General features: G+C 44.3%; 1 protein-coding gene across 1 annotated transcript; it reads left to right on the top strand.

The window, feature by feature from the left end:
• The first annotated feature begins 13281 nt into the window (after positions 1-13281).
• On the top strand, positions 13282-43048 carry LOC144691207 (cysteine dioxygenase type 1-like). The gene is made up of 4 exons (XM_078559268.1): positions 13282-13328; positions 39301-39378; positions 40110-40264; positions 43041-43048. The coding sequence occupies exons 1-4, from the start codon at positions 13282-13284 to the stop codon at positions 43046-43048; spliced, it is 288 nt and encodes a 95-aa protein (XP_078415394.1).
• The last annotated feature ends 10812 nt before the right edge of the window (positions 43049-53860 follow it).

The following is a 53860-nucleotide window of genomic DNA, read 5'->3' as shown; positions in this document are numbered from 1 at the left end:
AGGGTTTACAGAGACTGTAGGGATAGCTCCTTGGGGACAAGGGTTTTCCACAGAGGACGTGGCTGATGACGCCAATGCAGCGGCCCCAGGGTGCAGCAGAGAGAAGGTACAATGAGGCTTATGCTGCAACGAGCACTTTGGTGGAGCAAACCATTGGAATGTTGAAAATGAGGTCCTGGTGCCTGGACCCCTGTAATACAGTGCCTGGTGGAGTCCTGCAATACAGTCCACAGAGGGTGTCATGGATCATCGTAACCTGTTGCGCCCTTCACAGCCTGGTGCTGCAATGGGGGGAAGATCTGGCTGAAGAGGAGATGGAGGAGCTGCACGTCTCCCCGATGCGGAGGACATCGATGGGGAAGAGGGTGATGAGGTCCTTGAAGGTGAGGATGACGACGATGAGGCCATCGCATTGTCCAGACGAGGCAGGTGCACTTAGGAGGCCCTCATAGCTGCTAGATTCATTTAGGATGATGACGACATGCAATCAGGAGACTCCATAGATCCTCACATTGCACCTGTAAAGGTTTGACTCCTGGCTGGCTGATGGCAGCACACATACCCTCTGTGATAAGGCTCCTGCCATGGAGACGCAGCAGATGCCCATAGTCCCTATGTTCCAGGAGGATGATGATGATGACATACAGTGGGGACACTCGATAAGATCATTACATAGCTTATGTGAATGTGTGACTCCTGTCTGGCTGATGGCAGCTCACAGGGTCATATCATGAAGATGCAGCAGAGAAAATTAAACTTCTCCTGATCCTATGGCATTCTTCATGAGCTGAAACCTTTAGGATCACACTTTTACAGGACACAGATGCTGATGAGATGGGGGGCCAGCTGCACCTCAAAGGTGCTAAGAGCACACAGAGAGAATCATGGATTGATGGCCTGAAGTGCGCACCTGCTGATCCTCCTCCCTATGGGTGCCCAAGGGCCCCCAGGCTGACTCCTTGAGGAGAAGGGGAAGCTGGAGTGAGATCGAGCTGTGACATTGCTGGAGGCCAACTATGGTGACAGTGATGAAGTTCACGCAGCAGTGCAGGAGCTATGTTCTGGACCAAGGTCTCCATGGCGGCCGCCATCCCACCAGTGTTGACCTTGGTGTGTTGGCATGTTGGCACTATCATCTCAGACTGAAGGTTGGTGGATTCCTCCATTGTGCCTTGCAATCTGAGGAGTGCAGTGGACATCCCCCCCTGATGTTCCTGAGCTTGCCTTTGCAGCTGCAGCAACTAAGGCATGGCTGAGTCCAAAGGCTCCTCATCTGACTTGGACTCAGCAGATTTCTGTCTTCCAGCAGCCCCCTGAGTGCCGGACACCTGGAAAGTCCCTGCCACTGCCTGTTGTGGATCAGACAGTGTGATGTGCTCACCAGATTGTGTCCCCGAGGCTACTCTAGAGCTAGGTCTCACTGGGGTGTCTGTCTCTGCACTGGTGGAGAGTGTGGGTGAGCGCAGTGATGGGTCTTCAATTAGGGTGTCATCAGATCCTTCTTCCGAGGTTTCTACGGGGCTTGAGTTGAGGACTTGGCTTGTGGACTCCTTGGCTGCTTCCCAGATATGCTTGTGAAAGCAAGGAGAGATAATTAGTGCATGGCAGGGGACTACAGAACAGGAGAACTCACTCACTGCATGGTTATCTGATGGATGTTGCACTGCTCGATCCTCACTTCGTTGAGCACCGCCGACCTCACCGTCAGCACAGGAATGGTCCAGATCCTCACCTGCCAGCTCAATTACTCTATTTTCAAAGTCCATGAGGACTTTGAATTCAGGCGTTCCTCCACTGGTTTGCAATGTTTCCCTTTTGTTTTGTGCCAGCTTGTCCTGCGTGAATACAGATGGAGAGAATGTAAGCAGGACGCCTGTCAATCCAGATAACAAGGATGCCTGGCATGTTTGTGGGTGGTGAGTGGTGCCATGGATGGGATGAGAACATGATCTGCAGGGCAAATGAGAGGGTGAATGGTGATGTCCCATGAACTGGCAGTGAATGAGATCCCTGTGGATGTGTGATGGGTTTGTGAGTGTGAGGGTTGAGAGTGATGAGAAGAGTGACTTACCCTGGCAGAACGGAGATCGTTCATCCTCTTGCAGCACTGGGTGCCTGTCCTCTTTTGCAGAGGTTTGCTACTGACCGCCTCCCATGCTGGATTGGTGACCTGGCTTGCTGGCCTTTGCCCAGAGCGGTGGTAGAGGACATCGCGGTGGGCTTCCACTGCATCCAATAGGTGCTCGAGCACCAATGCAGCCCTTCCTTTAACTCAGAGCCTATTGTTCTTCTCCTTTCTTTCAACTTAACTCAGTGGGACCTCTTTCTGATCCTTGTCTTTGTACCTGCCTGGGTCTTTCTTCTGGGACCTCTTCCAGTCCCCCTCCCCATGTCCTGCTCCCTGAGACACCTTCCTCGGAATTGAGTTTCACTTCTTTTCCTTGTGTGCAGGCACGCAGAGATGGTTCCTGGCTTGAAGACATGAAAATAAACGAACTGTGCATGTGTGGCCATTTCCCTGCCGGCGCATGCACAGCAGGCCCATGACCTCAGCTTCCAACTTTGGATTAAGATAAGTATTTGCTTTTTATCACATAGACAATCACATTAGTAAAATGCTTGTTTGCTACAGAGGTCTATATTGAGTAGCTTCAATTGCATACATTTAATATTTATAACAAGAATTTAATCATATATGGCCTTTGAATGTAATAATGCCTTAAAGCATTTCTCAAAGTAAAAATGGTTGCTGTGCAGTAGTAGCATGATATATGCCAATCTACAAAACTAGCAAAGTGACCAGTTGCATCAAAAAAACCGCCACAGCCCCAAACAGCTTTGACTCAAAAGACTGCCCTAAAGGAAGTGTACAATAGTGTAGTGATTATGGTAGCAAACCAGAGGTTTTGAATTCAAATTCAACTACAGCAATTTGTACCAATTGAATTCTGTAGGTTGTGGGCTAGCACCACAGAGGAAATAAGTTGACCTTTATATAAATATGTATTATATATATAAATAATGCAAACTGATTACTAATGCCCTTCAGAGAAAGGAACATATGCAGTCTTGCTTAGTATTGAAGGACATAGCTTTCAGACTGGGTCTGCACCAGATAATGAGTGAAACATTATAAAGGAATATACTAAATGGCCTCATCCCATTTACTTCCCTATTCAGACATGTGTCCAGATAGAATTGACAGGAACAAACATCACACAGTGAACAGAAAATGTAATTCTCCACAGTGAAGACACCTTGCATGCGTATTATAACATAACCATTGTGCTAACTACCGTCACCGAAATTATTCAATCTGTACATAGAACAAATATTTGGAGAATTATATGCATTATATGCACCACAGAGAGGTGATGGCGTAGTGGTATTGTCGCTGGATTAGTAATCCAGAGACCCAGGGTAATGCTCAAGGGATAAAAGCAAAATACTGCAGCTGCTGGAAATCTAAAACAGAAAATGCTGGAAAAGCTCAGCAGGTCTAACAGCATCTGTGGAGAGAAAAACAGAGTTAACGTTTAAGGTCTGTATGTTTTTGTAATGCTCTAGGGACCTGGGTTTGAATCTTACTGCAGCAGATGGACATAGCTGCTAGACTGGGTCTGCAGCACGTGGTGAGGAAACCATCAAGAGGGAAAGACATGACCTCAACCTCACCAATCTGCCTGCCGCAGATGCATCTGTCCATGACAGTATCGGGAGGAGTGATCACTGCACAGTCGTTGTGGAGATGAAGTCCTGCCTTCACATTGAGGATACCTCCATCGTATTGTTTGGCACTACTACACTGCTAAATGGGATAGATTTCGAACAGATCTAGCAACTCAAGACTGGGCATCCATGAGGTGCTGTGAGCCATCAGCAGCAGCAGAATTGTGCTCGAACACAACCCGTAACCTCATGACCCAGCATATCCCCCACTCTACCATTACCATCAAGCCAGGGAATCAACCCTGGTTCAATGAAGAGTGCAGGAGGGCATGCCAGGAGCAGCACCAGGCTTACCTAAAAATAAGCTGTCAAACTGGTGAAGCTATAACACAGGACTATTTGCGTGCCAAACAGCATAAGCAGCAAGTGATAGACAGAGCTAAGCGATCCCACAACCAACGGATCAGATCTAAGCAGCCAGGGTATGGCAACCATCTCATCACTCTAAACTCACACACTCAAGCCCATCACACATTCACTGGCATCTCACTCACTGCCAGCTCAAGGGACATCACCACCCATTCTCACACACATACCTTCACATGTCCATCTGGCCTCATCTCCTCTGGAGACTGCCTCCTCAGCCCTCACCATCTTGAGGCCACTTGCACAGATCAACATGTGCCCCCACACGCACCCTGGGTTACCCTCCTTCCCCAGAACAGCCCACTTCTCCCCCTTCACTAAGCAAGCCCTTGCCCTGCAGCCATTGAAAAACCACACACATATGACTGATCTGGTAGGTAGGGATCTGCCATGAGCCCCTCTAAAAGAGATCTGGTGTCTGTGAAGCATGGTGCTGATGACTGCGAGTGCTGACTGAAGCAAGGTAGGTCCTGAGCGAAGTGTAGCCTGCCAGGTGCATGTCTTTTATGTGCTGTTGTGAAACTTATCGGCATGTTATCCAGCCGACGTGGGTGGACGATCCAGCGGAGGGGGGGTGGTGGCGATTCCGGTGGGCAGGCCTAATAATGATATGCTGATGTATTACAATGAGGTTCCTGACATCTGATGGCAGGAAACGCAGCCCACCATTGGCGGGCTGAGCAAACGATTGTGAACTGGTTTTAGGCTGTCGGGAAACCAACTGCGCTATATTGTCCGCTCATGCCACTTAACACACCCAGCACTGGCGGGCACAGAAAATCCTGGTCAGTGAGAGCAGCTGCCCTCAAAATGAATGTATTCAACCAATGATGGTAGCAACGAACATCAGTCCACAGTGGTGTCTTTGAAGGTCAAAGGAGATGGTTGAGGATTTTCTTCTTTGAACTGACAATTGAATGTTATGAATGTTATTTGCTAATTATCAGCCCAAACCTAGATATTGTAGGCTGGTATAAGCTGATTCATTATCAGAACAATAATGAATGGAACTGAACATTATGGAATAGTTAGTAAGCAGTCACACTCCTCACCTTATGAATGAGGGAAAGACTTTGATGAAGCAACTGAAGATGTTTGGACCAAGGATATTGCCTTGACAAACTCTTACAGTAATATCCTGGTGCTGTGATGAGTGCCCTCAGAAAACTAGAACAATTTTCCTGCATGCCAGGGGGAATCTATTCAGTGGCTGGAGTCATAACTGACACTCAGGCCAGGATTTTCTGGTCCCACCGTGATGGGACCTGCCTTGGGGGATGCAGTGAGCGGCCAAAAGTCCATTGACTTTCAGCGGAACAAGCAGATCCCGGCGACAGGCAGGGCCAGAAAATCCTGGCCTTAGGCTTGGATTTTTGCAGTCATGGAGACTCCGTGCCTTATCCAAAATTAGGCTGGGTCCCCGGATTCAGAAGTCCCACCACCATTTCCAACAGATTCTGTTTTCACTGGGGAAAGGGGATGTAGTGTGATTCACACATGGGGGAAGCCCAAAACCAGCAGGGCCAATTAAACTCAATACTGAGATCAAACAGACCCCATTTTCATTGGAGTGAGGTCCTTTTCCCACAGTGTATAATTTACAGTTTTTGAAGGGGGATGTGAATGCTTATAAAAGAGGGATAAGGTTTGTGGAACTGTCAAGCTGTCAAGTTATTTAAATCCCCTGTCCTTTAAATTTTGAAGAAAGAGAAAATGTCCTGCTGCGTTACTGAGTTGAAAAAAAATGGTGTTTTCAGTTTCAATAAATGTTTGTTGATATAACCGGAAGGGCTATGATTATAGTATTATTACAGCTTGACTGCTTCCATAACCTTGCATTATCATAGTGGGGAGCTATTCACAGTTTGATTGACAGCTGCAACAGATTATTAAGGGATTAGATGCTTTTGATGTGGGGCTATGAATACAAATGTTTGTTTTTTATGAGGGATTAAGTACTTGATGGGATTTAAAAGCATTGAATTGGCTTTTATCAATTAGTGTGTTTTTTATATAGTCTGTAATAGTTACTTAGAACTTTATTTCATTTTGTCTCAGCATGTCTCTTGAGGTCTGTCCATGATGGATACTAGGTGAATTGGCATGGAGGGTGTAAGGGTAAAGAGTAATGGATGTGCAACTCATGGGTTGGCATGAGTTGGCATGTAGTGGCATAGGAGCTGTAAGGGGCCATGGGGATGAATGCAGGGTGTCGTGTGTTGGCATAAGTTGGCATGTAGTGGCATAGGAGCTGTAAGGGGCCATGGGGGTGAATGCAGGGTGTCATGTGTTGGCATGAGTTGACACCAAGTTGGCACAGTGGCTATAAGGAGCCATGGGGATGAGTAGGGGGCCTGTGTTGGCACAAATTAGCACTAAGTTAGCGTAGGGTCCATAAGGGACAATGGGGATGAGTGGAGGGCATAGGTTGGCATGGAGGATATGAAGGGGCATTACGGGTAGGTGGGGCATGGTTTGGCAAAGGTTGGCATGGATGGGGCATGGGGAGTAGGTGGAGGGGGGGGGTTGGTGAGGGGGTATGATGTGTGAGGTTTAGAGGGACTAATATTCAACCACACAACTGGGTTGAAGTCCCAGAGCACCAAGACGGACCTTTTAACCAGCCCACCTCGACTCTTGGCAGCCCCTGTGATGGCTTCTGAACTGTTCCAGGGGGCAGCGGGCACCCATCCCCCAAAACAAAGATCTCATTATTCGGAGCACTTTTTCCCGAGGAGGATGTGGCAAGCGGGAAGTGAAAACCGAGGCTTCAGGAAAATGGTTACAATGTCTAAGAAATATCATTCCTCATGATAGCTCTCTACCAAATTTACTTCAGAAATTTAAGGAACTACTTGGATGCGTTGACATAATTAGGTTCAACAGCCTCCTTTGTCATTCCATTCCATACAATCACTATTCCCTGCATAATGTAGTTAGTCAGATTTCCTTCAATTCTTTTGTTGATTTTCATTATAATTCATGTGAGGAAAGAAATTAATCAGGGACTGGCTCTGTCACATTCCGGCTACAGTTTTATTATGATACCAATGCCAAAATCTCAATATTTGTGTGCACAGCTCTGCTTTCAGCTGTTTGTTTATCAATGTTTTAAGAACATGAGTAGGAACATGCATATTACTTTATTTGGCATCACTCTGACTTGTTACTCTGGATTATCTTGTTCTTGTATCAAATCATGCTCAAGTCCTAATTCTCCAAATCTTCAAAAATACCCATCCTTGGCTTGAGATCCAGGCAAAGATCTAAGCTTTCAGTGATGTGTCCACATAAACAAACAGAGGGCTCTGTTTGGTAATTGATTGTAGATACTGGGTCATCTTGCACCTCTATATGAACCCATGTACTTGCAAAAGTAGTAGAACATGACCTAAATCACACAATTTAAAAAAAACAAAATCCATTAAACAAATAATAATGAAATGTACCATGTAGCACTGATATAAAAGTTATATTTAGTTACACAATCCTTCTCCTGATTCATTACTGAAATGCTGTCAAACGTCAAAACTTAACCAAAAAAGATTTCAAAGGAAATGATCAATTCCTTTTCAGAAACAATGGTCTGAATTTCAAGCTCCCCCACTGGCTGGTTTTTAGGCCCGGGGGAGAGTGAAATTGAAGGGAAGGTGCCCTCCTGGCCTGTCGGCATAACGATTTTATGCTGGGGCGGGCAAGGCCTCAGGAAGCCCGTCCTTGCCCCAAATGAGGCCCCTAAGTGGCCAATTAATGACCACTTAAAGGCCGTTTCCCTCCCAGCCTCAATGTTTAGGCTGGCGGGAAGATTGAACCTCCATGGGGGAAGGCCGAAATACATCAAAGATACATCCAGGGTGGTGGGGGTCGCCTCCATCAGAAGCCCCCTTCTGAAGCCAGTTCCCCCCTTTTAAGGTCCAATGGCCTCCGAATCTCCCTCATCTATGGCCTCTCTCCTGAGGACCCGATCACCCCCCTCATGCCCCCCCAGGCCTTCTTTACCCTCCACACCCTGGGACTCCCTAAACTTACCTGAGCCTCTGGTTCCTGGACTTAGTCTCCGACATCTTCTTGAACTTCCTTTGCTGTCCTCTGCAGTGCTGTGGCTGAAGGGACTGGAGAGTTGCCAGCCAGTCAGATTGGCCAACAGCTCTCTAAGGTGGGACTTCCTCCCAAGTGAGGGGCGAAAGTCCCGCCTGCAGCCAATAAATGCTCGTTGGAGCTTAAATTGGCTGAGGGGCAGTCGGAGTCAGCAGGGATGTGTTCCCTGCCGACTTTTCGAATGACGGGAAACAAAACCTGGCCATCCTAAAAATTCAGGCAATGTTCATGTTTTAATATTCTTTTTTCAGACATGGCATGTATCATGAACAAAATGTAGGATTATTGACATTATTTACCTGATTTTCCTGGCACTAAAGTATGGAATAAATGTGTGATGTTAATTGATTGCAGATGGAAAACCATGTCATACCAGCCATTTGTTACCTACTATGATATTAACATTTAGAAATCAAGTCTAAATAATTACTTGTTAGCACAAATAACCCCAAAACCAGAGCAGATGTGCACATTCAAAATTAGGGAACATATTAGAAATAAAATAATAAGGAAGTTTGGAAGAACAGCTTCATACAAAACTTAGTAGTTGTATGGAACAAGTCACTGAAGACACTGATTGAAACAAACAATATAAGTGGCTTTCCTTCTCCCTTGAACTGAGTTCAATTTGTAGTTTATTTTGTGTATAATGATATCCTTTAGTTCACCAAGTCTAGTTTTGCACAAATGTTCCAAACATAGCTTATGTTTTTTTATCTGGCTCTTTAAAAAAAATTGAGATCAGAATTGAGTATGTTGGGAAAAGTACACATAATAACAAAATGGTTCCACTAACTTGTAGCTTTCACAGAGAAACAGGTAGAATTTATGTAATCTACAAAACACTATGGGCTGCATTTTACGTGCCCCTCGGACATGTTTCCCGTGCGGGAGGCGGGCAGGCACGTAAATAGGGTGGCCTCCCATCCCACCACCTTCCCACCCACCCTGAGCTCACCCCCATAATACAGGGAGGGGACTGTGGGGTGGGAGGGCACCGAAATCAGCAGCCTGCCCACCATATCTAAATTAATAATTAAGGATCAATTAGGCTTGTTCTCAAGCTAATTGATCCTGATAATACAGCACCCATGCCATAAAATATTTGGCGTGAGCAGCAGAGCAGGAGCAGGAAACCCGATTTTTTAACTTCAATGTTTAAAGGGCGGGAAGGAAGTCTGGGGGGGTTCGTTCTTCTTTGCCGATCGTGGGGCGACCCCAGTTAGGTCGAACCTTCCCCTTCCTTCCTATCCGTTCCCTCCCTTAGACCCATCCTCTCTCCCCCTGTCCCTCTCTCAAACCTACCAAACCCTCCCGGCCCAAGAACGGACTTACCCGCTACGGGGATCCATGGGCCTTGATCTTCTATTCCTTCTGTAGTCCCAGCAGTGGCCACTGACACCTTTCTGGTGCTGCCGGGACTGATGGAGCTGACAGCCAATCGGATTGGCCGGCAGATCCAGAGGGCAGGACTTTTGCCCAAAATACTACATTAAAAAAATGTAATTTTACTTATTTAGCCACCTATAAATCAATAGTTTTGATAATATATTGTGTACTGTGTAAGTAGCAGCTGGGCTAATTGAACAGCATTCTTGCGAGCATTTAGTCACTGAGTCGTGCATTCTTTTGGCACTTCTTAAAGGACTCAAGCTTTTAGAAAGTGCAGAGTAAGGTTCTATATTCCTGTTAGTGCATTAAAGAATTAGCAAAGAACTTTATATTCATCTATTGCAATTTGCTAGGTAGCGATCCATGCATTTTTGGATGCTGCACATGTTAAAACAGCTCTATTTTACATGACAAGCATGTAGAAACAGGAGATGGCACACAAATCTCGATGCACCTGGCTAATTTAAGAATATGACTAATGATTCGTAACCAGTGAACATCAAATGGCATTGAATGTTTTATCCATATTAATTTGGCCATTGACATTGATTTTAATTTACTTTATTAGTCATCACCTTCACAATTAAGGATTTTTTTATTATTCTGGTGGGATTGAATTTTCCCCAAGTCCACTAATTACTACAAGACAAATGTAAAATATTGCAAATTCTGAGAATCTGAAACAAAAACAGAAAACAGAAATATTCAGCAAATCAGGCAGCATCTGTGAGTTAAACAGAGTTAACGTTTCAGGTCAATGATGTTTTGTCAGTTCTGACAAAAGGTCATCAATCTGAAATATAACTCTGTCTCTCTTTCCCACAGATGCTGCCTGACCTGCTCAGTATTTCCAGCATTTTCTGTTTTTATTTCACTAATTGCCAGTCCATACACAACACAGACTGTTGTGGAGTTTTTTTTCCCCTCCAGCATGGAGTCTATCTTGTCCCACCTCCAATTTCACTATTCTCATTTTGTTATATTTTTTGGAGCTTTTTTGCTCTAACCAAGGTGAAGGATGTCAGTGCAATGGATTATATGTAATGGATCATTTTCTAAAATCCCCAACTAGAAACAAGTTGAAGTCATTATCTTCTGTACCAGTAGGTGCCAGGTGTGCGCTGTACAGTATAATGGTAATTATTATTATTTTCACTTTCCTTCATATTTTGTACGAGACTGTTTCCACTTGAAAGTTTAGGCAGCAATCTATGCCTGGACAACTTCCAATGGTCCAACACTAGGCACCAATGAGATTAGAGCACATACAGTTGGGACCATGCCTGGAGATCTAAAGTAGTGATCTTACTTACCTGAGATTTGGGTTCTCATTAAAGTCAAAATTTTCAGGCAACCCACTTAAAAACCAAACCACCTGGCTCAAAATGAAGTGGACGGAATTCCTAGGTGATGTTATAAACAATGTATAATTTTAAGTTAAATTTATATTTGGGTGTTAAGAAAGGTAAATATGGTTTCAGTTTCGTTTAGGTTTTGTTTATGAGCCTTGGTGCCTGGGAGTCTGGATAGGCATGTGACTAAAATGTTTCAGGTCTTTTAGGCTTGTTTGTATATGCACATTTTTAATTAGGTCTTACAACCCCTGAAGTTAAAGAGATGGGTTAAAAGGGGTTGAATGTTTAGTGATTCTGAAAAAAACAGAAAAGCTTTATTGTTGGCTATCGACAATGATCCAGTGAGATAGACACAGAAAGTCAGGAGTTGAGAGAGGGAGTGTTCAGTGTGTGTCAGAGAGAGAAGACAGTGATTTTAAGCTCTCTGAGAAGAAAAAACTACAAGGCTTGTGGGACAGCTGTTAACTGAATGATCAGTTATAGGACTCAGTAAAATGATCAGTTTAGCCGAGGTGCTGCTAGAAGGCTGAGTTTAGGGAACTCATTTGTTTGCTCTGCAGTTGAAGAAGCAGTGAGGTTAGAGCGCAGTTTTTGGGTGTCTCCAGGAGAGATAAGAGCTGGGTGAGAAGCATCAAATGAATGCTCAGGAATTCATTGGAAGAAAACCATTTGCGACTGTGCTAGTCCCAAGCGAGGAGCCTTTGTGTCAAGCTAGTGGTAACTCCTCACTGGTTTATGTGTCTGTAAAGATATTTCTGGGGTAAAGGAATAGTGGGAATTTGAATCATGATATCGTGTTTGTATTGAGATCTTTCCAACCTTTTTGTCTGCTTTTCTTGTTTTAATAAATATTTTATTATTTGCATTAAAAGTTCATCAGTAGACTCCTGTGAATTTGTTCAGGCACTTCCCGCCATGATTTCTAAAAACGATTAGGCTCTACCAAGCCAGGTTTCACTCTGGGATCTGACTTGTCCACTATTAACAGCAGCTGGGATTGTACAGTAAGATAGTGCATATTGCTTGAATTCTGTGTAATAGTGGGTAGTATGACTACAGGAGAGTTTATAAGTACTGTGCAGTGCTGAAGCTGTGCCATCCACTCAAAGGGAGCTGATCTGCTCTCATTGGTTGATGGACTGCCTACTTGTAGTTTCCAGCCACCTGTAATTTGCCACCACCCATCATTCTGCCACACCTCCAGCCAATGCTGGAATTTCCTATCTATTTTGTTGTGACCTGGCACCAACCAGCTCTCCCCTATCTAGAGAGGAACATAGTCCCAGGCCTTTTGGTGTTAATTGCTTTCACTCCATTCTCCAATAATGTCAGCAGTCTTATTTTCAATAGTCTATCAAGGCTTGTCTCTCATCCTTTGTCTCTATAGTATATTACAAGTTCTGAGCATTTTGTTATATTGCCCTCTCTGCTGCCCTCTCTGTTGGGGTCATGTAAATAAAGTTAGTTCAATGATGGCTGCTTGCTGTGAATCCACATGGCGAGTTTTTCTCAGTGAAATACACAACAGAAAGATGGCGACAAGGCTGGGATAGAATTCTTGCCAACATTTCATTTAAGAAATTAAAGTCTGAAGAATATTGTGGAACATTTGGAACTTCTAAAGTTGATTTTGAGGAAGTTTGAGCAGTTCGAAAGATTGCTGCACATGCACATCGTGTTCAGATGCAGCTCAGTAAGTCATCATGGTAGGTAATTGAAAAAATGGGAATGAAGACATATTTGGGATGGATAGAATTCAAACTGAACAAAGAGGACAGGTGTTATTACGAACAAAGGTTACACATTTGGCTGAAAGCTAATGGAGATGAAGATAAAGCAAATATTTTCCTCGACCTTAATGGGGTCAAATTCTTATGATGTGGCGTTTAACCACAGCTTCTTCTTCAGAACTACAGAGAAGTAAAAATGTGGTGAAATATATACTGTTTAACGGGGGGGGGGAACAAGTGAAGCTGGATGGAAGGCCAATGATAGGTGGAGGCAAAGGAGAGATTGCAAAAGATGCCATAAACAAAAGGTCAAAGGGGTATTGATGGTGCTGAGACTGGCTGAAGGAGGTGCTAATAGTGACATTAAAAGTAGAAAGCAGAATGAGCAAGTGACAGATGGCCCTATGGGGGTGGGGGGAAGGGACGGTGTGGGAAAAAAGATCGAAATAAGCTAAAAGGTGGGGATAAAACAATGAATGGAAATAAATTTTAAAAATAATAATAATAGAAATAGGTGGGAAACAAAATATATATATAAAAATTTTAAAAATAAATATTTGAAAAAGTGGATCAAAAAGGGGTTATTATTTAGGGCAGGGATCAGTGAGACTATGTCTGATACTGAGAAAGTGCAAGGAGAGCACAAAGTGGTCTTTGGGTAAGGGGGAGCAAATGATAAAAATAGGCATTTTGCAAGACTATGCCAGTGCCTTATGTGCAGTTAGAAGCAATAAGTAAATAACTAAATGGATTAGAAGAAACAGGAGCAATTAAGAATGTGAAGAGCAGTGAATGGGCCACATCCATTGTGGTGGTTCAAAACGCAGATGGATCCATTCGGATTTGTGGAAATTATAAGCAAATAGTGATTGAGAATGATACTTACCCACTGAAGACTGGTTTTCTAATTTAGCCAATGGAGGTTTAGGGGGGATGTGAGGAAAAACATTTTTACCCAGAGGGTGGTGATGGTCTGGAATGCGCTATCTGGGAGGGTGGTGGAGGCGGGTTGCCTCACATCCTTTAAAAAGTACCTGGATGAGCACTTAGCATGTCATAACATTCAAGGTTATGGGCCAAGTGCTGGTAAATGGGATTAGGTTGGTAGGTCAGGTGTTTCTCACATGTCGGTGCAGACTCGATGGGCCGAAGGGCCTCTTCTACACTCTGTGATTCTGTGAAATGTCTTCAGTAAGGTAGGTTTGTCAAATGCATATTTGCAATTATAATTAACTGACAAGAACAAGGAATTGCTCACCATTAGTACACACAGGGTTGTGCCAGTATGAAAGATTACCATTTGGGATGCTTACTGCTCCCACAGTGTTCCAGAGCATCATGGATCAGGTACTAAACGGAATGAAAGGAATGTGCTACTTCTTAGATGACATTCTAATTGGCAGTAAAACAGAGATAGATCACATTGTAACATTGAACAAAGTCCTGGATTGACTTCAAGTGTATGGCATCAAAGCTGAAAAGCACAATGGTTCTACATGGTATCAAGTGTAACATACCTGGGTTACCAAATAGGTGATGAAGGTGTCCACTCAATGCAGAGGAAGGTTGAGAAGATTTTGAAAGCAAAGAGACCAGAAAACAAAGAAGAACTTAGAACATTCATTGGGGTTGTTGTGTATTATTCTAAATTCATCCCTGACTTAGTAACACATTTGCTTCACTGTATCAATTGCTCAAAGGTGAAATAGATTGGGAGTGGTATATGAAGTGGCAGAAAACATTTGAAAAAGTGAACAAAGTACTGACTAGTGATGTTATTTTCACCCACTATGTTCCCAAGTAAAGATAGTTTGATGCATGTGATGCCTCATCACAGGGGTTAGGTGTAGTGTTACCTCATATGATAATCTCACATGGAAGATAGTGTGGAGAAGCCTGTAGCATATGCTTCACATACTTTAATAAAGTCAGAGCAAGAGGCATTAGCGATCATATATCATGTTACTAAGTTCCACAAATATTTGCATGGTGGGAAGTTAACTTTGTTAACTGACCACTAAGTCCTTATGATCATACTTGGTTCAAAGAAGAGAGTACCAACCCTAGTGGTTGCACAACTTCAGAAAGGGTTTTAATTTTGATGGCCCAACAATACAATATTAAATATTGTAAGTCAGCAGATCATGCAAATGCGGACATTATTTTGAGATTTCCTGTTAAGTTTGATTCATTTCTAGCTACGCTAGTTACCTGTGAATTACTTTACAAAAGACCGGCCAGTGTCTGCCAGAGAAATTAGTGAAGAAACCCACTCAGTAAAGTACTCAAGAATGGTTGGCCTGATGAGAGTGATGATGAGAAATTGCAGGAGTATATCACATGTAGAAATGACCTGAGTGTAGATCAAGGTTGTCTCTTGCGATGTTTAAGAGTCATTATTCCGCCAGTTCCGAAGAAGAGCCATATTCAACTTGAAACGTTAACTCTGTTTTGCTCTCCACAGATGCTGCCAGACATGCTGAGAATTTCTAGCACTTTTTATTTTTATTTCAGATTTCCAGCATCCACAGTATATCGCTTTTATTATTCCACCAAGGTTTAGAAAGAGATTCTTAGAGGAACTTCATAAAGACCACACAGGGATAGTCATATGAAAACAGTAGCAAGAAACTATTTTTGCTATTCAAAGGTCAATAGAAATATTGAAGAGTTGGTGAAAAGTTGTGAATTGTGACCAGAATAAAAAATAATCCAACCAAGGTTCCTTTCATTCCTTTGTCAAACACAAGAAAACTGTGAAAATGAGTCAATATTGATTTCTTTGAAGTAGAAGGGAAATAGTTTGTTTTGGTCGAAAGCTATAGCAAGTGGATAAATATTGAATCTATGCCCAATACCACAAGTGCCAAAACCATTGAGGTTTTGCGAAGTTGGTTTGCAACACATGGGTTGCCAGAGTTGTTGGCATCAGCTAATGGTCCACAGTTTACTTCAGAAGAGTTTGAAATATTTCTCAGTAAGAATAGAATCAAACAATCTCTAATACCAATTTATCACCCAGCATTGAATGGTGCTGTAGAAAGAAGTGTACAGATTGTGAAATTTGCTTAAGCCTGAGACATCAATAGCAAAGTAAGAGAAAAACAAGACAAATTGAAGATGAGTCATGATATACCAGGTATAAAACTCAGGGAGTTCAGTGCTAGTCAGAAGGTCATAGTGTAAAACTACTGAGGTGAAAAGGAGAAATGTGTGAATGGAGTTGTTGTAAAGACATTAGGTACATTCACATATCTAACGAAGTTTGGAGAGGGAGTCATTCAGTGTCATGTAGATCATTTGCTTGAAAGAGGAAAACCGACAAAGGGGAAGCATGAGAATCCTCCTATAGTCCAAATTCTCCCTACATTCCAAACTGAAAGTCATAAAGGAAGTGAAAGTCACAAAGAACTTAAGAGTTTGTCAGTAACACAGAATCCACCAGTAGAGAAAAGTGAGCCAGGATCTATTATTAAGACAAATCAATCAATATCACAGTCCCGAACCATTAAGTGGAGTTGGTAGCCAAAGTCAAAGTTCAGGTTTGACACAGTTAGAAATATTGAGGGAGCAGAGTCAAAATAATGGAAATGGGAGGAGATACCCAAACAGTGAGAGAAATAAGCTGGATAGGTTAATTGAAAGTATGTTGGAAGGAAGAAGAAAAATGTTTTTCTGTTCATTAATTCTTGTCAAATGATGATATTTTTTATTAAACTCATCCTCAAGCTAAGGAAAAAAATTTTTTTACATTTAATTATTCTGGCAGTTTCGGTCATATGTGATTTAGGTGTGATTACAGAAAATAAGTAGGCAACCCAACCTGTTAAATTTTCAGGTATTTTTGATGTTGGTTTAGTCATATTCTGAGAACTTATGTACCATCTTACATTTTAACGTACAAGTTGTTTTTTTTAAGTGGAGAGGGAATGTACTATATTGCAAGGTCTGAGCATTTTGATACATTGTCCTCTCTGCTGGGGAGGTGTAAATAAAATTGTTCAGTACTGGCTGCCTGCTATGAATCCACATGGTGAAATTTTTTGCTGTGCAAGACACAACACTCTCTATTCCTTAACAAAAACAGAAACAGGAATACCTGGAAAAACTCAGCAGGTCTGGCAGCATCGGCGGAGAAGAGTACAGTTGACGTTTTTCCAGGTATTTCTGTTTCTGTTTTTGTTTTGGATTTCCAGCATCCGCAGTTTTTTGTTTTTAACTCTCTATTCCTTTTCTCCTTTCCTCCCTCCTCTCTGCTCTCTCCTTTCTCTTAACCCTCTCCTCTCTCCCAACCCTGTTCTCTCTTTCCTGCCATCTTCTATAACCTCTCTTTTACCATCTTCTTTTCCCCGTCCCCTCTCTCCCATCTTGCTTCCCTGTTTTTTACCTTTGCCCCCCAGCTATGTTCCCTCTCTCTCCTGTCTCTGTCTGCATGGTTCTGTCCTCTTCTTCACTGTACCATGATCCCTCCACAATGTCCCCTGTTTTCTTCTTTCCTGCCCTTCTCCCTTGATTTGTGTTTACAATGCTAATATCAGTGGTTTGAGCAATGTGGCTGCTTCCTTCAGGTGCCAACTCTGCATTGTTGTCCCAGTTGCCCTCAATTACCTCCACGCTCTCTTCATCACTCTCCTAGCCTCTTATTATGCTGTATCTACTTCCTCTCCTCAAAGCCTAGAACAAAAACGAGCAGCCTTCATTGACTGGTAGAACAACCCAAGGTCGCAAGTCAAGAATGCAGCATTCTAACAACTCAAGGCTGACGCCTGAAGACAGAAGATAAAGCATATGTGGTTGGGAGAGAAAGCCTGGGAGATCCAATAATATACTGACCATCATGACATGCAAAGCTTTTTTGAAGCCACCATGGCCCTTTAAAGACCAAAGTCAAATGGACAAAACCCCCTTCGCTCACAGAGTGGTGTTTGTCTTTTTAAGGATGACAAAGCCATCTTTCAATGCTGGAAAGAACGTTTTCAAAAACTCCCCAACCATGAATCTTCAGCGGCAGCTTATACTCTCCAGGCTGTCCTTCAGGACCCTGTCATAGAATCCAGGAGTAAACCACCATCAATGGGAGAACTGCAACAGACATCAAACAGATGCAAAACAATCAGGCCTGCGGCTTTGATGGTATTCCAGCTGAGGTCTTCAAAGCTGCTGAGCTTTTGCTCACATCAAGACTCCCTGCACTCATCATATGGATTTTGGGAGGAAAAATAACTTCCTCCTGGCTTCAGGAATGTGACAATTGTAACTATTTTCGAGAAGGGAGACGAATCAAGCTGTGGAAGCTATCAAGGTCCATAGCTGGGAAAATCCTGATGCACATTGTCCTGAATCACCTACTTCCTGTGATTGAGGAAATCCTTCCAGAAACATAGTGTGGTCTTTTTTGCTATACAAATGCAGGGAAAATCCTGACACAAAGGACTGAATTTTCGCTCCGAGACGGGTGCGTAGAGTTGTGAAAATCCCCGATTTCCCAAACCCAACCCGGGAGGAACTTCCCCAAAGGTTCAGATTTTTGTTCCGGGAGGTGTGTGTTAACTGGATTTGGGCCGCTGTCCCCAGAAACACTGCGGAGGCTTACAAAGTGGCTGTCGGTTGTGAAGCGGGCTGGTTAAAAGGCCCACATTGGTGCTGTGGGACTTTGTCCCAGTTGTAATGAAAACAGTAAAACAAAAGCCAGCCCTCTAGTCCTCACCACCCATGCATTCCCCATGCCTCATCTATGCCAACTCAGGCCACCTCATGTCTCCCACGCCCCACCACCTATGCCCCTCTACCACTAGCCCCACCTCCCAAACCCATGGTCCCTCATATCCTCCATTCCAATACATGGCACTCTACCCATACCCCATGCCCCGTCAATACTTCCATACCTCCTCCTACCCCTCTACCACCACTCCCCCATGCCCTTTATAGTCCATATGCCAACTTAATGCAAACTTCTACCAACACATGACTCCCATCCACAAGCCTTTGCCCTTACACCCTCCAAGCCAACTTACCCAGTATCCAGTATCCAGTTTCCACCAGGGGCAAACATTAGGATCTCTGCAGTTCTGCCACATCAATCGTGAATGGTGGTGGACAATTAAAGAACTCACTGGAGGAGGAGGCTCCACAAATATGCCCATTCTCAATGACAGAGGAGCCCAGCACATTAGTGCAAAAGATAAGGCTGAAGCATTTGCAACAATCTTCAGACAGAAGTGCTGAGTGGATGATCCAACTTGGCTTCCTCCAGGGGTCCCCAGCATCACAGGTGCCAGTCTTCAGCCAATTTGATTCACTCCACATAATATCAAGAAATGGCTGAAAGCACTGGATACTGCAAAGGCAATGGGCCCTGACAATATTCCAGCAATAGTACTGAAGACTTGTGCTCCAGAACTTGCCGTGCCCCTAGCCAAGCTGTTCCAGTACAGCAACAACACTGACATCTACCCGGCTATGTGGAAAATTGCTCAGGTATGTCCCTTACACAAAAAGCAGGACAAATCCAACCTGGCCAATTACCACCCCATTAGGCTACTCTTGATCATCAGTAAAGTAATGGAAGGGGTCATCAACAGTGCTATCAAGCAGCACTTGCTTAGCAATAACCTGCTCACTGACGCCAGGGCCACTCAGCTTCTGACATCATTACAGCCTTGGGTTCAAACATGGGCAAAAGAGCTGAACTCCAGAGGTGAGGTGAGAGTGACTGCCTTTGACATCAAGGCAGCATTTGACAGAGTGTGGCATCAAGAAGCCCTAACAAAATTGGGGTAATTGGGAATCAGGGGGAAAACTCTCCGCTGGTTGGAGTCATACCTAGCACAAAGGAAGATGGTTGTGGTTGTTGGAGGTCAGTCATCTCAGCTCCAGGACATCACGACAGGATTCCCTCAGGGTAGTGTCCTAGGCCCAACCATCTTCAGCTGCTTCATCAATGACCTTCCTTCCACCATAAGGTCAGAAGTGGGGATGTTTGCTGATGATTGCACAATGTTCAGCACCATTTGCCACTCCTCAGATACTGAAGCAGCCCATGTCCAAATGCAACAAGACCTGGACAATATCCATATCTTGGGCTGAAAAGTGGCAAGTAACATCCATGCCACACAAGTGCCAGACAATGATCATCTCCAACAAGAGAGAATCTAACCATCACCCCTTGACATTCAATGGTATTACCATCACTGAATCCCCCGCTATTAACACCCTGGGGCTTACCATTGACCAGAAACTGAACTGGACTAGCCATATTAGAACTGTGGCCATATGAGCAGGTCAGAGGCTAGGAATCCTGCAGCGAGTAACTCACCCCCTGACTCCCCAGAACCCGTCCACCATGTACAAGGCACGAGTCAGGAGTGTGATGAATTACTCTCCACTTGCCTGGATGAGTGCAGCTCCAACAACACTCAAGAAGCTTGACATCATCCAGAACAAAGCAGCCCGCTTGATTGGCATCACATCCACAAGCATTCACTCCCTCCAACACGTGGTGGTAGCATTGTGTACCATTTAGAAGATGCACTGCAGAAACTCACCAAGGCTCCTTAGGCAGCACCTTCAAACCTACGACCACTACCATCTAGAAGGACAAGGGCAGCAGAAAGATGGGAACACCACCACCTGGAAGTTCCCCTCCAAACCACTCACCATCCTGACTTGGAAATATATTGCTGTTCCTTCACTGTCGATGGGTCAAAATCCTGGAGCTCCCTTCCTAACAGCACTGTGGGTATACCTGTGCCACAGGGACTTTAGCGGTTCAAGAAGGCAGCTCACCATAACCTTCTCAAGGACAATTAGGGATGGGCAATAAATGTTGGCCGAGTCAGCGAAGCCCACATCCCGTAAATGAATAAAAAAAAAGAAATAAAATAAAATTCTAAATATCTATCACTATGTTAAAAAACTCTCTCATTAATTAAAAAACCCATTCAATACACTTAAACCCTTTCAAGTACTTAACTTTTTATAAAAACAAACATTTTTATTCATAGATCTGCATCAAAGACAGCTAATCCATTTATAACCACTTTGAGTTATCAATCAACCTGTGAGTTTACCAGCCTCCTACTTTGATAACGATAGACTATGGAAGCAGTCAAGCAACACTAATACTATAATGATATTTTGCAGGCTCATGTCAACAAACATCTATTAGAATTGCAAGCACTGATTTTTTCAACTGCAGGCTTTTATTTAAAAAATTAAAGAGCAGGGGATTCAAATTATTTGACAACTTGACAGTTCTATAGACCCTATCCTCTTTTTATGCACATTCATGTCTTCTCTTAAAAATCCCAAAGGGGTACTTGAATATCTCCAACAGAGCACCTGAATACTCCAGAGAACTCCAGCATGTTTAAAGCTTTTCCTCAAATTTCTAAATCCCATGAATCATGCTTCAGAAACTTTGACAATGAAAATTGTTTTTAACTGAATGCAGCTGTGCTCTTAAATGATGTGGATTTGCAAATTGCACCCTACCCCAGTTCCCCACCCCCGATGAAAATGGTGGGTGTTGGGTTCAGGGGCAGGACTCCTGGGATTGGGGCTCTGGCACTATTTTAACAAAGATACAGGGCCTTTCCAACTTCTCAAAAATTCATGCCCTATTCTTCTGAATCGCCTACATCCTGTGACAGAAGGAATCCTCTATTCACCTCATCAAAGATAAACATCTCCCTGGTGTCAGCATTAAATACTGTCGAGATGGAGAATTCTTTAACCTCAGTGATCTCTGTGCAAAAACTAAACTCACCTCAAAAACATACCTGATCTAGTTTCCAGATGACTGTAGTGTTGTTGCCCAATTTGCAGAGGATTTACAAGCTGCTGTCAATCTCTTCAATTCTATAAGCAAGAAATTTGCCCTGTCCTTGAATGTTGCCAAAGCAAGACTCATATCAACCCACACCTGGGGCAGAATATTACGATTGGTGTGTGGGCACGAGCCCGACATGCCCGAGTGTAAAATGATGTGTGATTACATCGGGCAAGTGTCCTGATGTCATCACGCAGTCTCGCGATATTTTGTTTGGCGGGCACGCGCCGGAGTTGGCTGCATGCCCGCCCAAAATGAAAAGGCCTATTAAAGTCATTAAAAAGCTAATTAAATTCAAATTTAAGCTGCCCGTCCAACCTAATGGTTGACAGGCAGGCGCAAAGGCCAAGCGGCCTTTACATTTTTTGGGAAACCTTATCCATGGGAGGGAAGAGGTTTCCTAATGCAAATAAAAATCAAATAAAAACTTCATTTTTGAATTAAGAACATGTCCCAGCTCATGTGACAGAGTCACATGAGGCGACATGTTTTATGATATTTTCATTTCCTTTATTTTTTTTAAACAGCGCTTCATCCTGAGGCAGCTCCATGCCTCAGGGAGATTGAAGCACTCTTTCACGTGCGTCGGCTGGTTCACCCTCCTTCCCTGCCTGCATAAGCAGCACTGAGCGTTGCCACTCGCGTTCCACGCTGGGCAGGCCTTAATTGGTCCGCCCGCATGAAATCGTGCTGCGGAGCCGATCGTGGGCGGCAATCGGCTTTCCGACCGCTCCCACCTGCCCCACCAAGCACCCCCGCCAAGGGCAACATCCTGCCCCTAGTCAGCCAAATATTCAGCTTCCCGTATACATTGAAGGAGAGAATTTGGAAGATGTTCAGCACTTCCCATACCTTGTCTCTCAAAAGGCCACCATTGATGAGGAGATCCAATACCGGATCAGCTGCACCAGCTCAGCCTTCTATAAACTGTGCTAGTGAGCGTCTGCAAGTCAACAAAAGTCCCAGTGTACAGAATATTTTCCACCACCTGTACTGCTCTGAGACATGAACTATGTATCAGCGACACGTAAGAATGCCAGATAAATTCCATTAGCAACGCCTCTAATATACCCTCTGGATTCAATGGAAGAACATTGAACAAATTCTAGTGTCCTTCTTGAAGCCAGCTCCACAAGCATTCAAGCATAACTACTGCCAATTCAACTTTGATGGAGTGGACACTGTCCGTTCGACCAAAAAGCATCTCTCCTGCCAGGTACTGTTTTTTTCAACTCTCAAATGGCCAATGTCCCAGGAGAAGACAAAGAAAATGCTTCAAAGACACTTTGAAGCTCTCCCTGAAGCACGGCAGCATTGACATTCATGATGGGAAGGAGCTTGCTACTCGTTGTTCAAAATGGCAACTTGTACATCAAGCTGCATCATGTTTTGAGTCACAACGTCTTAATGATGAGGCAGAGCGGTGGCAGAGAAGGAAAGAAAAGAAAGCAAATCCTGCACTCTGGATCCCACTGCTTCATGAGACATCCTGCCCCAGGTGCCCAAAGACCTGTGGGCCGAAAATCAAGAAGACGCATGGCAGAAACTCACGACTGGCGAATGGGAAGACAGCTGACGATGACTCCCTTTCCCACCTTAAATTTAGTTCTACCTTCCTGCAGCCTCATTGTCTCCCTCAACTGTCAGTCTCTAATCCTGCTCTACCATCCTTTCCCCAGCCTTACTCTACCTTATCACCAACCCCTGGTCACTGAGCATACTCCACCTTCTCTTCCAGGCTTTAACATTGACCCACCTTACACATATTCCTGCCTGCTTCAACTTTGCAACTATTCACCCATCTTGCGCTTCCTTCTCACCACCCTGCTCTACGTTTCCCTTACTCCAGTCTATCTCCACTGTTTCTCTAATGGGGCTCAGTACTGAGATGGGCAGGCACAAAAATTCATGCTTCTGCCGGTTTGTCGGTACCATCCCATCCTGACCATTTTTCCAGAGGCAGGATGGGTTTAGAGGCAGGTAGTCAATTAGGGAGTTTAAATGACCACTTAAGGACAATTGCCAGACGGACCCTGGGCCCCCTGAGGCATCAAGGACTAGGCCAGCTGCATGGAGGCGGCCTCCTGGCAACAGGCTTTGATGTCCTCCAATTCTGCCTGGCCACAACTGCAGGGACTCGAGAGGTTCACACACCCATCACTCACCCATCAAACATCTCTAGTGGGAACGATAGCATACCAACAATTTTACTAGACTTGTAACCCAGAAGCCCAGATTAATGCTCCGGAGACATGAGTTTACATTCAATTAATTAATAAATCTCGAATAAAAGGCTCGTATCAGCAATGATGATCATGAACCTACTGCCGTAAATACTAATCTGGTTCACTAATGTCCATCAGAGAAAGAAATCTGCTCTCCTTATCTGGTCTGGCTTACATATGAGTCCGGGCCCACAGCAATGTGGTTGACTTTTAAATGCCTTCTGAAATGGCCCAGAAAGCCACTCAGTTGTGTCAAACTGCTTCAGAAAATTTGAATAAGAATAAAATGACACAAACTACCCAGCATCGACCTAGGCACCGGAGACAACAAAGGCACACACTGCCTATCCCATCTTACAAAGTCCTCTTCATAATCATCTGGGGACTTGTGCCAAAATTGGGAGGGCTATCTGACAGGTTAGTCAAGCTACAGCCTGACATAGTCATACTCACAGGGTCATAGCTTACAGCCAATGTCCCATACTCCTCATCATCATTCCTGGGCATGTTCAGTCCCAGCAAAGGACAGACCTAAAAGGTGGCAGCACAGTGGTATACAGTCAGGAGAAAGTGGCACTGGGAGCCCTCAACATTGACTCTGGACTACATGATGTCTCATGGCATCAGATCAAACTTGGTCCTACTGATTACCACCTACCACCCTCCCTCAGCTGATGAATCAGTGCTCCTCCATTTTGAACACCGCTTGGAAGAAGCACTTAGGCTGGCAAGGTCACAAAATGTAGTCTGGGTGGGGAAATACAATGTCCATTACCAAGAGAGGCTCAGTAGCACCATTATTGACTGAGCTGGCAAAGTCCTGAAGAACATGTTGGCCAAACTGAGCTTGCAGTAGATGGTGAGAGAACCAACAAAAGGGAAAAACCTACTTGGCCTCGATCTCACCAATCCAACTGCTTTAGATGTAACTGCCCGTGACAGTATTGGCAGGAGTGAGCATTACACAGTTCTTGTGGAGACAAGTCCGATCATCATTCAGGAGGAAACCCTCATGACACTTGCACCATGCTAAATGGGATAGAATCAGAACAGATCTAACAGCTCAAAACTGTACCTCCATGAGGCACTGTGGACAATCAGCAGCACCTGAATTGTATTCAACCACAATTTTTAACCTCAGAACCCAACATATCCCTCATTCTACCATTATTATCAAGCCAAGAATCCAACCCTTGTTCAATGAGGAGTGTAGGAGAGCATGCCAGGAGCATCACCAGGCATAACTAAAAAATAGATTCGTGAAGCTGCAACACAGGGCTATATGCAGGCTAAACAGTGGAAGCAACACACTCTTGACAGAGCTAAGCGATCCCACAACAAATAGATCAGATGAAAGCTCTGCTCATCTAACCATGAATGGAGGTGAATAATTAAACAACCAACCAGGAAGGGAAGATCCAGAAACATCCCCATTCTCAATGATGGCAGAGCCCAGCATATCAACACAAAAAACAGGGCTGGAACATTTGAAACCATCTTCAGCTCGAAGTTCTGAGTGGATTATTCATCACAGCCTCCTCCTGATGTCCCCAGCATTACAGATACCGGTCTTCAACCAATTCAATTCACTCCATGTGAAATCAAGAAACAGCTGAAGGCACCAGATACACCAAAGGTTATGAACCCTGACACTATCCCAGCTGTACTACTGAAGACTTATGCTCCGAACTAGCCACGCCCCTAGCCAACACAGCTACAACACTGGCATCTACCTGACAGTGTGGAAAATTGCCAAGGTGTATCCTGTGCACAAAAATCAGGAAAATTCCAGTCTAGCCGATTACTGCCCCATAAGCCTCCTGTAAAACATGAGGAACATGATGGAAGGTGTCGTCAACAGTGCTACCAAGCGGCACTCATTCAGCAGCAATTTGCTCACCAATGCTCAGTTTGGATTTGGCCGGGGCACTCAGCTCCAACATTCTTACAGCCTTGGTCCGACTATAGGCAAAGAATTCTAGAGATGAGGTGAGAGTCACTGCCCTTGACATCAAGGCAGTATTTGACCCAGAATAGCAGCAAGGAGCCCGAGCAAAACTGAAGTTAATAGAGATCGGGGAAAAATTCTCCACTGGTTGAAATCATACCTAGCGCAAAGAAGGCTATGGTCATTGGAGGACAATCATCTTATCCCCAGGACATCGCTGCAGGAGCTCCTCAGGTTAGTGTCCTAAGCCCAACCATATTCAGCTGCTTTATCAATGGCCTTCCTTCCAACATAAGGTCAGGAGTAGGGATGTTATTTGATTTTTGCAGTGTTCAGTACCATTCGCAACTCCTCAGATGCTGAAGCAGTCCATGTCCATGTGCAGCAAGACCTGGATAACATTCAGGCTTGGGCTGACAAGTGGCAAGTAACACAAGTGCCAGGCAATGACCATCTCCAACAGGAAAGAACCTAACAATTTCTCCTTGGCAGACAATAGGGGCAGGCGATAGCCTAATGGTATTGTTGCTGGATTAGTAATCCAGAAACCCAGGTTAATTCTCTGGGGACCTGGGCTCAAATCCTGCTACAGCAGATGGTGGAATTTGAATTCAATAAAAATCTGGAATTTAAAAAGTCTATGAAACGATTGTTGTAAAAACCCATTTGGTTCACTAATGCCCTCTAGGGAAGGAAAACACCTAGTATGTGTGACACCAGACCCACAGCAATGTGGTTGACTCTTAATTGCTCAGTTCAGGGGGCAATAAATGCTGGCCTAGCCAGTGACACCCACATTCCATGAATAAAAAAAGACAATGGCACTATCAAAATCCTGGGAGGATCACCCAGAAACCTTACTGGACCAGCCATGTAAATACTGTGGCTACAGGGGCTGGGAATTCTGCAGTGAATAATGACAAGGCACAAGTCAGAATAGAATAAATTCCACTTGCCTGGATGAGTGCAGGATGAGGAAGCTCCATACCATCCTGTTCAAATCAGGCCACTTGATTGGCACCCTATCCATCCCCTTAAATGCTCTTACTGCTTCTCTATTCTTTGAGAGAAGATAATGAAGCCCCTCTCCTTGTACAGGGTTGGGTGACCTCTCAGATACAGCTATAGATGGTGAACTGAGAAACATCTCCAGTCTGATAGGATCCTGAGGCATAGAAATTGAGGGCCCAAGTAACACTGGCAGCTCCAGATCTAGTTTGAGGAGGTAGCACAGTTAAGTGACCACCTTCTTGATGTAATGTAGTTGCCACAGGCACTGCTCCAAAATGAGGTAGAGGCAGACTAAATGATCTTTGAAGACTCTATGTGGGTAAGCTTTCTGTTGAAACCTCTGCTGCTCCTCCTTCTGTGAGCAGCTTCTCTTCTCTGCAGCCTCTGTTTCATCTATATGTTATACTGCAGTCCAAGAGGAATTGCAACTATAGCCCCCATATCTGGGAGCAAATGGTGTACTCAGAGGTCTTTCAAATTCACATCACTCCTTCTAAAGGCCAGCACCACTCTGTCTGAAAGAACTTCTGTCAACTCCTCCAACAACACAGTACGTCCAATAATTCTGCAGCAGTAAAGGAAATTCAAAAGCCCTGCATCTGCAAGTTACACAGTGCTCCATTTAAATGGTGCTCGTTGGATGGTCTCTGTTTAAGGGAGGGAGTTAATAGGGCCAGTGAGGAACAAAATAGTAACTTGGGGGCCAAATCAGTGTTCGACCCTGACTGACAGTACGATCTTCCAACTCTGCATGCTTCTGGTGCATGCACAGACACCCATGTAACCTCACTTCCTAACATAGCAATCGTGCAGGCCACGGTGTGAGTCTTCAGGATTCTGGGTTCCTATTTTGGTGAGACCAGTGGTGCTACAGTGCTGAATTTTGCAGCCTGTATTCTGAACTCGCTGTGTGTAATGTCATGATTGACCAGCTAGTAAAATGTTAAAAATATTATGTCTGCGCACACTTCCTGTCAAGTTTTTCCGTCTTAAATTCCTGAATACGAGTGGGGCAATTACAGCATGAGAAATGTGTACAGGAAGTTTTCATTATAGATGTGGTCATAAAAATTTATAGTGGAATTGGTTAACAAGAAGTCCATGGAGATACTAGCATGCTGTAGGTAATAATATCAAATTATTACATTAAATTATGGAAAGTGGTTAAGACTTTAAAGTTACTTACTTCTGCATGCCCTGTTCCAATTACAGAAGAACATAAGAAATAGGAGCAAGAGTAGGGCAGTTGGCCCCTTAAGCCTGCTCCACCATTCAATAATATCATGGCTGATCTTTTTATTTTAGCGACATCTGAAAGATGTCCAGAGCGACCTCACGTTGGCACACAAGCTGCCTGTCATCTCTGCAGGCTCCTCTCAAGGCACTCTGGATGACGGCAGCAGCTCCTCCGCCCCTCCATCAGTGACTGTGGAATCTGATGAGGCTGTGATGATTGGGTAGATGCCAGCCACCAGCTATGGCACTGCCCGCTCCCTCCCAGGCAGGTATGGCACAGGCTCCACTGGCCAGAGGATGATCGTCAAGCTAATCAAAGCCAACAAGACAGCAGAGTCAGCAGGCTGTCTCCAATGCCACTGCCAGCAGGGTTTGGGGGGGGTGCGGAGGCACCAAGATGTAGCAATCGCAAACATAAGCTTAAGACACCATGAACACAAGAGGGACTGGTAACGGGTGATCTTCTGTTGTGCAATGTTTGTTTATTTTAAATGGTCTGGGGTTGAAGAACAGAGAAGGTTCTGTTAATTTGTTATGAGCATCAACATGAGATAAATGCTCTTTTGTTGTAATGGCCTGAATATGCTCCACCTTTTTTATTTAATGTGGTGCCAGTATGTAATGCTGGACGTGGGTGGCTCGAAACTTTATTGCACAGCACTGAGTGGACTTTGGGTGCAAATGAAAGGGTCATGAAATGAAAGGCGGATGGGTTGCACCTGAACTGGAATGGGACCAATATCCTTGCGGCGAGGTTTGCCAGTGCTGTTGGGGAGGGTTTAAATTAACTTGGCAGGGGGGTGGGATCCTGAGAGGAGGTTCAGCAGGGGGAGATACACAGCCAAAATTAGAAGAGAGAGCAAGTGAGTCTGGAAGGCTTGGAAATTATAAGCCAGTTAAGGCACAAGGGAGTTTGGCAAAGTTGAATGGCATTTATTTTAATACAAGGAGCCTGATGAATAAGGCAGATGAGTTGAGGGCACAAATTAACACATGGAAGTATGATGTCATTGCCGACACAGAGACATGGTTAAGAGAGGGGCAGGATTGGCAGCTCAATATTCCAGGATATAGGGCCTTCAGGCGAGACAGGGAAGGAGGTAAAAGAGGAGGGGTTAGAGCAATAGATCAAGGAATCAAATACAGCAGTAAGGAGGGATGAGATCTTAGAAGGTTACTCAAATAAAGCCATATGGGTAGAACTGAAAAACAGAAAAGGAGCAATCACATTGCTGGGAGTATACTAATGGCCCCCAAACAGTCAGAGAGAAATAGAAGAGCAGATATGTAGGCAAATTTCAGAGAAGTGTAAAAATAATAGGGTAGTAATAGTGGAGGATTTCAACTTCCCCAACATTAACTGGGTTAGTCACAGTGTGATAGGTTTAGAGGGAGCGGAATTCTTAAAATGCATCCAGGAGAGCTTTTTAAACCAGTACGTAGAAGGCCCTACAAGACAGGGGGCGGTCCTGGACTTAATTTTAGGGAATGAAGCTGGGCAAGAGGTGGAGGTGTCAGAGGGGGAACATTTCGCAGATAGTGATCATAGCTCCGTTAGATTCAAGGCTGTTATAGGAAAGGACAAAGATGGGCCAGAAATCAGAATTCTAAACTGGGGGAAGGCCGATTTTAATAAGATCAGATATGATTTGGCCAGAGTGGACTGGGAGCAGCTACTTTTAGGTCAATCTGCATCAGAGCAGTGGGACAATTCAAGAAGGAAATAGGGAGAGTACAGGGCCAACGAATTCCAGTAAAGATAAAGGGTGGGACCAACAAATCCAGGGAACCCTGGATGTCGAGGGATATACAGGATTGGATAAAGAGAAAAAGGGAGGCTTATGGCAGACACCAAGGGCTCAAAACAGCGGAAGCCCTAGGGGAGTATAGAATGTGTAGGGGGGAACTTAAATAGGAAATTAGAAGAGCAAAAAGGGGGCATGATAAAACATTGGCAGGTAAAATAAAGGAAAATCCAAAGCTATTTTACAAGTACATTAAGAGGGAAAGAGTAGGGCCCATTAAGGACCATAGTGGTAATTTGTATGTGGAGCCGGAAGATGTAGGTAGGGTTCTAAATGAATACTTTGTGTCGGCGTTCACAAGTGAGAGGGATGACGTGGATATGGAAATCAGGCAGAAGGACTGTGATATAATTAAAGAAATTAGCAAAGAAAGGGAGGAGGTTCTAAGTGGTCTGGCAGGCTTAAAAGGAGATGAATCTCCAGGCCCAGATGGAATGTATCCCAGGCTGTTGAGTGAGGCAAGGGAGGAGATAGCAGGGGCGCTGGCAATAATTTTCAATACCTCTCTGGCCACAGAAGAGGTGCCAGAGGACTGGAGGACAGCCAATGTGGTACTGTTATTTAAGAAGGGAGGAAGAGATAAACCAGGGAACTGCAGGCCAGTCAGTCTAACCTCAGTGGTAGGGAAACTATTGGAAGCAATTCTGAGGAACAGAATTAATCCACACTTGATGAGGCGGGGATTAATCAAGGACAGTCAGCATGGTTTTGTTAAGGGGAGGTCATGTCTGATCAAATTGATTGAATTTTTCGAAGAGGTGGCCATGTGTGTAGATGAGGGCAATGCAATTGATATAGTGTACTTGCACTTCAGCAAAGCTTTTGATAAGGTCCCACATCGGAGACTGATAACGAAGGTAAGGGCCCATGGGACCCAAGCAATTTGGAAAATGGGATCACGAATTGGCTGAGTGGCAGGAAGCAGAGGGTGATGGTCGAGGGGTGTTTTTGAGATGCCTGTGTCCAGTGGGGTTCCACAGGGATCGGTGTTGGGTCCCTTGCTGTTTGTGGTATATATAAATGATTTAGACTTGAATGTAGGAGGGTTGATCAGTAAGTTCGTGGATGATGCAAAAATTGGTGGGGTGGTAAATAGTGAGGAGGATAGCCTTAGATTACAGGAGGATATAGATGGGCTGGAGAGATGGGCTGATCAGTGGCAAATGGAATTTAATCTGGATAAGTGTGAGGTGATGCACTTGGGCAGGACAAACAAGCCATGAGAATACACGATAAATGGGAGGACCCTGGGAAGTACCGAGGATCAGAGGGACCTTGGTGTGCATGTCCACCGGTCCCTTAAGATAGCGGGACGGGTAGATAAGGTGGTTAAGAAGGCATATGGGATGCTTGTATAAAACGCTGGTTAAGCCACAGCTAGAGTATTGCGTGCAGTTCTAGAATCCGCATTATAGGAAGGATGTAATTGTACTAGAGAGAGTGCAGAGGAGATTTACTAGGATGTTGCCTGGGCTGGAGAGTTTTAGTTATGAGGAGAGATTGGATAGACTGGGGCTATTTTCCCTGGAACAGAGGAGATTGAAGGGGGACATGATTGAGGTGTACAAAATTATGAAGGGTATAGATAGGGTAGACAGGAAGGAACTTTTCCATTCAGTGGAGGGATCAATAACCAGGGGGCATAGATTTAAGTTAAGGGGCAGGAGATTTAGAGGGGATGTGAGGAAGAATTTTTTCACCCAGAGGGTGGTGGGAATCTGGAACTCACTGCATGAAGGGGTGGTAGAGGCAGAAACCCTCATAACATTTAAGAAGCATTTGGATGTGCACTTGCGATGCCATGGCATACAAGGCTATGGGCCTAGTGCTGCAAAATGGGATTAGAATAGTTAGGTACTTGTTTAACCGGCGCAGACTCGATGGGCCGAAGGGCCTTTTTCTGTGCTGTAGACCCCTATGACTTTATGACTCTGACTATTTCAGACATTCGGGATGGAGGCGGAAGGCCTGGCATGTGGTTGAAGCTGATCTTTGGTAGCCAAGCTGAAGGAGTGTTGGGTCAAGGCGTCCCGGTTGTCCCTGCCTTCCTTGAGGTTACTGGGGTCTGCCTTCATGCCCTCGCCGTTCGCCTCAACATGTCCCTCTTCTGATTCACTACTGGACTCATCATTTGTAGACTGTGCAACTGTGTCAAGATTATCTTCCTCCAGTGGGTACCCCCTTGCCAGTGCCAGATTGTGGTGAGCACAGCATGCAACCATGATCACTGACACCATCAGGCCAGTTAAAGAGTGTTTCCTTCAACTGTCCCTGAAGCATTTTTAAGAAGCAGTGGGGATCAGCATGATCGTGGATACTGCTATAATATGGAGAAAAAAAAAGTCAAGAACTCAAAGTGGTTCCATTTTAGTCTGATTAAAACACTTGGCATGATGAACACACTGGGCTTAAAAGTCACCTGCTTTTTCCTCAAAACTGGCCGAATTTTCATTCAGATCTTTGATCAGCTTTCAAATGACCACAATTCAGCTATTACTGAACAGATGAACAGACATATAAATGCAGTGTACTGGAACATGCTCAGCTTCACAACCACACCCACAAACATGGTACATGAGACCCAGTGCTTTCCATTGAAGAGCAAGGGAAAGGAAAGAGAAGAAAACCCACACAAGGCTACTCACTTTGTTGTAGCTTTTCCAGAGGGGAAAAAAAGCCAGTGATGAGAGTGCACATTGCCAGCCCACTAATCCTCAGCCACAAAAAAAAAGTGTTGCAAAAAAAATGAAGTAGACTTCAGCATTCCAAAAGTAGCCAAGCAGTATAAGCCTGCTTTACAAATGGGTCTTCTATTTTTAATCAGTTTGAGATTCAGCATTATTGTTCATTATAAATTAGATAGAAGTCAACAATATTATTGAATCACTTCATCTTAAGACCTGCTGTTAAATGATAACTTTCCTGGAAAGTTGCTTTCCATTCCCCTTTGTTTGAAGAAAGAAAAGCAAACCTATGATATAGAAAACAATTCATCTTTTTATGGCTCAAGTCAAAGCACAAAAAGGCTTTTGAATTATTTAAATAGCTCACCTGCCATGGCCTTCACCCCAGCACAGTATCATCAAATTAAACTTTCCATTTCCTTCATCAACAAGGTTCCTTGTATACCTGTAAGAAAACAAGCCATTTGCAGTTAATTATATAGTGCCTAAACTAAAAGATCCAAGCTAGAAAAGGGTGTTTATAAACCAGAAGCACAAGATCTGAATGTCTCAATTTGCTAGGTTATGGTAGCATTCAAATGCTACATCTGGAAAAAGAAAATAGGTACTCAAGTCTCAGCCAATATAGATGAAAATAATTTGGATTTACTTAGATCATGGTTATGATCCTTGGCCAGACCCAATGTTGGCAAGATCCTGTTATTGACCAACAACATTTTTCCTTAATGTAGACAAGGTGAGATTCAACACATTTTCTAAAAGAAAAAAGCCACAAGATTCCACAGGTTTTGAACAAAGACAAAAAGGAAAACAAGCCTTGTATAGTAAAGTTTAACATTCATGGCAAGTAGGAGGTACATGTGAATCAACATGAAAACTGGTCAAACACCACATTGGTCACATCTGCCATTTATTGCCCAAAACAAATTTGATGGATTTCTCACACACCCAGATGTTAGTCACACTGCAAGCCAACCAATCTCTAAAACCTCCAAAGTCACTCCAACTCCAATGTCTTCAACAATGGCTCACCCCCCAGGGTTTCAATCTCACTTTCTAAAATTCCAATCCTCTGGATTCCTGAGTATACATGCAGGCACCAAGTTACAAACGCAGCTTCAGATCTTTGGTTGTGAAGAGAACAACTTCTCCAAAGCAATATCTTTGCTTCAGTCCTCTTCAATTACCATGGCTTCACCCAAGCCCTCTTAAAGCCTGCGCCCCACAGCCTTATAACTTGGGAGCTGGTTTCTTTTTTGTTTTAAAAAAAGTACTTAACTGGGACCTGTTTGTCCTTTGTCCCTTGCCTGGGACTTCTCCCTGCCCCCTTTATATGGAACATTTGACAGCCAAGGTGTGCCACATCTGGTCACCCGACCTAGGCTTCACATCCTTCTGTCTACGCACATACTCTGTAGTCTGAGTGGAATCTCCTGTTGACGAAGGCACCCGGCTGACCTGCTGGCACCTTGATGGCCACATGTGTGCAGTTGATTGCGCCCTGGATGCGGGGGGTCCCAGCAGTTGGCGCAAAGCCTCTGGCTCGCTGAGCCTGGCTGGCCTCGTCCATATGGAAATGATTAAATGTCATTACCTCCCTGAATAGAGCTTCTGTCACCAGTTTGACACAACTGTGGACAGGAGACTGGGACGGTCCACACAGATTCCTCACTGACCCCTGGGAAGAGCCGGAGGCATAGAAGTTGAGGGCCACTGTGACCTTCAGAGCCGCTGGCATGGGGTTTCCATCCACTCAGTTGGAGCTGATCTCAGGCACTGTTATCTGAGAAATGGAGGTCATGGTCTCCCTTGAGAGTCAGAGCCTCCTTCGGTATTGCACCTCAGACATATTGAGGTAGCTGCATTGCTGCCTGTTATCCCTGGAAGCAGGATAGTGGTGTCTTCTACAGCCCCTTCCACCTTGGACTTTTTGCTGGCCCTGTACACTTTGTGCCTGTGCCTCTCCTCCCACAGGTCGCTCCCGTGGAAGCTGCATTGGGACACCTGGCCTCCTCTCCCTTCTTCCCCTCTCTTCCTCCTCAGAGGAGGTGCCTCCAGCAGAGACTACAATCCCCATTACCAGGGTAACGGAAGGCTGTCTGAAACCTGGAAGGGTCCACGCAGCCTGAATCCTCTGGGGGCTTTGGAGACACCAATGAGTCCTGAAATGAAGCCAGGAAATGCTAACAATGAAGCCCTGAACAAAGATGAAGCTGCCAAGAACCAATAAGTCACCTTATTGGACGACTTATTGGTACTTGGCAGCTTCAGCTTTGTTCAGGGCTTCATTGTTAGCCAGGTGTCTCAATGCAGCATCCAGGGGAGTGACCTGTGGGAGGAGAGGCAAAGACACAAGGGACGCAGGGCCAGCAGAAAGCAGTAAACTATCTCCAAAACTCCCTACTACTGACACTGGCAATGCTGCTCACTCCTTTTAGCCCACCCATGGATGAGGCTTTTGAAATTGTCGGCTGGCCACCTGCCTGTTTTGCCCATGCGACGAGTGCAAAATCGCATGGGCAACGAAAGACCACCATCAATTAGCTTTACAATGGCCTTAAGTGGCCTCTTAATTAATGGCGGGCAAGGCTCTTTACACATTACATGTTAAGATCCCAACCATGTTTACTCATTAACATATTAAAGACACTTCTACGCCTTACTTCTTTTGATAACTTCAACCTGTAGTCTTCTTGGCCACAAGACATAATTAAATCTCACACACAGACTGAACAACACAGCCCCCACCCCACCCCCACCACCATAAGCCTACTTTACACTAACCCAGAAAAATATTATGAGAATTATTATACCTTCATCACGTCAGCAGCAAGTACCCTTGCTTCACTGATTGCAAATCTGGATCTATAAATTTCAATGAGATCACTTCTCCTTCTTCTAAATTCTATTGAATATAGGCCTAGTCTACTTAATTTCTCCTTGTGGGACAATCCCCTCATCCTAGAGACCAGGCTAGTGAATCTTGGTTGTACTCCTTGTATGGCAAGCATATCCTTCCTTAGTTAAGGAGACCAAAAATGTACTCCAGGTGTGTTCTCACCAAGACCCTATACAACTGCAGCAAGACTTCTTTTCCTTTTACATCAATCCCTTTGTAACAAAGGCTACATGCCATTTGCTTTCCTAATTGCTCACTGTATCTACATGTTACCTTTCCATGAATTGTGTACAAGGACACCCAGTTTCCTCTGAATACCAACATTCCGCAATCTTTCATCATTTAAAAATTATTCTGTTTTTCTATTTTTCCAATCAAAGTGGATAAATGCACATTTGTCCACATTATATTCCATCTGCCACATTTTTGCTCACTCACTTAATCTGTCTAAATCATTTTGGAGCCTCTTTATATCCTCCTCACAGCTTACATTTTCACCTAACTTTATAACATCAGCAAACTTGGATATATTACTCTCAGTCCCTTCATCTAAATCATTGATATATATTCTAAATACTTGAGCCGCACGCACTGATCCTTGCGGTAACCCATTTGTAACGCATAGCACATCAACCCAAAAATGGATCATATATTCCTACTCTTTTTTCTGTCTGTCACCTAATCCTCATCTGTATCAATATCTTGTCCCAAATCCCAGGACCCCTTATTTTGTGTAATATCACTTTGTGTAGCACCTTATCGAATGCTTTTGAAATTCTAAATCCATTACATCCGTTCTTGTCCAACCTATGGGTACAGTCTCAAAAAGTTCTAATAGATTGTCAAACACTATTTCCTTTTCATAAATCTGTGTTGAATCTGCCCAATTGTATTATCATTTTCTAAGTGCCATGCCCCTGATAACGGATTCTAGTATTTTCTCTGCTACTGCTGTCAGGTTAAATGGCCTTTAGTTTCCTATTTTTTCCCCTCACTCCTTTCCTGAATATTGAGGTTACATTTTTTACCTGGCAATTTGTAAGTGCAGTCCTAGAATTCTGATTTGTCAGCTTTCCTGGATGTGATGGCCCACACCCTTTAAATGAGGTGGCTACGGAGATAGCGGATGCATTGGCATCTTTCAGAATTCTAGGACTGCACTTATAAATTGCACTTAGTCTGGGGAGCAGGGTTGGGGGTTGGGGGGGTGGGGGGGTGGGGGGGGGGGGACGCGGGGGTGGTGGTGTGCCTCTAAAGCTAGAACTGACAGCAACTTTTAGATTTCTGTGTTATTTTCCATGGCCATAATATTGCTGTGTGTGTGCGGGGTCAGGCCCGGCATGCCGACAGGCGATATGACGCACGATGACGTCGGGCGTGCGTCCCGACATCATCGCGTGTCATTTAGATCTTGCGTTTGGCAGCACGCACCGAACTGTCAAAGGCCTATTAAGGCCATTAAGAAAGTAATTTAGCGAATTCACAGCCCTGCCCGTCCAACCTTAAGGTCGCCACAGGCGGGATGAGGCTTCCTCAAGGTTTAATAAAATCAATAAATAAATTTTGCTAAATTGGCAAATATATCCCAGCTTATAACTTAATAAAATAATTTTTCTATTTTTCTATTAGAAAATTTCAATCAGCTTCACGCCCGCCCCCACCCAGTCTGCCCGACATAGGTAAGTTTCTGGCCTATGTGTGTGGACTCCAGACGTTGCTGTCAGTTTCAGTGACATAATGACAGCGAATGCTAACAGTATTGCCACTACCGGACGATCTGGGCCATTAGATTCTTATTGTGCTTGACAGGATAGATGCTGGGAAGAAATTTCCCATGGCTGGGGAGTCTAGAAATAGGATGCACAGTCTCAAAATAAGAGGTTTGTCATTTAGGACTGAGAGGAGGAAACAATTCTTCACTCAAAGGTTTGTGAACTCTTGGGGCAGAATCTTACGTCCTGCGGGTGGCCAAGCACCCGACTCGACTGGGTGTAAAATAGCGCACGATGACACATTGCCAGTGTCAGTAGTAGGGAGTTTTGGAGATAGTTTACTGCTTTCTGCTGGCCCTGCGTCCCTTGTGTCTTTGCCTCTCCTCCCACAGGTCACTCCCCTGGATGCTGCATTGAGACACCTGGCTAACAATGAAGCCCTGAACAGAGCTGAAGCTGCCAATTACCAATAAGTCGTCCAATAAGGTGACTTATTGGTTCTTGGCAGCTTCATCTTTGTTCAGGGCTTCATTGTTAGCATTTCCTGGCTTCACTTCAGGACTCATTGGTGTCTCCAAACGCCCCCAGAGGATTCAGGCTGCGTGGACCCTTCCAGGTATCAGACAGCCTTCCGTTACCCTGGTAATGGGGATTGTAGTCTCTGCTGGAGGCACCTCCTCTGAGGAGGAAGAGAGGGGAAGAAGGGAGAGGAGGCCAGGTGTCCCAATGCAGCTTCCACGGGAGCGACCTGTGGGAGGAGAGGCACAGGCACAAAGTGTACAGGGCCAGCAAAAAGTCCAAGGTGGAAGGGGCTGTAGAAGACACCACTATCCTGCTTCCAGGGATAACAGGCAGCAATGCAGCTACCTCAATATGTCTGAGGTGCAATGCCGAAGGAGGCTCTGACTCTCAAGGGAGACCATGACCTCCATTTCTCAGATAACAGTGCCTGAGATCAGCTCCAACTGAGTGGATGGAAACCCCATGCCAGCGGCTCTGAAGGTCACAGTGGCCCTCAACTTCTATGCCTCCGGCTCTTCCCAGGGGTCAGTGAGGAATCTGTATGGAGCGTCCCAATCTCCTGTCCACAGTTGTGTCAAACTGGTGACAGAAGCTCTATTCAGGGAGGTAATGACATTTAATCATTTCCGTACGGACGAGGCCAGACAGGCTGAGCGAGGCAGAGGCTTTGTGCCAACTGCTGGGTTCCCCCGCATCCAGGGCGCAATCAACTGCACACATGTGGCCATCAAGGTGCCAGCAGGTCAGCCGGGTGCCTTAGTCAACAGGAGGAGATTCCACTCAGACTACAGAGTATGTGCGTAGACAGAAGGATGTGAAGCCTAGGTCGGGTGACCAGATGTGGCACACCTTGGCTGCCAAATGTTCCATATAAAGGGGGCAGGGAGAGGTCCCAGGCAAGAGACAAAAGACAAACAGGTCCCAGTTAAGTACTTTTTTTAAAACAAAAAAGAAACCAGCTCCCAAGTTATAAGGCTGTGGGGCGCAGGCTTTAAGAGGGCTTGGGTGAAGCCATGGTAATTGAAGAGGACTGAAGCAAAGATATTGCTTTGGAGAAGTTGTTCTCTTCACAACCAAAGATCTGAAGCTGCGTTTGTAACTTGGTGCCTGCATGTATACTCAGGAATCCAGAGGATTGGAATTTTAGAAAGTGAGATTGAAACCCTGGGGGGTGAGCCATTGTTGAAGACATTGGAGTTGGAGTGACTTTGGAGGTTTTAGAGATTGGTTGGCTTGCAGTGTGACTAACATCTGGGTGTGTGAGAAATCCATCAAATTTGTTTTGGGCAATAAATGGCAGATGTGACCAATGTGGTGTTTGACCAGTTTTCATGTTGATTCACATGTACCTCCTACTTGCCATGAATGTTAAACTTTACTATACAAGGCTTGTTTTCCTTTTTGTCTTTGTTCAAAACCTGTGGAATCTTGTGGCTTTTTTCTTTTAGAAAATGTGTTGAATCTCACCTTGTCTACATTAAGGAAAAATGTTGTTGGTCAATAACAGGATCTTGCCAACATTGGGTCTGGCCAAGGATCATAACCATGATCTAAGTAAATCCAAATTATTTTCATCTATATTGGCTGAGACTTGAGTACCTATTTTCTTTTTCCAGATGTAGCATTTGAATGCTACCATAACCTAGCAAATTGAGACATTCAGATCTTGTGCTTCTGGTTTATAAACACCCTTTTCTAGCTTGGATCTTTTAGTTTAGGCACTATATAATTAACTGCAAATGGCTTGTTTTCTTACAGGTATACAAGGAACCTTGTTGATGAAGGAAATGGAAAGTTTAATTTGATGATACTGTGCTGGGGTGAAGGCCATGGCAGGTGAGCTATTTAAATAATTCAAAAGCCTTTTTGTGCTTTGACTTGAGCCATAAAAAGATGAATTGTTTTCTATATCATAGGTTTGCTTTTCTTTCTTCAAACAAAGGGGAATGGAAAGCAACTTTCCAGGAAAGTTATCATTTAACAGCAGGTCTTAAGATGAAGTGATTCAATAATATTGTTGACTTCTATCTAATTTATAATGAACAATAATGCTGAATCTCAAACTGATTAAAAATAGAAGACCCATTTGTAAAGCAGGCTTATACTGCTTGGCTACTTTTGGAATGCTGAAGTCTACTTCATTTTTTTTGCAACACTTTTTTTTTGTGGCTGAGGATTAGTGGGCTGGCAATGTGCACTCTCATCACTGGCTTTTTTTCCCCTCTGGAAAAGCTACAACAAAGTGAGTAGCCTTGTGTGGGTTTTCTTCTCTTTCCTTTCCCTTGCTCTTCAATGGAAAGCACTGGGTCTCATGTACCATGTTTGTGGGTGTGGTTGTGAAGCTGAGCATGTTCCAGTACACTGCATTTATATGTCTGTTCATCTGTTCAGTAATAGCTGAATTGTGGTCATTTGAAAGCTGATCAAAGATCTGAATGAAAATTCGGCCAGTTTTGAGGAAAAAGCAGGTGACTTTTAAGCCCAGTGTGTTCATCATGCCAAGTGTTTTAATCAGACTAAAATGGAACCACTTTGAGTTCTTGACTTTTTTTTTCTCCATATTATAGCAGTATCCACGATCATGCTGATCCCCACTGCTTCTTAAAAATGCTTCAGGGACAGTTGAAGGAAACACTCTTTAATTGGCCTGATGGTGAGAAAAAAGAGCTGACCACGAAATCTCAGGCAATCCTACAAGAAAATCAATGTACCTATATCAGTGGTAAGGCTTCCATATTCAAAGATCTCCAAGAATATATATGGCTGAGATTGCAGTTTTGCTTTTGATGTTGTCAACTTGTTTGTTTCTTGTGACAGTCTTATTTTATCTTTATTTGTGATCTGTTTTGTGTCCTCTTGCATGCCAAGGACGGTTCTGCGATTGCTGGATAGAAACATGCTATTCAACAACAAGCTGTAACATTTTGATATGCTTTACGATAGTTAAGAGGCTGATTCCCATGTTGGGATTGGGAAATGCATGTCAGGCATTCCCAACTTCAGAAACAAAGACTATTGTCTCCACATGTACCCACCATACTTTCATCTCCTGGAGATGTGGGCAAGTAGAGTTTGTTTGAGGCAGCATCAGGATTTTGGGTGCCAGTGCAGGCTGTTGGAATGCCCACCATGGCTTGCTGGGATAACTACCCAACTCCCCAGCATGTTGTTTTGCCTCTAATCCTTGCCACCCTCCCCATATTCCAGTGTATCCTGCCATTATTACGGTGCAGAAGGAAGCCAAGCCATTCAGCCTACCATGTCTGCACCAGCTCTCCAAAGGAGTATTGTGACTCGCTTGCCTTTTCTCTGACCCTGCACATTGTTTCTATTTAAATAATCATCTAATACACTCTTGATTGAGCCTGCTCCCAGGCCGTGCATTCCAGACCCAAACTACTTGCTGCGTGAAAGGTTTTTCTCTCATTGCATTTGCTGCTTTTGAAAATCACAATCTGTGCCCTCTCATTCTCTATCCTTAAGGTAGGAACACTTCTTCTTTATATATTCTACCCAGCCCACTCATGATTTTGAACACCTGTTAAATCTCCCCTTGACTGTTGTCCTTGGAGAACAGCCCTAACTTTTCCAATCTATCTTCATAACTGAAGTTTCTCATCCCTGGAACCATTTTTGTAAACCTCATCTGCACTCAATGCATTCACATCATTTCTAAAATGTGGTGCCCAGAACTGTACCCAATACATCAGCCAAGGTCTAACTAGTGCCCTATACTGGTTAAGCATAACCTCCTTGCTCTAATGTACCCTATGCTCCTATTAATAAATCCTAGGATACTGTATACTTTATCTGCACACTCCACTGTCCTACCATTAATGACTTATGCACATATATGCCCAGGTCCCTCTGCTCCTGCACACCCTTTAGAGTTGTACCTCTTATTCTTTATTTTCTCCATGTTCTTCCTACCAAAATGAATCACCACCTACTTTGCTGCATTGAACTTCATCTGCCCACTCCTCCTGCTTGTCTGTCACCAAGTATCCACTTTGTACAGTCCTCAAGAGCCTTGTAATTACAATAGGAATCCTTTAAGTGTATTTTTCACATGAAATACACATTTCAATGTGAGAACTGTCAATGGAAAAACACAACCATTCATGAGATGAGGGGAAAAATAAATCCCCTCAAGTGGTCATTTGTAAAAACCAACTTCTATTCAGTAACAACATCAATCCTTCAATAATCTCTTAAAATGTGAACACAGCCCTTTGCTGAGAAGTGTTTTTCTTTTACCTTTTAACACTCAGCCATGTATTCATAATGGCCCCAGCTGCCAAAACAAGCCTTTGGAAACCATTTTAAGCTGCTACATCAATGACCTTCCCTCCTTCATAAGGTCAGAAGTGGGAATATTTGCAGATTTATGTTCACCATTTGCAACTCCTCATGGAGACGGACCACTTTAGTGACCATGCAGGGAGCCTGGACAATATCCAGGCTTATGCTGACAAGTGGCAAGTAACATTGCCTGGCACTTGTGTGGTGCAATGAAAATATCCAAAAGAGAATCTGACCATCTCCCATTGACATTCAATTGCATTACCATCACTAAATCCTCCACCATCAACACTCTGGGAATTACCACTGACCAGAAACAGAACTGGACCAGCCATATAAATACTGCAGCAACAACAGCAGGTCCAAGGCTGGGAATTCTCTGGAGAGCAACTCACCACCTGACTCAAGTCTGTCCTCACCTGTCTTCCCAAAGCCCCTCCACTTACCTGGATGAGTGCAGCTCCAGTAACGCTGTCTCCAAGCAGCCCCAAATTTCAGTTGCAGAGAAATTGGTTAATCATAAGCAGGTGTGAATGGTCACCATCCGTCTCCTTGTGTATCAATGGCCTCTAACTTCAAATCATTCTACATGGGCAGAAGTAGTATTGTTAATGTGGTCACATGACTGAAACTGACAACAGATAAATCTATTGCCCCAAGAACCAAGGAGAAACCAGTCTGCCTGCAAGCAACACAACAAACAGCAGCAAGGTCTGTGCCTTAAAACTGGAGACTGCAACATCGTAAAATCTCCAAGCCTGACACACACACTCATACACACATTCACACAATTTCACACTCACTCTCATGGTCATAAATTTATTAACTACTCATTTTTAAAAGGCATTAATTTATTCCTTTGACATTTTTTGTCGCTCGACAAATTGCTTCTTTTCTTTATACCTTAACTTTAAAAAAAAATTCATGTTCAATGTTGTGTCAAACCTCATCTTTCTGAATATTGCTCATTGGCCCATTGAGTGTGAAAAAAATGGAAATGTGTCACAAGTTCATCTATCAGATTGCAGATGCTTTAGACATTGAGATAAAGAGCCTTTAATTTCATTTTTTAATGCTATTGCCTGCATGGACCTTACTCACTGAAGCACAATTATCATTAAACTCTCTGTCCCTTTCTGTTCTTCTTTTCTTTACCCATTGCTACACTATTCTGTTGTCTCAAATTTTCTCTTTAGATTTCTAATTCTCCCTTTTCCCTCACCCTGTCCCCACGCTCTTAGTTTAAAGCCTTATCCATAGCCTTATTTATATGATTTTTTGCTTATTCTTTCACAGACACCGCTGGCTAGGCCAACATTTTTATAGCCCATTCCTAATTGCCCTTGAGAAGGTGGTGGTGAGCTGCCTTCTTGAACTGCTGCAGTCCATGTGGTGTCAGTACACCGACAGCGCTGTTAGTGAGGGAGTTTCAGGATTTTGACCCAGCGACAATGAAGGAATGGTGATATATTTCCAAGTCGGAGCGGTATGTGGCTTGGAGGGGAACTTCCAGTTTGTTGTGTCCCCATGCATCTGCTGCCCTTGTCCTTCTAGGTGGTAGAGGTCACAGGTTTGGAAGATGCTGTTGAAGGAGCTTTAGTGAGTTGTTGCAGTGCATCTTGAATATGGTACACACTGCTGCCACTGTGCGTCAGTGGTGGAGAGAGTGGATGTTGAAGGTGGTGGATGCGGTGTCAATCAAGCAGGTGGCTTTGTTCTGGATGACACTGAGCTTCTTGAATTTTGTTGGAGCTGCACTCATCCAGGCAAGTGGAGAATATCCCGTCACACTCCTGACTTATGCCTTGTAGATGGTGGATAGGCTTTGGGGAGTCAGGAGGTAAGTTACTCTCTGCAGGATTCCCAGCCTCTGACCTGCTCTTGTAGCCCCAGGATTTTCCAGGACACTGGTCCTAACCCAGTTGAAGTGAAGCCTATACCAATGGAACAGCTCTCTGCTTCCTGAGTACTGGCACTAGTGCCCCATAAATTCAAATCCCTTCTTCCAACACCACTCTTTGAGCCATGTGTTTCATTCTCTAATCTGCTTGAACCTATGTCAATTAGTATGTGGCTGAAGTATCATTCCAGATGATCTGCATTTGATCTGACTTTTGATGTGCTGCACTTTAATTTGGATCTCATGTCTTCAAACTCTCTCAGCAGAACATCATTCGTAGTTCTACCTATGTCATTGATTCCAACATGAGCCACAGCAAATGGATCCTCCCCCTCCCACTACAAGTTTCTCTCCAGCTACAGGAAATATCCTTAACCCTGGCACTGGGCAGGCAACACAACATTCAGAGCACCTGGTTGTGGCTGCAGAGAACAGTGTCTATCCCCTTGACTATACTGTCCCCTATCACTACCACATTCTTTTTCACTCCCCCCACTTGAATGGCATCCTGCAGCATGGTGCTATGGCAGGTTTGCTCATCCACCCTGCAGTTCTTCTCCTCATCCATAGAGTTAACAAGCATCTCATACCTATTAGTCAAAGTCAAGGGATGAGAGTCCTCCATCACTACATGCTGGTTCCCAATACCTGCCTGACTGACAGTCACAACATCCTATCCCTGACCATTGATCAATTCTAAAGTTGCATCAGTGTGAGTGCCTCCCAGGACAAAGTGTTCAGGTAACTCTCCCCGTCTCTAATGCCCCGCAACATCTGCAACTCAGACAACAGCTCAGTAACTCTGATTCAAAGTTCCACAAGATTCAGACATTTACTGCAGATATCGTTGTCCGGAACTGCAATGCATTCCAAATTCCCACATGTTGCAGTCATGGCATACCACCATCCCTGCCATGTCTTTCTAACTTTATTTAACTAGTTAATTAGCTATTAATTTATACGACCAAGGTCATGGCAAGTCTTCTAGTTTAGAGTTAAAAGAAGAACACTCACCAGTGTAAAAGGATATTAAAAACAGTACCTCTTTCCCCCCTGCACTGAGTTCCCACCTGTACCAAATTCTCGACAATGCACTTGTTCCTTATTGCACTGGTGATTCAAACCCAAGTTGCAACTGTTAATTCAGCTTTGTGCGACAGTAATTAACACTTATTCAGTCAACTACTTGCAGTTGATTGACAAATAATTACCGCTGCCAGGTAGTTTCAGTAAAACTAGGCTTCTTAGCTAGCTTGCAGTTTTAAAGTTCTAACTCAGAGACTGACTGTTAATCTAAACTATAGCTTAAGAAAAACTTACCAGCTATATTCTACCCGCAACAAATTCCCAATTTAGCATTAGTTCCTCATTTTCTTAATCCGTGCTCCCACTCTGTGCTGTAGCAAAACCTGTCTGCTATTATATGGGGCTGATGACTCACACCTAAGTTGCAATTGCTAAGTCTGTTCCTGCTACAGTAAGTAACAGTTACTCAGGCATCCAATTCCAGTTGATTGACAGATAACTGCCACTACTGGTTAGTTTCTGTTAAATTAGGCTTGTTAACTGACTTGCAGTTTTAAAGTTCTAAGTAAAGTCTGACAGTTAATCTAAATTATAAAATGATAAAAATGTACCAGAGGTATCCCACCTGTACCAAATTCCCAACTTAGCACTCATTCCTCATCACACTCTGACCTTGTCATCTCACTCTGTACTCCTACTCTGTGGTCACATCCAGGGATGAGGCAGTTTAGCCAGCAGAGCAAAAGTCCATGTGAGAATGTTGCAGCTTTGGTGGAATATTAAATGACTGCCATGCAGACTCCATAAAGAAAGAACGGTAGATTGATTGGAAAGGGGCTTTGAAGTGGTCCATCACTCCCTGCAATCTACTGTTCCACAGATCAACGAAATGGTGAGGCCCAACCAAAGGGAGCAGCAGTAGCATGATGGGAGCAGTATGTGTTGGCCTTTCCCAGTATGTCAGCACCCTCTCTGATACCTGCTTGTGCCAGCAAGTCAGCTGGGCCAGATTAACCCTGGAGCAGTCTGTGTCTGGATCCTCATAGGCTTGAGTAGCTAAAATAGACTGGCCACAAGCATTTCAAGGATTCTAAAATAGAAGTTGTGTGAATGGTGAAAATGTTCTTCAATTCAACATGATGACACTGGAGAAGAAGGTAACAGGAATTGTGATGCAGTGAGACTCTAAGTTCTCAGATGTGAAAAGTTTAGAGAATTGCTAAAGTGAGCTGATCCCTGGCTGCAAAATGCTAATGTGGCCCCCCTTCTGTTGTTTCATCTCCTTCTCCGAGGCCTTCTTTGTGCCTGTATTCTCTAGGATTTTGAAGAATGAGAGTTTCAAAGAATGAAAGGTGATCTCATTGAAACCTACAAAACACTTAAAGGGATAGACAGGTTAGATGCAGGTAAGATGCATTCCCTGGTTGGAGCTGGGTGGGGGGGGGTGTCTAGAACCAGGGGACACAATTTCAAAATAAGGGGGAAGCCACTTAGGACTGAAATGAGGAGAATTTTTTTTTACCCAGAGGGTTGTGAATCTTTGGAATACTCTATCCCAGAGGGCCGTGGGAGCTCAGTCATCCAGTATGTTTAAAGCAGAGATTGACAGATTTCTAAATACCAATGACATAGAGGGCTATGGGGATAGTGTGGGAAAAAGGCATTGAGGTGGATGATCAGCCGTGATCTTATTGAATGGTGGAGCAGGCTCGATGGGCTGAATGGCCTACTCTTGCTCCCACATTCCTAATTTCTTGATACTCGGGGATATTGACCACAAGCTGCTCTCTGAGGCTAAACGACAAAGCAGCTCAAATTGTCTAGCAATTTGTGACGATTCACAACACAGAATATGTCACAAATTGCTGGACCATTTACACATTGACAATGAGAATCATTGGGTGGAATTTTCGCATAATGAAACTAATTGCGATGGTGGGCGGTTTCGGCAGCGTTCAGCCCGCTGTCCATAATGGCGGCAACTCCCGCCCGATTCTGCACTTTAGCCCTCTAGGGTAGAGAATTCCAAAGATTCACAACCTACCGAGTAAAAAAATTCTCCTCATCTCAGTCCTAAGTGGCTTCCTCCTTGTTTTGAAATTATGTCCCCTGATTCTAGGCTCCCCAACCAAGGAAAGTATCTTACCTGCATCTAACCTGTCTATCTCTTTAAGTATTTTGCAGGTTTCAATGAGATCATCTCTCTTAGAAACTCTCATCCTATAAAGCCCTGGAGAATACAGACCCTGTTTCCTGGTTATAGGGTATTCAAACGAGAGAGGGGGATAAAAGAGGAGGGGAGGTTGCAATATTGATCAAGGAATCAATTATAGCAGTGAGGAGGGATGATATCTCGGAAGGATCATCAAATGGTGCTATATGGGTAGAAGTAAAAATCACAAAATGGGCAAACGCACTGTTGGGTGTGTACTATAGGCCCCTAAACAGTCAGGGAGAGATAGAGAATCAAATATGTAATAAAATTTCAAAGAAGTGTAAGAATAATATAGCAGTAATAGTAGGAGATTTTAACTATCCAAATATTAACTGGGATAGTTTTAGTGTTCAAGGTAGAAAGGGGGCAAAACACTTACGTTGCATCCAGGAGAACCTTTTTAGCCAGTATGTTGAAAGCCCAACAAGGGAGAGGGCAGTTCTGGACCTAATATTCGGAAATGAGCCCGGGCAGGGGGAAGGCGTTTCAGTAGGGGAACATTTTGGAGATAACGACCATAATTCAGTTAGATTTAGGATAGTTATGGAAAAGAATAAGGTTGGGCCGAGAATAAAAGTTCTAAACTAGGAAAAGACTAACTTTACTAAGATGAGTTATGATTTGGCCCAAGTGGACTGGGAGAAGCAACTTGCAGAAAAAACTGTGTCAGAGCAGTGGGTGGCATTCAAGGAGGAAATAGTGAGAGTACAGGGCAAATATATTTCCGTAAAGACAAAGAGGGGAACCAAGTCCGGAGAACCCTGGATGTCAAGGGCCCTAAAGGTTAGGATTAAGCAAAAAAGAGAAGTTTATGGCAGATACCAAGGGCTCAATATGGCAGATTCCTTAGGGGAGTATAAAACGTGCAGAGGGGAACTTAAAAAGGAAATTAAGAAAGCTAAGAGAGTGCATGAGAAAGCATTGGTGGGTAGAATAAAGGAAAACCCAAAGCGGTTTTTTAAATATATAAAGAGCAAGAGAATAACTAGGGAAAGAGTAGGGCCAATTAGGGACCATAGAGGTAATGTGTGTATGGAACCAGAAGATGTGGGTGCAGTCCTCAATGAATACTTTGTATCAGTCTTCACAATGGAAAAGGTCAATGCAGGTATAGATATCAGGTTGGAGGACTGTGAAATATTAGAGGAAATTAACATAGAGAGAGATGAGGTACTAGCGGGTTTAGTGGCCTTAAAAGTGGATAAATCCACAGGCCCGAATGAGATGTATCCCAAGCTGTTGAGAGAGGCAAGGGAAGAGATATCAGGGGCCCTGGCAGTAATTTTCAAATCCTCTCTGGCCACAGGTGAGGTGCCAGAGGACTGGAGGACTGCTAACATTGTTCCATTATTAGAAAATGGAGGAAGGATAGACCAGGAAATTACAGGCCAGTCAGTCTAACCTCGGTGGTGGGGAAGTTACTAGAAAGAATTCTGAGGAACTGAATATATCTGCACTTGGAGACACAGATTGATCAGGGATAGTCAGCATGGATTTGTTAAGGGAAGGTCGTGTTTGACAAATTTAATTGAATTTTTTGAGGAAGTAACCAGGAGTGTTGATGAGGGTAATGCATTTAGTGTTGTCTATGTGGACTTTAGCAAAGCTTTTGATAAGGCCCCTCATGAAAGACTAGTCAAGAAAGTAAGAGCCCGTGGGATTCAAGGCTAAGTGGCACGTTGGATCCAAAATTGGCTCAGAGGCGGGAAGCAGAAGGTGATGGTAGAGGGATGTTTCTGTGACTGGAAGTCTGTTTCCAGTGGGGTTCCGCAGGGCTCGGTACTTGGTGTTGTACATAAATGATTTGGACTTAAATGTCAGGGGTATGGTCAACAAGTTCAAGGATGACACGAAAATTGGTAGGGTGGTAAATAGTGAAGAGGATAGCCGTAAACTGCAGGAGGATATCAATGGACTGGTCAGGTGGGCAGAGCAGTGGTAAATGGAATTCAACCTGGAAAAGTGTGAGGTAATGCACTTGGGGAGGGCTAACAAGGCAAGGGGTTACACTATCAATGGTAGGACCCTGGAAAGTACTGAAGATCAGAGGGACCTTGGTGTGCATATCCATAGATTCCTGAAGGCAGCAGGGCAGGTGGATAAGGCGGATAAGAAGGCATATGGGATACTTGCCTTTATTAGCCGAGGCGTAGAATACAAGAACAGAGAGGTTATGCTGGAACTGTATAAAATGCTGGTTAGGCCACAACTGGAGTACTGCGTGCAGTTCTGGTCACCACATTATAGGAAGGATGTGATTGCACTGGAGAGGGTGCAGAGGAGAATTACCAGAATGCTGCCTGGGCTGGAGGGTCTGAGCTATGAGGAAAGATTGGATAGGCTGGGGTTGTTTTCCTTGGAGCAGTGAAGGTTGAGAGGGACCTGATGGAGGTGTATAAGATTATGAGGAGCAGAGATGGGGTGTATAGGAAGGCACCTTTTCCATTAGTCGAGGGGTCAATAACCAGGGGGCATAGATTTAAGGTAAGAGGTAGAAGAATAAGAGGGGAGTTGAGAATTTTTTTAATTCAGAAGGTGGTGGGAGTCTGGAACTCACTGCCTGAAAGGGTGATTGAGTCACAAACTCTTGTAACATTTAAGAAGTATTTAGATATTCACCTGCATTGCCATAGCCTCCAGGGCTATGGGCCAAGCACTGGAAAATGGGATTAGTGTAGTCAGATCTTTGTTGACTGATGTAGACATGATGGGCTGAATGGCCTCCCTCCATGCTGTAGCCATCTATGAGTTATCTGTCTATGATGCCACCTTGCCTGAGACACTAGCACACACATCGAGGTGACCAAGATGGTATTGCAAATGTAACATCTTAAGCCCTGCATGGGATGATAAAGTTTAAGTGAGATGAGTGACCCAGCTTAGCTCTGTGCTCCAATCTCTGATGTGGCACATTAATGACCAATTAGTTGCTATGGTCAAAGGATGCCCTTTGGCCCATTAGGAGTGTCACAGCTGGTAAACATGTGATAGGCCTTCATTGATGGAACGCCGTACATGATGCAGCTGTACTTCCCTTACTATTGCCTTCATTCTCAAATTCTACATTCCTATATGTTACTCTTCAGGTGCAGCGACTGTGATGTGTAGCCACTGAGTTCTGAGTAGCCCTTTAACAGTGCTAATGAAGCCTTTGGCTTTCGTCGCAAGGAGGTATTCCTCCTTTCTAAGCAGGCTCCTGCAGCAACAGGATGTTAGAGGGCGACCCCAGAAAGGCCCCCATAATGTTTGCCCTTCCCCCTGACTACCATTCCACAGCCTTCCCTCCCTGTTGCCCCCATCGTGTTTGTCAGGCTGACTCCTCACCTCACAGCCTACCCCTGGTTGTAGTGCTAGTCCCTGAAAGTGGAAGCCTGCATGAGTACCTCAGCACGGTGGTGTTCCTTGGGACAATGAAAGCAAAGAGAAGCAGTCCAACACTAAACCCCAGCAGAGTGGCGTTCTTCACAACAAGACCAGCGCAGCGCTATGCAGGTATGTTCCACTCACATCGACGTTACCAGCAAAGTGTGATCCAATCTGTGCGTGCCACCCTTTTTCAAATGGATTTGAGGCCGATGTAATTTCCCGCTGGCGTGACGTAAGATTGGAAGGCGTGGCAAGGTTCTAGCGAGCAACTGTTTTAATGAGCATTCGTGAGATGTTAATGAATGCAAATGGCGTTTGCGCCACTAGTCAGCGGGATAACCGACCTGCCAAGTGCACCAATAGGGAGAATTGTGACTTGTTTTTACGACAGTGGATTTGTGACTTTTTGCCCACTGCTTGATTCTCTGCTCCTGCCTGCCACGAAACCCGCTGTGGGCAGGATGGGAAAATTCTGCCCATTTTGGCAGCAAATTCTGACCGAGTAAATTTCCAAAAATTACTGCCATTCATCACAATATCTAACATTTATTGAACTGATTATCGGGCTTAAGCTCAAGATGGCAAATTAAATAATATTGAACTAGGGAATTTAGGATCAATTTTGAACACTTCTTAAATCTACTCTTACCTTCTCTGCTCCAAGGAAAACAAACCAGATGTAAAAGTAAAACTATAAAAACATCTGATTTTTAAAAAAACTTTCACAGGATGTGGACAATGCATTTGTTGCCCATCCCCAATTACCTTTAAGGTCATAAGCCGCTTCGACCACTGTTGTTCACCTGGTTTCACTTTTCTGTAGCAGTCTAGTCCAACTGAGTGGCACGCTAGGTGATATCAGAGGGCAGTTAAAAGTCAGCAACATTGCTGTGGTCAGATTTCCCTTCCTAAAGGACATTAGTGAGGCAGATGGGTATTTACAATAAATGATGCTTTATGCTACTATTACCGAGTCTAGCATCTCAAGCTAAGATTTGTTTCTTCATTGAATACAAGTGCCACCAACCGCTGTGGTGGGATTTGAACCCATATCCCCAGAGTATTAGCCTGAGCCTCTGCATTATCAGTGGATTGATATTATCACTACACCATCTCCTAATGCTCTCTATTGTTCCTGCTTACAGTCACAAACTCATTTAAATGCCATTTTCTGAATTTATCTATTGCAAAGTTTAAGAATTTTAAAAATTCATTCATGGGATGTGGGCTTCGCTGGCTGGGCGAGCATTTATTGCCCATCCCTAGTTGCCCTTGAGAAGATGGTGGTGAGCTGCCTTCTTGAAGTGCTGCAGTCCATGTGGTGTAGGTACACCCACAGTGCTGTTAGGAGGGGAGTTCCAGGATTTTGAACCAGTGACAGTGAAGGAATGGTGATACATTTCCAGATCAGGATGATGTGTGGCTTGGAGGGAAATTTCCAAGTGGTGGTGATACCATCCATCTGCAGCCCTTGTCCTTGTAGATGATAGTGGTTGTGTGTTTGGAAGGTGCTGTCGAAGGAACCTTGGAGAATTCTTGCAGTGCATCTTGTGGATGGTACACACTGCTGCTACTGTGTGTCGGTGGTGGAGGGAGCAAATGTTTGTGGATGTGGTGCCCAATCAATTGGGCTACTTTGTCCTGGATGGTGTTGAGCTTCTTGAATGTTTTGGGAGCTGCACTCAGGCAAGCAACTGGGGAGAATTCCATTACACTTCTGACTTGTGCCTTGTAGATGGTGGACAGGCCAGGGGGAGTCAGGAGGTGGGTTACTCACCTCAGGATTCCTGGCCTCTGACCTGCTCTTGTAGCCACAGTATTTATATGGCTAGTGCAGTTCAGTTTCTGGCCAATGGTAACCTCCAGAATGTTGATAGTCGGGAATTCAGTGATGGTAATGCCATTGAATGTCAAGGAGCAAAGGTTAGATTCTCTCTTGTTGCAAATAGTCATTGCCTGGCGCTTGTGTGGTGCGAATGTTACTTGCCATTTGTCAGCCCAAGCCTGGGTATTGTCCAGGTCTTGCTGCATTTGGACATAGACTGCTTCAGTATCTGAGGAGTCACGAATGGTGCTGAACTTTGTCTAATCATCAGCTATCATCCCCACTTCTGACCTTATGATGGAAGGAATGTCAATGATGAAGCAGCTGAAGATCGTTGGGCCGAGGACACTACCCTGAGGAACACCTGTAGGGATGTCCTGGAGCTGAGATGACTGATCTCCAACAGCCACAACCATCTTCCTTTGTGCTAGCTATGACTCCAACCACGGGAGAGTTTTCCCCCTGATTCCCATTGACTCCAGTTATGCTCGGGCTCTTTGATGCCACAGTTGGTCAAATGCGACCTTGATGTCAAGGGCAGTCACTCTCACCTCACCTTGGGAGTTCAGCTCTTTACAGCCTTGGTTCAAACATGGACTAATGAAGTCAGGAGCTGAGTGGACCTGGCAGAATCCAAACTGGGCGTCGGTGAGCAGGTTATTGCTAAGTGCCGCTTGATAGCAGTGTTGATGACCCCTTCCATTACTTTACTGATGATTGAGACTGGTCTGATGGGGCGGTAATTGGCCGGGTTGGATTTGTCCTGCTTTTCGTGTATAGAATATACCTGGGCAATTTTCCACATAGCCAGTTAGATGCCAGTGTTGTAGCTGTACTGAAATAGCTTGTCAAGGGGCACAGCAAGTTCTGGAGCACAAGTCTTCAGCGCTATTGCCAGAATATTGTTAGGACCCATACACTTTGCAGTATCTAGCGCTTTCAGCCATTTCTGGATATCATGTGGAGTGAATTAAATTGGCTGAAGACTGGCATCCGTGGTGCTGGAGTCCTCTGGAGGAGGCCAAGATGGATTATCCACTCAGCATTTCTGACTCAAGATTTCTGCAAATGATTCAGCTTTATCTTTTACATTGATGTGCTCGGCCCCTCCCATCATTGAGGGTGGGGATATTTGTACAGCCTTCTCCTCCATAAGTTGTTTAATAGTCCACCAGCATTCACGAGTGGATGTGGCAGGACTGCAGAGCTTAGTTCCGATCCGTTGGTCGTGGGATTGTTTAGCTCTATCACTTGCTGTTTATGCTGTTTGGCACACAAGTAATCCTGAGGTTTAGTTTCACCCGGTTGACACACTTTTAGGTAAGCCTGGTGCTGCTCCTAGCATGCCTTCCTGCACTCTTCATTGAACCAGGGTTGATCCCCTGGCTTGAAGGTAATGGTAGAGTGGGGAATATGCCAGGTCATGAGGTTACAGATTGTGTTTGAGTACAATTCTGCTGCTGAAGGCCCACAGCGCCTCACAGATGCCGAGTCTTGAGTTGCTAGATCTGTTCGAAATCTATCCCATTTAGCACGGTGGTTGTGCCACACAATGGAGGGTATCCTCAATGTGAAGGCAGGGCTGTCTCCACAACAACTGTGCGGCGGTCACTCCTACCAATACTGCTGTAGACAAATGCACCTGCGGCAGGTAGGCTGGTGAGGATGAGGTAAAGTATGTTTT

This window comes from Cetorhinus maximus, chromosome 2, assembly GCF_964194155.1.
Source record: "Cetorhinus maximus chromosome 2, sCetMax3.hap1.1, whole genome shotgun sequence".
Taxonomy (NCBI): Eukaryota; Metazoa; Chordata; class Chondrichthyes; order Lamniformes; family Cetorhinidae; genus Cetorhinus; species Cetorhinus maximus.
This window is presented reverse-complemented; position numbering and strand designations above follow the sequence as displayed.

Coding starts and splice junctions, on each gene's coding strand:
- LOC144691207 (XM_078559268.1), top strand. CDS start 13,282: ATGTCTGATACTGAGAAAGTGCAAGGAGAGCACAAAGTGGTCTTTGG. Junction 13,329..39,300: donor GAGCACAAAGTGGTCTTTGG/GTAAGGGGGAGC, acceptor GTTTTCTTACAG/GTATACAAGGAACCTTGTTG. Junction 39,379..40,109: donor TGGGGTGAAGGCCATGGCAG/GTGAGCTATTTA, acceptor TCCATATTATAG/CAGTATCCACGATCATGCTG.